This window comes from Castor canadensis, chromosome 5, assembly GCF_047511655.1.
Source record: "Castor canadensis chromosome 5, mCasCan1.hap1v2, whole genome shotgun sequence".
In the NCBI taxonomy this organism is placed as follows: domain Eukaryota; kingdom Metazoa; phylum Chordata; class Mammalia; order Rodentia; family Castoridae; genus Castor; species Castor canadensis.
The window spans coordinates 76288427-76359308 of record NC_133390.1 but is presented as its reverse complement, the minus strand read 5'-3'; the positions used below and the strand labels follow the sequence as shown (position 1 = coordinate 76359308).

General features: G+C 48.8%; 2 protein-coding genes across 5 annotated transcripts; both read right to left on the bottom strand.

The window, feature by feature from the left end:
• Nucleotides 1-36804: 36804 nt before the first annotated feature.
• On the bottom strand, nt 36805-47656 carry Cpn2 (carboxypeptidase N subunit 2). Of its 4 annotated transcripts, none has more exons than XM_074073498.1 (3): nt 47407-47655; nt 46494-46772; nt 36805-40304 (listed from the first exon to the last, which is right to left on the bottom strand). In XM_074073498.1, exon 3 carries the CDS (start codon nt 40299-40301, stop codon nt 38658-38660), a length of 1644 nt encoding a protein of 547 aa, XP_073929599.1. In that variant the 5' UTR covers nt 40302-40304; nt 46494-46772; nt 47407-47655; the 3' UTR covers nt 36805-38657. The 4 variants fall into 4 exon arrangements, with proteins under 4 accessions (XP_073929599.1, XP_073929598.1, XP_020042335.1 ...); XM_074073497.1 differs by having other exon boundaries at nt 46494-46769; XM_020186746.2 differs by lacking the exon at nt 46494-46772 and having other exon boundaries at nt 36805-40301; nt 47407-47656.
• A 4191-nt stretch (nt 47657-51847) lies between these two features.
• On the bottom strand, nt 51848-62276 carry Lrrc15 (leucine rich repeat containing 15). The gene is made up of 2 exons (XM_020186745.2): nt 62181-62276; nt 51848-54465 (listed from the first exon to the last, which is right to left on the bottom strand). The coding sequence occupies exon 2, from the start codon at nt 54460-54462 to the stop codon at nt 52690-52692; it is 1773 nt and encodes a 590-aa protein (XP_020042334.2). The 5' UTR covers nt 54463-54465; nt 62181-62276; the 3' UTR covers nt 51848-52689.
• Nucleotides 62277-70882: the final 8606 nt, after the last annotated feature.

The following is a 70882-nucleotide window of genomic DNA, read 5'->3' as shown; positions in this document are numbered from 1 at the left end:
CACTGAGGAAATGGGCTGCAGGAGGTTGATGTCCCTGTTACAAAATTGCAAAAGAACATAAATCCAGTGGAGGGGTGGGAGAAGGAGTGATTTAGTGGCCAGGTCTTCACCTGGGCTTATTTAGGCCATGAGCCTTTCATCAAAGTGTTAAAAACCAGTTTCTGTGAACCCAGAAAAGCTGATTTTTGACAGGTTTTTCAGGACAGAATGCTCAAATCTTAACGCTCATTAATAGCTTTCCTTTCTTCTTATCACTCTTGTGACATTGACTCTTACAGCATCGATGGTGGAAGGACTTCCACCACTAGTAATGCAGTTTTAAGGTTTTTCATTTACTAATCAGCCTGTATCATTTGCCTGATTCATAACCGAGAAATAGCCACACTCTGAATCATTATCCTCATCTTACAAGTGTAATAACCGAGACACGAATCGGCTAAGCTACTTCCTCTAGTCACAGAGCTGGTCTACACGACACATCTCATGAAATTCAGCCAGTGCTCAATTGAGGACATCAAACTCCCTCTCCCTTCCACCCACAGATCCCATGTAAATTACACCATCCCTGAACCTTTACAAAGGAGGAAGCAGCAACTCAGAGCGGAACACAGGCCTGACCTTGATGGCAGACTACAGGGCTCCTTGCCTCTCCCTCTCCCTAAAGAGCGAGAGATACAAGTACTCCCTTCATGCCTCCAGGATTACTGCATGGCCGTCCGTCTTAACTTAAATATGACTCCAGTATCAAAAGGAAGAGGATGGTGTCCACCTACCTATTCATCGCAGCTGGCCACATTGTGCCGTGCTGGTACAGCTGAGCCTCCTCCAGGCCATTCTCTTGAAACACATAATAGCAGCCCCCCCAGCCCAGCTTCCACTGACAAACGCTCTGAAGCCAGCCGACCGCGGCCTGAGTGGCTCCCAGCAGGATCTGGAGGGAGGCCGACAAGGTTACAGGTGCTTTTCATCCAGCCTCGCAGGAGAGCACCAACTTCCTGCTGCTAGAAATTTGTCTGCAAATTTTTGTCTTCATTCAAATCGATGGATAGAAGCCGGGAGACACGGGGTGATATGATAACTTGATTAAGCCCCAGGACAGATGACACGGGACTCAAAGGCTGCTGCTCTCCTCCTTAACCTCTCCGAGGGAGACCGCAGGCGTTGCCGGTAATTGGCCCATTGTCCCTTCCATCGTGCTTCCCGTAGAAGTCCAGTAATCACCATGTCCCTTGGCTCCTCTCTGGGGCCTACTTCAAACTCTCCCAGACCCATCAGGCCTAGAGAACTGTGCAAAGTACCTAAGTGAGGTGACTTAGAGGAGTCATTTTCTGAGGGCCCAAAAATGACCCTTACCGGAAGCAATTACTTAAAGAGATCGCCTTCCACCCTCCAGCCCGGCTGTAAACTGCAATGATCGGGTGAGACAATTTTGCTTAAAACTGAGTTCAAATTTTTTAAATATTTGCCCCCTTGGGGAAATAGCCCCTCACCTTTCATTGGTGTTCATTTTGATGTCCCTTGTTGGAGGGCACATTATTGAGAGTGTTTAATCAACTGCTTCCAGGTTCACTGGTTTACGCTGATGTGAGCTTTCTTAAACATCAGTGTGCATATGTCATTGCTTCGTGAACAGCTGTAGGTGGTGTGACAAAAAAGGACAGAAGAGCATTAAATAGAATAGGTAAGTGTTTGCTATGACCATAGTGTTTTCCAGTCTGTCTTAGAATCTCTCGGCTTTTGTTCAGTAATAGACAAGGAATTTCAGAGCTGAGAGTGATTTCAAAACGAATTTCAGCCCATTTTCTTTAGGAATATGTTAAATGAATAAAATTCACCAGTGCACCTTCTGCGATGGTCCTCAGGGGGACCGTGAAGAAACAGAGCTGTTAGTGGCACTTTGAAATTAAGTAAAATTGGCCATTAAAAGTTAAATGCTATTTTAAATTTTCACTCATTATGATTTATAGCCTGAATGTCCCTGTAAGAAGGAGGACTATGGTGTGCCAACATCGCTGCTTCTGCTTCGGTCATGGGAATGGAATGTCCTTTGAACTGCTAAAGTAGATAATTCTATGCCTGGAAGAAAAAACGAAGGGAGGAGGGGAGGGGTCAGAATGGAAGTCAAAAAGATCCTCTCATTTCCCAGTAGTTGCAAACGCCAGGAATGTGCCACGGCGGGATGCGTCCCACGGCTGCACGCGCGCCTTCTTCCCGTGTGCCAGGTGGGGCATCCTGAGTACTGAGCCCCTTTTTACCAAGGACCCACGCGGTCCAAGCGACTGGGCCCTTCCCAGCAGTGGCGGGATTTTTAACCCTATCTTTGTTGTTCTGCTGTTGGCCTCTTGGCCCCTACAGGCAGCGCACGCTCGGCGTGCAGTGCGCCGGACCTCGCGCCCTGAGCCCGGGAGCCTGCGCCGAGCCGCAGGAAAGGCCTCTCTCTAAAGGGGCCGTTCTGCTCTACCCACTACCACTCCGGCCATTGTCCTCGCTCGCTCTGCATGGGGGCTGAGGAATGGGCGTTTAAAATGGTTTCCCAGGAACAAAAGGGGCCCAGGCTCCCGGCTTCATTACGCGCTCATCGGCCCCACCAGCAGGCCCACCCCTCGTTGCCACAGCGCGGCCACAACGAGGGCATGGCGGCGACTCGGGTCTGCCTCCCCACCCCCACCCCTCACTCCCACCCCTACCCCTCACCCCCACCCTCACCCCCGCCCGTCCTCCAGATCCTGCCTTCTTTCTTTCCTGTCCTGGTTCCGTCCCCTCCCTGCCCGCACCAAACCCCACTCTCTCCCTGCGCCTCTGCTTACTGGATGCAAAACGCCCGGATACACCCCCAGACCCCCATGGACCTCCCCTGGGAGCTGTCCCCAACCCCTGGCGCGTCCCTCGCTGGTGGGGAAGCTCCAGTCGTCAGAGCCCGAGCAAAGAATTTAGACTCCGGCTACCACCTCAAGGGACCTCATCTGAAAGATGTAGGGCGTGGTGGGGGATCGTACGCGGACTCCTCCTTCCCTGTTATCTGATTTTCCTGCCCACCATCGGCCGAACAGACCTGGTTGGCCACAGCTAGGAGTGGGCCACCCAGGGTCAGATTTTGTTTTGGTCACAAAGTAGACACGTGTTATCTCAGACCTACTCTCTGGACGTGTTGTTGGCCAAAGTGGACCAAGGAGATTTAAAGGCTGAGCAATAATGATCCTACACTCCTCTTTGTAGTAGGTGCTGCTTAAACCATCATTACAGTGTCACTGTAGCATTATAGAGGCCATCGAAGGGCAGCTAAAGGAGCTTGTGAAGGGATGATGTCTGTGGTGAGCAAACAGCACACAAGGGAAGTGGTAGCTGAAACATCAGCACCCCTGCTGTCTAGGTTGGTAGCCTGGGCAAGCCCTCTGGGCAAACGCCTAGTTCACTACAAGTCCTGATGCATGAGACAGGCAGACAAGCCAAAGGGGCCATGTTGTGTGTGAGAAACCTGGGAAATCAGAATAGAATAGACTGGGTGACCGGGAGGGCATTTCCGGATTGAACCATGCCCATGCTCCATTTCTCACAGAAGATCTGGCCAGCACCCAACGAGGTAGGTAAAGAACATTCATCAGTAGAATAAGAGCTGGCCTCCCAGGGGAGCCTCCCAAAGACTCCAAAAGCTGGCATTCCAGCTCCTTAGTGTCACCCTGACACTAGAGAAAGGCTGTCCCATTGTGCCTCCACAGAAGAGTCATGATGACACTTGGTGAGGCTTGGGCAAGAAAGGTGGACAAATCCACAGGCAGCTGAGAACAGCCACAATCTTACCACCCTCCCTCCCAACCAAGGACCATTTGTCCCTTCTCATTCGGGATGGCCAATGAGGAACATGATTGGTTGTGGAGTGGAGCAGACGGCAGCGCCCAGTCTTATTGGGACTGCGCCCTTGGAACAAAGTAGGAAATATGGGGCAGTGGCGAACTCTGGCCCTTCAGAAGGACTAGTGCTCAGAGTCACACCAGACACCAACACACCAGTGACACCCTATCAGCCATGGTACACCTGCTGTTGCACCCAAAGTCTTCAAAGGAGAAAAGGGAAGAAGACTTAGTCTTGGTATTACCAGAGTACACCTCTTTTTCTTGCTGATTCATTTCTGGCAAACCTGCCTACTACCTTCTTGGATGTGTATATATTTTAATCTTATTTATTATGTCCTCCCTATTTTTTTCTATAGCGATCACCAATTAATTGTGAAAGGTTTTTTTTGTTATTAAAAAATAAACAAGAAAGGCAAACATGATAGTACATACCACCCACACATGGGAGGCTGAGGCAGGAGAACCACAAGTTTGAGGCCAGCCTGGGCAAAATAGTGAGACTCTGTCTCAAAAAAATAAAAATAAAAATAAATAAACCCTATTGGATAGTCTGGGAACTTAGATATTCCAGAGAATGAAACTTCTAGCTGAGACTAAAATAAACTCAACAACTTCCAAAAGATGTTGAGGTATTTGGGCACTTGTGTGCAAGCACACTTTAGGTCATAAGCAAAGGAGGCTAGACCCCGCTGTACACAGTGACTCTGATTCCCATCTTTGCAGATAAGATTATTTCATTCCTATGAGCAAACTTTCCTTCTCCTAGAGCCTTATAGTTTGGGTAGCTAACACCCAATCTGTCCCTCAAGAAGGGTCACTGTCCTAGAAATACAAGAAGGCCTATTGCTGTCTTCCTGAGGAAAATTTGCCACATATGTTTTGCCCATCTGGATGGTGGTGCGAATGACAGCTAGGCTGTTGGAAGGCTCTGGAAACACTTCAGGCAAGGTGGGCTGAGGCCCAGCATAGATGACACAATCCTGGCCTCTTCTGGAGGGCTGGCTTGGAGGGAGGTGGAAGGCTTCCATAGAGAGTCCTAAGGCATTCATAATGAGATTCCCAGCCCTGCTCAGGCAACTAAAGGCAACAAAATTATCCAAGGGCCAGAAAGCCTGCTCTGGCTGGAGGAGAATTCTATGGGCTGCTCTTGGAAGGAGTGCCTGTTAAATCAGGAGCAACTGGGTCTCAAAATGAGTGGTATTCATGTGTACTTGGGGATGGGAGAGAAGATGTAAATATTTATTGGAAGTGGTTTTAAAAGTCTGGGTAGAATTCTTCCAAGTGAAAAATTTAACATGTATTTAATTCTGAACTGCATAGCCTATATCAAAGGTAATTTTAAGTCTAAAGTTTTGCTTTTTTAAAACTGTGAAAGTTGCAAAATTAATTTTGTTCAGAGTCCTATCTTAACTTAATAATTCAATATTAACTGAACTGTTTTTGAATTCTGATTCTGAAGCAGTTAAAATCTTATTTCAGTAGACTTGTTTTAGAAGCTTGTGGGATTTCTGTCAAGAAATCCTGCCAAGTGTGGATGAGTCAGCACCCTGGCATACCAGCTGGTCTCCACAGTTCGTAATACATATAGATGGATGATATTGGGTCTCTAGAACTTTCAGGATCAAAGTTAAGTGAATTATGCATATATGTGCAATGACCACAAACTAGACACATTCATTATTATAATTGGCACCCAAAAGCATCATCACAGTAACTATTAATTCACCTGATATAGGCATAGCTCTGTGTACAGTACTTGCTTTGCTTTGTTATGGATTTATTGATTTCCTCCAAGATGCAAGATTCTATGTTATGGAGCAAGAATAGAAATGAATCAGAATCATTTTGTTCTTGGAGTCACATTCAATAGGAGATACAAACATGAAGGCAAATGAAGATGGTACTATATTGTCAGTGTTAAAGAAATGAACAGGAAGCTGACAGGAAGAATGTACTAACTCTGCCAGAACAGAGAAAGAAAATCTTCCTGGAGGAGGTGGTATTTACAGTGATGCTTAACTCTGGACTGTACCCACAGCCTCCCAAGTGGTCCCGGCTTCTTCTGTTCATATAGGGACAGGTAGAGGCTCTGACAGTGTGTCAGGATTGCATGCTGACCGGCCAGGCCTGGAGCTCATCAGTAGGACTGGGAAAAAGCCGTTCTGATTAAAAGTGACAGCCAGCCTTCTGCAAGCTGTCAACAGGACCCTTGACTAACTAGCAATAAAGAAGTCATTCATAGCTGGGTGCTGGTGGCTCATACCTATAATCCTAGCTACTTGGGAGACTGAGATCAGGAGACTCATGGTTCAAGGTCATCCCAGGAAAATAGTTTGAGAGACCCCACCTCCAAAACACAGAACAAAATGGGCTGGAGACGTGGTTCATGTGGTAGAGTACCTGCTTTACAAGTGTGAAGCCCTGAGTTCAAACCCCAGCCCTACCAAAAAAAAAAAGTAATTCATGTCACTAAACAGTAACATTCTGAAGGAAAAACTTGTGGTAAGCAGAGCTCATGAATCCTGATTCCTTCCCTTGACAAATGACCCAAGAGTAAAATTGCTCAGGCTTTGTACCTGTTGCATCCTCTGCCCAGAGCACCTTCTCCTTGTTATGGAGAAGATGGCACCAAGTCATCCAGGAGGGCCTCCTCATAACCCAGCATTGGGTACCTGCTTAATCCTTTACTCAGAAAAATGTACTGAGCACTTATCAAGTGGTAAAGAAGCCTGAATCCCAGTGCAGGACATGAACAACTGGCAGAACAGACAAGGGAAACTTAGTGGGCTGACAGCTGGTGGGGATGCCCACCCAGGCACTATTTAGAACAGCCTGTGCGTGGTGCTTATAAAAAAAACACACTGACATCAATACATTGTGTGAGTATCTTGAAGATCTCAGATAATGCATCTCTTTATTAGTTACCCCAGGAAAGGGTCTCCCACCCACCACCACCTCTGAATTGATATACAGTGAGAAGTACATAGAGAAGGGTAAAATGGGTTGTGACTTTAAATAGGAAGCCATTGCTAGGGTGACATTGGAGTGAAGGTCTAGGAGGGAAAGAGGTCAAGCAAAAGAAACAAGGGAGAAAGTGCTGTAATGAGAGGGAAGTGATTAACAGGAAGATAGACCACATAGGACTCCACAGGCCTTTGGGATGAACATGGCTAATGCTCAGAGTGAGAAAGGAGGAAAGAGACATGATCTAACTCAAAAGTAGCCAATTTTGCTCCGGAAACTGAGAGAGGAAGTGCCAGGGTTAGTGCAGGATGGCAGGTGCAGGGAGAGCAGTTCAGAACGTTTTACAATACTCCAGCCAAGAGATAATGGTAGGTTAAACCAAGGAGATAGTAACAGAGGTGATGAGAAGTGTCAGATTTTGAAAGTAGACCTCACAGGATCCCATGACTCTGTTAATGTGAACTACAACAATGCTGCTGAGGAGCCAGAAAAGATGAGAACCAAGAGACATCCATCGGATTTAGCAAAATGAGGGCACTGGCACCCCTGAGGAATTGGTGACAGGGATGACGGTCACAGAGGTAGATTCCAGGGTCAGTGGGACAGGAGACTTTGGAGGTGGCAAGTACAGACAGTGGTTTTAAGAGTTTAGCTATAAGGGGAAAAGAACAGGTTGCTTTCCTGGAGGAAAAAGTGGGGAAGAGAACAAGAGATGGCAGCAGGGTAGAATGTGAAAGAGAGACCCCGAGAAGGGAGACTTGGAGCGATGTTTGCAAGCAGCCAGGGGCCATGGGACAGAAGATGCCATAGGGGGCTGGCTTCAGCCAGGGCCTGGAGAGCTGGTTCATTGCCACAGAAGAGAGGCAGAGACAGAAGGAGGCATTCAGAGAGGTAGAGAGTAACATGGAACAGAAGCCCGTGATGGTCTCTTCTGATGACTTTTACCCTCTCAGCACAGCCAAGTTACCTACTGAGAAGAAAGGTAGGGAGCCAGCACCAGGACGGTGTGACTATGAACACCATGAAGGCGGACCTGGTCCCCTGTGCTAGCAAAGTGCTGACCTTGTACTGGGTGTTCAAATACAATGATGGAACAAGTGAATGAATGTTGAAAGTGGGCAATTGTCACAATTCCTGGAACTAGTTATCCTTGTCCTAAATGGCCTCCAGCCAGAGGCCAGTGCTTTTCTGACCCACGCTTGTATTCACAGCCATCAGGTCTCAGGGCTGCCTCCCACCTCCAGCAGTCTCCTTCCTGCCACTCCCTTCCAGCTGACTCAGAAAGGGAGGGAATTAGGCCTCCTTGTTAAATAGCCAGTTTTATCTAATTTAAGGTCAGTGTAGCATATCACACCTGTATCTGTTAGTGGCTCTTTTTCCTAATCCCCTCATGTTATCCTATTTATTGCTCCAAGGAGGGCATCCCAGGGGCAGTGTCACCATCTCCAGGCAAAAGGGAGCGTTTGAAAACCTCAGCACAGCACCCACTTCTTTCAAAAGGCATTATTAAAATCCCTCTGCTTGGTCAAGACCCAGGGAATGTCTTTCTATTAATATTTATGATATCCTTCGAATATGACTAATAGCTTTATCTGTTTGGAAACTTCTAGTCCAGGGCAGAGCTGTGGGAGGTTGAAGTAAGGGTCCTATAGGGTCCTCCAAGCCTGAGGTCTGGGTCCTCATCAGGGACCATGTGGCTTGGAGCCCAGGAACAAGGGGCTCAGCTCGCTCAGCAGCAATTACAGACCCACTGGAGCCCCCTGACTCTACCATACCATCAATCCCAACCTCCCTCCAATACCCAAACCCTCATGCAGCCCTGTCAGGAGGTCCTCACCTCCTGGGTGGACTGCCACAGTTGGGCATGGTGGCACACACCTGAAATACCAGCACTCAGGAGGCTGAGGCAGGATCTCAAGTTGGAGGCCAGTCTGGGTACCCATCAAGACCCTGCTTGATAAACAAAATTAATCTGTGGAAGAAGCAGTTGCCCCTAGTGTCTGCAGAGGCCTGTGTGTCTGCGTCACCTTGTCTATCTTCATCTGGAATGCCAGGCTCCAGTGTCAGGGTTGGGGAGAACTGAATGGGGAGGGGTGACCCTGGCAAGTCTTATTAACAGGTGACAAACTGACCTGATCTGATGTTCCTGGTACTGCAAACTCATTTTGTCTGTCATTCTGATCTGCCCCTTGGTCACATCTGCAGGAGGATGATGATTGTTTTCCCTTCTTGGTCCCCAGGGCACTGGAAGAGCAGCTGATAGCCCAAAGACTTTTACTTTCTACCCAGCCAGGCTAAGCAGAGGCTGGGGGGGGGGGGTGAAGGGGAGGAAGGGTGGGAAAGAAACTCAATTATTGAGAAAATATTTATCAAGAACCTATTGTATGCATTGCTTTAATGCTCTGAGATCTGAGTGAACAAAGCAAACAGTCTGCCCTGGCTTACAACATTAGCCTCCCTTTCCCCAGCCAGGTGCATGCTGGACCCTTGGATTTGTCCCCCAAGGGCTCAGAGTGGCAGCACTGGGTCCTTTCAGGCCTTCAGTTCACATGGCGGAGGCCCAGAGACTCCCAGCCCCACTGAGCACATCAGCAGCCTCCATCCCTCAGACCCAGAACCACTCAGCAATCAGTCCAGTCAGGCCCAGTTATGGTTGGTGGCAAACCCAGCCCACCTGGGGGACATAGTGAGGTCAGCCTCCTGCCACCTGCTTCCTGCCTCAGTAGCCACAAGGGAAATACCGCCTTAGAGGAGGTGGAGCCTCTCACCCAGATAAGCTGAGATAAAGGTTGCCCACTTTGACACAAAAATATACTTTCTAAGAAGCCAGTCTCCTTCCTTCGGTGTGTGCCTGGCACAGAAGTGGCGTGGACACCTGCAGATCACAGTGATGAGCAAACAGAGGGATGTGCCTTACTTTCAAACTCCCAGCAGCTCCTCAGGCTGGGGTGTTTCCCAGATACAGCAATGTTAGAGAAAGAAGCACCCAAAACCATGCATGTTTGCTTGCCACGTGGCAAAGCAATGTTCCAGGCCTGATGTTCGAGATCTCCTGACTTAAGCACTATCTGGGGCCACAAGGTCATCTTCCATAGAGGAAATCTCTGAATAGCTACTAGGAAGCAGATTTCCAGGCCAAACCCATGTCAATCTAACATTGTAATAAACTTTCCAAAGCCTTAAAAATAAAAAAGATTTCAAAAACTCATCAAAATACAAAGATTGCTATAGGAGATACATCCTCCAATGCAAAACTCAGCTCTAGATCTGTGATTCTCAAATGGAGTAGGCTGGGGGAAGACATACTCACTCCAGGGGATTTTCAAAGTATGCATGTGTCACAGGCGCGAGATGTCATGGGGGCCTCCATGGATGTGCTAGAGGGTTCTTGCTCTCAGAATACTCTTTTAAGAATAAGAGGCTGGAGCACCAGAGTTACAGGCAGAAAAGAAACTATTGATAGAGAAAGGCTGAGCAGAGAGATGCACAGTGGGGTCTGGAAACTGGGTGCCCCTTGAGTGTGGGAGGGCTGAGGTGTTTATATATGTAAGGCTTCTACCTTAACACAAAGAAAGGATGTGGAGTGGTCCTATAGGTCCATTCTTAGCACGCAAGGGGCTTTCTGTACTTCCTGCTTTTCCTCGCCTAGGCTGGTTCCTCCACTTTTCTCAGGCTGTGGGGACTTCTGCATTTTAAGATGTCATGGGGCTGATTTGTTATAGGACTATTACAAATCCCTCTATGGGTTGGAGCCCCTAACTGCCATTAGGGAGATGGGACATCAAGATCCAGTCTTTAACTACTTCTTGCTGAGAGGGGGAAAAGAGGGGCCCAGGTGAGAGTCAGGGATCCAAACCTGAGGGAGTGTCCAAAGGTCCATGTAGTAAGAATGGGTGTGGAGTAACATTTGGAGTTTGATGGCGTCTAGGCGAGAAGAAATGAAATGTACAAGAAAGTTAAAGAGGCAGGGACCGAAGCACAGGACAGCTCTGATACCAGCAATGGGTCCCAGGAGAGGGAAAAGCCATGAGAATCAGCTGCCAAGCCAATCATTAAGTTTCCACCCATCCCAAGTATGTACAGGGACAAGGGTGATTTTTCTGATATTAGTGGCAATATTTGTTACCATTCGCTCATTATCATGAATTTGAAGGCAACAGTCTGAATGGTTGAATTTGCTACATATGCCCCCTTTCTCAGCTAGAAGATAGTCTGAGGCCAGGTGGTTTTGATACATAGTGGCACACATTTGGGTCTGTTGTCTGGCAGAAGCAGTCTGGTTGGTGATAATTTCTACCACCACTTGTAACCTACAGATTTGATTGAGCATGTAAATGGGAGTCCAGTAACCCCAACTGCCATCTTGTGCCCAAGTGGCTGGCACATAGGTCTCAAAGATCCTCTGGGGAAATTCGTCTTCTCCCCACCTCTGAATTCCCCCTATGCTGAGACTTCTCTTTGTTCTGGTCCCCAGGGTTTCAAAGAGAGAGACTCCCAGTTGTTCTCCTTGGGAGTTGGGCAAAAGGAAAAACCCCAAGCCAGCTGGATAATCCCTTATAGTACAACTTCCTGTCCAAGTGGGAGGGAGTCTGGAGTAGGCCAAGAGACTCTACAAGCAGAGATGAGCACAGGCTCTATCTCAGGCAGCCCTTGTTCATCATAGGTGGAAACAAGGCTGGAAATATGACTGCTCTTACAGCTGGAAAGCAGAGGTGAGGGTAGGGCATGTGTTCACTCCTCAGGAAGCCTGCCCCATGGCCATGGTCAACAACCTCTTGGGGATCCATGCTGAGGCCACCTGGAAGAGGAGAATGCAGAAACAGTTACCCTCACCCCTATGCCACCCAGTCCTCTGGCTCAGCCCACCTGAGTGTGGCAAGATGCTTTCTACCCAGAGGTGAAGGCTCCACTCTCAGAATTCACAGAGACTTTGTGATAACCAAATTTACAGCATTTACATCAGAGTCAGATGGTCAGAATAGTCACAGTCATGCCACCAAAAGAAAATGGGCTGTGATTCGGGGAGAAGAGCCTTATTGTAAGAAAAGTGAATTTGAAATTTTACTTTTATTTCCCAGTGTGCTCTCCTTGCAGCACGTGAGACTACACTGGCTCTTAATTATGAATGTGGAGTCTGCTTGTCAGCCCTTCCTGGGCCTATGACAGTGCTGGAATATGAGAGCCTCAGTCTAAAGATACACAAGTCTGTTAAATTTGGTTTCTAAAGTCAGTGCCTCCCAAAAGGGGTAATAACATGAAGACAGGACCAAAAGGGCCAGGGACTCCGGTGCTCAGCTCATGGGAGCTCAATGTAGTCTCACGAAGAATCTGCAGACACAAGCAGAGTCTTTCCCTTAATTCTGCTGGATTGCCTGGCTCTGTTCCCCAGTATTTAGTGGAGCAATTGAGCCTAGTGCCCCAGGCTGTCTGTGTTGTTCTTCCAAAGAGTTAATGACCTTCAGACCTTGAAAAAGACGCTGTATTTTTTGGCTGGTTATCAAAATCAACCACTGGCCTGGGGAATTGATACCAGTCTGCTAAGAGTGTAGCTCTGCGGTGGGGTGAGAGTTGGGGGATGGAGAGGTAGGACAGGGAGGGGAGAGGGACTGCATTCACACCTGCTCACCCAAATGCACACAACAAAACTTAGTTATTAGCCGAGTCAATGAGAAGAGTCATTTTCAGGTGGGGGTGGGTCAGAGTTAATAGTCCCCTGAGATACATTCTGGTGTGAATTTTAGACATTCTATTGTTTGCCCCAAATCCACTCAAAGTGCCCGCATCGTGTACAGGCCAGATGACGTGATCAGTTCTCTCAGAGTTTGTTTTATTCTATTCCACCCCAAGGTCATTTTCACATCCCAGACTAGTCACTAAGACAATGCCTGAAATGTTGATTCTGGGCTATCACAGAAAAAAAATTCACATGAAAACTACTTCTGCCTTCTGCATAAAAGCATAAAACTTGCCAACACACTCATCCATTGTATGTCTACCTAAGTACCTCAGAAGCTGTTTTTAAATCTCAAAAAAAAAAAAAAAAAGATAAATTTCATCTCTTCTAAGGAATCCATACAATCCTCCCTGCCCCCCAGGCCACTAAGAGCCTGAGTTAAATTTAATAATAGTTTGGGTTTGTAGATTTACTTTCTCTTCCTATGATTCTGCAAATAGATCAACTATTTTAATCATCTTATCCAGTGTATCTTAGGCTATTCCATTTTTCTTTTTTTCAAAACACTAAGTATCAATTAACTTAGTGTAAACCAGGAGTAGATGTAGGCTCCTACACTCAGAGGAGAAACCAACTGCAGAAATAATGCTGAGTTCTTATAAACAAAAATTCCTGGAAAAGGTTAAGGGGCCACAGGTGGCACAGGCTGAAGATGCCACAGTAACCCTGTGCGAGGGACAACTGGGGCTATGTTTGAACTGTGAGGGCTTCTCTTTCTTTGGGATTCTAGTTTAGTTTATCTCTCCTCGAAACTTGATGTTTTAGAAGCTGGGAGCATAGCTCAGTGGTAGAATACTTGCCTAGCATGCACAGGTACTGGGTTCAATCCCCAGCACCACACATAACAACAATGCCTTGGTGTGTTAGCATCCCAAAATGACTTCTTCCCTAAAGAAGTCATAGGAAGATTGTGTGGTGCTTAACTGCCTTTCTTTCACTGATGAGAGCATACTGGTAAACATCCATTAGACACTTACTGTTTTCCATCTCCTGCTGCAAGAGCAGGAGATGGAAAACAGTGCAGGCTCTCTCCATTAATCATTTTCTCCTCCCACTGTCACTAGTGTCAATAAAAGCTTCTGATAGCAGGTTCATGGTAGCCCAGCAGAGTGGGCCTGTGAAGACCCACTTCTTGCTGGCCAGGATGCTCAGACCCTAGGCTGAGTATCCAAGCAGGCTTTGGACTCCACTGTCCTCCGTGGCCTTTAGAAAATTCGCACCCCACTAGACAGGCGTGAGAGGGTCTGTTCAGAACTCTCAGGCCTCCTGCTCTGCATAACCCACATGGCACTGTGACCCAGCCTCCATGGCAGCTCTCAAGTCAGGCTGCACAGCCAAGCTGCCGGAAGCCTGGCGTGCAGACCGCCACTCGTATGGTTCTAATTCTCTCTAATCCCCTGCAGCCTCGTTGCTGGAGCTGCTGTGCTGGGTGTTCTGGCACCAGAGGCCGCGCGAGCCGTGTTGGCCCCCTTCCCAAACTTTCTTTAAATATAAATTTTTAAATGTGACTTTGAGATGAAAGCAAGAATGCCAAAAGTAGGCGATGCTTTTTTGTGTTCAATTACAGCCCTGGGGAGTACCCCACACAAGGAACTGCTCAGAGCTGCAGCCAAGATGAAATCTGCTTTTCCAATAGCACTTCAAACAGCAGAGGAGGTTTTTGGCTAGATCCAGAAGCTGGGAAGCCAACAGTTAATAGGGCTGGGCACTGACGCAGGGCTCCCCACCACCAGGAAAAGTGGGAGGGTACCATTCATGGCAGCTGTCACCATAACTGAAGTGGAAAGACACTTGTCTGGCTACCCCAGATGAGCAAGTGACATGAACTCCACCTTTGGACATCATGGGACAGAGCTTCCAAGATGAACGACTTCAGTATCGCACTTTCCTTATGCTTTCCATAAGGTCATAGGAAGGTTCTAAATTACATTATTGGGCTGGAAATTTGTTGCTCTGAGTATAGGGACCACCAGAAATACTGTTGAGAATGAAATGAGGATACTCATGGTAGTGATGACAATGGATGGATGAATGGACGGACAGGCAGACACACAGATTGGCTGGTGGGAGAAATGGTGGCAATGTTGTGAGGTAACAGAAGAAGGTTTTGCAGCTCCATTTCCCTTCTCTGAAGCTTCTCAAAGAAAATGACTTGCCCAAGCTCACCATAGTTGAACCTGATCTAGAACCCATCTTCTAAGTTATGATCTTCCTGTGACTGCAACCTGTGGCTTCAATAACTTGGCTGCACCTTGCCCACACAGTGTTATTCTACACAGCACCAACATGATAGGAGCTTTCCAGACTCCTCAGAGTCATAAGTGTTCTGTCCATTTTAGTTACAACTTATCAGCCAGTTTTCAAGTCACAAAGGGAATTATTGACAGGATCCTGGGCTCCAGCCTCCTTATTGATTGAACCTTTGAAACCACGCCTGTTTTTGAGCATATATTTTCTGACTTGTTAGGGAGAAATTCTTTGCAAGGATAAGAAGTACCAGGCATTGGTGGCTCATGCCTATAATCCTAGCTACTCAGCAGGCAGAGATCAGGAGGATCTTGGTTCGAAGCCAGTCTGGGCAAATAGTTTGTGAGACCCTATCTCAAAAAAATAACCCATCACAAAAAAGGGCTGGAGGAGTGGCTCAAGGTATAGGCCCTGAGTACAAGCCCCAGTACTGTAAAAAGACAAAAAAAAAGTGCAGGGGTGAGGAACAGGGATGTCCGAATGCTGGTATATATCCATAACTTGTTAAAATTATACACTCTGGGGACCAAGGCCCTGAGGTTCTGAATGAGCAGATGACGTGGATGTAGGAAGCACAGTTTATCTCTTTAAGTCTTGGTTTGAGGGTCACCTTCTCAGTAAGTTTGGTCCTGATCACTCTATTTAAAATTTCAAATTGCCAGGGCGTGGCAATATATACCTGTAATTCCAGCACTCTGGAGGCTGAAGTAGAAGGGTCAAGAGTTTGAGGCCAGCCTGGACTGCAGAGCAAGATCCTGTCTCAAAAGCGCAAAAAAATAAAAAAAATTTTTAAATAAATGACATTTCAACCTACATCCCTCCTCTGCATCCTCTTATCCTGCATTCTTTTTTTTTTTTCAAAGCACTATCACCTTTTTTTACAGCATGTCATCGACATTTCCCATTTATTTGTTCTTGATCCCCCCCAACCTCATGGAAAATCCATGAGGGCAGGACCTATCTTATTCACTGCTGAATCTCAGGAGCCTAGAGCAGTGCCTGGGGGGGCAACTACCTGCTTAACCAACTGTCAAATGAGGCAGTGATCACAGTGCAGATGGCCAGAGGTGTGAACGGTCAGAAATGCTGGTCCTGGAACAGCATGAGCTTGGAGGCAAACCAGATGAGAGTTTGGATCCTGCTCAACTCACTTGCTCTGTGACTTTAGACTGCTGAAGCTCTTGAGCTTGATTGTCTCCATGAGATGGAGACAATCCCTCCATCTCAGGGTTGCAGCACAGGGATCCTATGAGAGCACCAGCCACCAGCACCCAGCAGGGCTCCACAGTGTTATTTCCTTCCTTGGCTTCCAGGTAGAATTATGCAAGCAATGGCCTCTGAGCATAAAATGACTAAGATGCCTCCCAGGTGGGAGGGAGAGCAGTCCCTGTTTCTCATCAAATGGGAGAGACAGGGAGGGAGAGTCAATGGAGGTCACCTGTCAGGGGAGGTCACCTGTCAGGAAAGTGTATAAGTTGTCCCTGCAGGCGTGGGCTCCTCTCTCTCCTCCCTTCCCACCAGCAGAAGTGAACAAGCAGGGTCTCTGAATAAATAGATGATAAATCACTGGCAAGACACACACACAACCTGACAGCAGCATCATTCTTGATTTCAGGCAGAGACAGCGGGCTTGCTTGGGGACTGCAATCTGGATTGGAGGCAGCCCTGTCAGGCATGCACACCTCAGGGTAAGCTCCCTGGTATCCATGGTACTCCTGCCAGACCCACCTGGAGGGACTTAGGCTAGAACCTGGGGAAATGTGGCAATATGGGAAGCAGGACTTTTGACAGTGATCCTACAGTAGGTGACTAACAATATAGGATCTCTGTGGGTTTTAGGAAGCAGGTGGAGTTTGAAGGTAGAGAGACAAAACTACATCCACACGAAGACATTCACAAATTACACACTGCAAAGAGGAAAAGAGAGTGGCCCCTGCAGAGCAAGATCAGAGCATCCTGAAGGTTCAGTGGTGGGGGCACCTGGCCTGGTGTCCACAGCCTGCATCAGAGCTCCAGCCATGCTGCTGTCTGGTGACCTTGAGCCAGTCTCTCTCCAGGTTTACTTTCAGTTACACATGAACTTCAAGCACAAGTCTCTGGTTCCTGGTAATCTGATGTTTCATGGGCCTCTGATTTCCAGCTGGGCTCCGGCCTGACACTTGGCAGAAGTGGTAGGCAAACTCGCCCTAACCGTGGCCCCCTAGATCTTCTAAGTCCGTGCCCAGTACCATATGAGGACCTTTACTCTCAGGGTCCACATTGGAGGGAACAAACTCATTCTGACATGTCACATCTCTTTCCTGGTCCCTGTTCCCTGAAGGAACCACTTGCCTGGCAGGCTCCCTCCCCTCTGGGCCCTTAAGTTCATTTGGATTCCAGGGGAGAGTGGTGCTTTTTAGGTTGAACTGGCTGTCTCTGGACCCTGGCCACCACTCTTTCAATACTGCAAAGAGTGTCACAGACCTGGTTGTAGCAGGACCTTTGAGGAATTAGTTGGAAAAGAATCTACCAAGAACCAGGTGTATGATCTTGAACAAGTCCCTTCCCCTCTCTGGCCTCAGTTCCTACTGGGCTGGGCTGGCTCCCTGCCTAGTTTTGACAATTAGTCCCTCCAGGGTAGCAGGGATGCCCACCTGGCTGCCAGCCAGGCTGGGCTGGAGGTTGATGGGGAAGCCAAGAACTGGCCTTGGAAGGCCTGGGAGGCAGGGATCAGGAAGGAAGCCTGCCTTCTCTCCTCTCCACTCAGGAGGAGGAGCTGTGGAAGCCCTCAGGGCGTCAGGCATCACCCAGACCACCGGTAGGCTTCTTTTACCCACATGGCCTTTCTCCAAGCAAGGCCCAAATATCAAACAGATGGGGGGAGAGGGGGTAGCACGGATGAAGTATGAAGTGGAGCATTTATGATAAAGGCAACTCTGGCACTCTGCCGGGAAAGCCCTCCAGCAGGCGAAGGATGACTTCAGCCAGCTGGGGAAGTTGGGCTGGAGAGCATCGCTAGGCGGGATCAGGTTCCCCCTCCGGAATAAACTCCTCCCGCTAAACGGAGTAATTTGGTGGGGGGTCTTTGTTTTTGTTTTTTTGAAACTGAAGTTCCATCAACAATCAGACCCCCACCCCCACCCAACCACCACACACACACGCGAATGTTCCTCACATACAGCACTGCTTTATCTGTCACAGTAAACCGAGGCAAGTCCTGGCCTCATCTCTCTCACCCTTGTGTATGAAAACACTTTAACTGGTTCACACAGCTCAGCTAAGAGGGAAAAGGGAGGAGCAGGCTGCAGGAAAGGAACTGAGCAGAGAGTGAGAGGGAAAACAGCGGACCATGCGGATCTCCTGGCCTGGGGACTTCTCGGGACACTCAGGGTCCTGATGAGGGAAAGGAGGGATAGGGAACTCACGCAGAAGAACCCGGGTGCCCAGTTGGGTGGAAGTGGAGCCGCATGTGCAAGGGCTCAGTCCGGAGGCGAACAGCAGGGCTGCGGGGAGTGGGGGCGGGGAGAGTGGAGGGAGGAGCAACCTGTGCGGAGCTGCACCACCGCCGCGCTGCCCCCCGCACATGGCTAACGCCAGGCGCGGCGATGCAGATGCCCGCGCTGGGCAGCCTCGACCGGCCGGGACCTGATGCCCGAGGCTCGGGTCTTGGCGCAGCGCGAGGCCACAGCGCGCCCTGGTGGCCATTCCTTGGGGAGCGCCTCGGGGGACCCGCTGACTCGCGCTTCTAGGAGACCCGCAGCCCTCATCTTTAATGCTCTTTGACATCACCCGGGGAGCTTAAAAAAAAAAAAAAAAGCCCTGATTCACCATCCCAATTAAATTGGAACCCCGGAGCGGGACTCAGGTACCAATATTTCTAAAACTTTCTCTAGGAGTGTCCGATCTATGGCCAAATTCAGAGCTTCTCAGACTCAGAACAACTTGGAGGGGACTTGAAACGCATTGCTGGGTGCTACCCCAGCTTCTGATCCAACAGGCCTGTGGTTGGGCCTTGAGAGCCGGAGCTATCAAGCCTGGAGGCTTCTTAGAAACGCAGATTGAAGAGAAGGTTAGATCAAAAAGAATTAACCTAGAAGGTAACACACGCACAGGAAATCAATGTGAGTCAATGCCCTGTATAGCTATCCTTATCTCAACCAGCAAAAACCCTTTTTCCTTCCTATTATGGCTTATACTCTCTCTTCAACAAAATTAGAAATAAGGGCAAAATAGTTTCTGCTGGGTATTGAGGGGGTGGGGGGGGAGAGGGAGGGGGCGGAGTGGGTGGTAAGGGAGGGGGTGGGGGCAGGGGGAGAAATGACCCAAGCATTGTATGCACATATGAATAATAAAATTAAAAAAAAAAAAGAAACGCAGATTGAATCAGAATCACCATTTCGCCTAGATACAAGTGACTCATGACAGTACGGCTTAGAAGCGCTGCTCTTGAAATTGGTCAGGCCTCGTACAACCAAGCCATACGGAGTGCTGCCAAGACCTCTTCACATCCTCGCCAAGAGCGCTGTATCAGGCTGGAAAGGACTTTCCAGATTATCTGATCCACTTCTCTTGCATGACATGTGGGAGAAACTGAGGCCCAGAGAAGCCAAGGAGCTATACTCAAGGCCCTGGGTTCCATCCAGGTGGACCTATCAACCGGGATCTCCCATACTTGTGACATCCTCTCTTCCTCCCTGGAAGGTAGCAGCAAGGGGCTGTGTAGGCCCCGCCTCAGTCTAGACTGTTGGTGGGGGTTGGGGGGTGGCAGAGACAGGAATACTCCAACAGAGAACAGGGTGGGAGACCATGTGTAAGATGAGTCAGGCAGGGCAGGTTCAAAAGCCTAAGGGAGGAGACTCATATTCATTGTTCATGATTCTTCTGAAATGCTCAGGAAAAAGAGATCAGAGGCCTATCTTCTAAGCAGAAGCAACCAATGGACACAGCATCTGTCCCCAAATAGGGCTGAGGGCCAGCTCTGGAAGCAATTTATGGTGGACCTCCATCTTTTTTTTGCCAGTTATTTGGCCAGTGTTGAATGACCATTACAGTTCTGCAGGAGACTGCTACCTGCCTGTGAAAGTTCAGTGAGCCCTCTCCGTGGTCATTATTCATGGTCAAGGCAGGGGCACACAGAGATACAACAAGCCTGTTTGACCAAGGAGTTTTGCATCCTGGTGGAGAAACTAGACAAACACATGAATAAATGAGAAATGAAACATATCTCAAGACTATAGAGATTTCGTTGTCTAGTGAGATGGCATTTGGAGCAGGTAGGCACTGGAAAAATGGCATACTGCAGATCAGGGAATCAGAGCAGGCTTCCTGGAGGTGGCCTGTGGAGCTTGGAAATGAACCCAGCATATCTATGTTTGGACCTCACTCCTAACAACTCCACACTGTCCTCAGAAGGCAGAGTGAGCCCCACCTCCTGGCCTGCTGGGATCTGTAAACAGGATGTCTGGCTAGAGAATAGGGTTCCCAACTAGACAGCCAAGTCTGAAGGAGAAGGAAGGGCCAGGAGAGAGAGCTTTCAATGCGAAGTTGATGAACACTGGCTTTGTCCAGGATCCCCCAGGAAGCCATCTGCTCTGTGACATGGGAAAGCCATGCTGATGGAAGTTTCAGGAAAAGCATGTCTTTCTAGAGGCCAGCACATTGCTGGTGTGCAGAGCCCTCGCTGCAGAGTCCTATGATGAAGTATGAGTCATGGTCTTTTCCCACTTGTATCATTTTGAAGGACTATATTTCAGAGTCTGTATTCATTTCCATCTTCCCCCAGCAGCTCTAGGAAAATGATTAATTTTTAATTGTTAAGTAAAAATGGGATGGGTATTTGTTTTCTTCTTGTGGGTCTTGCTCTTTTGCATTCTCAGCTATACTTCCCTGATATCAGCTTTATAGAAAACAAAGAAACTGAAATTAAACATTAACCAGGATCATTGAGAATGTCCCTGAAATGTACAGCCCTGGTGTGAGGAGAGCAGAGGCCCCTAACTCTCTGGTTTATTATTCAAACAGGAAAGAGATGGGAGCAGTTCCCATCTCCAAGTGACTGGGGGCCAGCTGATTCCAGGGAGTCAACAAACATCTACCAAATTCCTATGTTAGAGCTAGCCACTGTGCTCAGTACCTAGATACCTAGGTGCTCAATACCTAGGAGGGCTCAGGCAGGGTCCTAGGCTTGGGAAGCTCCCATACATGTAAGAAGGCTCTCAAAAGAAGAATGGGGAGTGATGCATTTTACCTACAAGAGATAGCATCTGCTCTATCAGGTCTTTACTATTTTTTTTCCTTTAAGTTACTGAGATTTTTAACTCAGGGCTTCTTGCTTGTTTTCAGGTGCTCTGCCACTTGAACCACACCTCCAGCCCTACTGTAGGTCTTAAAGAATCAATAGACTGTCCAGTAAAAAAAAAAAGAAGGCAACCCAGGCAAAGAACAGTATAACGAAGGCATAGCTGATAGTGCACGGTGTGTTTGGGAAACTAGTTTGGTGATGGCATATGGGGTGCATGGTAGAGGAGAACATGTGGAAGATGGTGCAGGACTGGAAGACAGGTTGGGACCAAATTGAAAGGGCTAGCTCTGAAGTGCAGGCCTGATCTGGAAAATTATGGGGGCCTCATTTAGTGTTATGATCAGATAGACAGGTTAAAACGAGTCCTGGGACAGCACTAGGGAAGGTGGCTCCTGGACTGGCAGCAGGCCCAGGTAGGAGGCTGCTGGGTCCTCCAGGATGGAGATAAAAGGATGTGACCAAGGCTGAGGCCATGGGGAGGAGCAGTGGATGGGCTCCAGAGCCAGTCCAGAGATTTGGCCTTCTGGCTCCCTGGGCAGTGGGAGATGATGACAACCACTCTGCATACTCTGACTTGGGACCATCCTCTGAGAAGGAACTGTATCAGTCAGGGTCCAGCAGGCAGCAGGAGCCAAACTGGCTTTTCAAACAGAGGGATTTAATACAGGGAATTGCTTGTATAGGCACTCTAAAGTCTGAGAAGACAATCTAGATGAAAGGCAGCCAGAGATGAGCAATGGGAGGAAGATGCTGATACCATCTAGAGCGGGTAGGATAGAAAAGAGCAGCAGGTGACTGAAACAGAAACCATAGCAGGCCTTTGTGATGAGACCTGGAGCCAGGAGAACACCTAGGCCCTCCAAGAGGTGATTTGTGGAGTGGAAAGTGAGGCAGAGCAACACCCTGGTTCCTCAACTCCACCAACCCTCTGGCTGCTCTTGAGAGCTTCCTGAGACAGAAAGCAGCCAGAAAAGAACCAGAGTGGATGTGAGGAATGCAGGCCGATGCCCAGCACTGGAACACTAGAGGAAGTGGTCAGAATTGAGCACGGAAAGCAGGTGGAGCCTCCCAAGAAGGAAAATCCAATCTGCAGCTGAAGACATGCTGGAGGTGGAGAGGTAGATGTGGCAGACATGCGCGTGCCTCTCAGTCTCAGGTTTTCCCTGCCAGGACAAAGGCTGACTCACGTCTGAGTCACCCTGTCCTGTAGTTAAACCTCCTGGAGGGAACAGAGCAAAGCGGTGTCAGGTGGCTTTGTGACATGACAGGCCTCAGAACTGGGAGAGAAGATGATGTGTAGAAACAGGGTTGGCTCAGAGAGACTGTCCGACCTGTGGCATCCTCCAAGGTCTGCCAGCAAAGCTGTGTGATTTTAAGTGAGTAAATCGTGCTCTCTGGGCCTTGGTTCCCAAGTGGAGCTCAGACATCCCAGTTTTGAGAACCAAAATCACATAGAAGCACTTTGTGAACACTGAGGCTCTGTCCACACCAGGAAGACAAGGATGCCAAATGGATGCCAGGGCTAGCCAGGGCTTACAGTGCCACTGTCTGGGCAAGGAGGCACGTGAGCCAAAAGCTGGGTTGAGTCTGGCATGCTCCCTGTGGTTACAAACTTCTACAGAAGGAGCACCTTGGCCCGGCTGTCAGCTGCTATACTGGAAGGCTAATTTCTGGGGGGGCTCAGCTGGCTGGTCCCCTCTCTGGCAGTGGGAGAACCACACTACCCCATCTCTTTGAGGCTTGGGCCTGTGACTTCCTCACAGACAGCAGGAAATCTACTGAACTAAGAGTAAACCCTGACTGGGCCACCAATGCCCAGGGTCTGCACAGGAGCTGGTCTGGGGGAAAACCTGGGCAGATACCACATGGCAAGCATGCCTAGGTTGGGGAAGCAATGTATCTTATGGTCTCAAAACATCTTGTCTTTTATGAAACAGTAATGACAAATGGTTAGATATCTAGCTATTGTTAGATGGACCATGACAGTTGATGCTCTTTTTTTTGATAAATTTATTTTTATTTATTTTTAGTTATTCATTTTTATTCACATGTGCATACATTGTTTGGGTCATTTCTCCCCCCTGCCTCCCTTTCCCCCTCCTCCCCTCAGTTCCAGGCAGGTCCTGTTCTGCCTTTAGATAGTTGACGTTCTTAATTGGCAAAATAAACTCTTGCTTTGCATGTTTTGCTTTGCTAGTCCATGAATCTAGGTGTTGAAACACTGACCTCAAAAATTCATCCACCTTTTCACCCTGTCATGCTGATGGGGACAATTGGGCCACACAGAATGCATCCCTGGGTCCTTCCCGAAGGCCTGACCCTACTCCAAACACACTTTATCCAGCACAGTGCCAGGTACCATGTCTCCATGACACACCACTTACCTGGGATGCCAAGAGCCTGAGGCAGAGCAAAGAGCTTCCAACTGGGGCCTTTCAGAAACAGGCTTTTGCCCAGGGGTATCCCATACTCCCTTTCCTGATTCTGTGCAAGGGGCAATTCTTTCTTTCCCTTGGAGTCTCCTTCCCAGGCTCAGGCCAGTGTAGACCACACTCTGGTTCCACAGTGCAAGGCAGTAGGGATCCGTGGGGTCACTTTGAGCAGGACCTTGACCCCGGTCCCTGAAATGGCAGGCAAAATCTGTGGGATTCTTCCTTCTGGTTCTCAGAGATGTTCACAGCCTGGCAGGTTCTGATCATTTCCAGGTTAGGTCCTTCCACCCCTAGCCCTGGCCCAGCTGCCCTGCTGAACACATACTCTCCAGCCACAAGTGACGGTTCTGACTTCTTCAACATCCAGTCTTGTGGATGCTGCCCCACTCCCTGGAATCTCTCTCCTTTCCCCCTTCTTTTCTCCAGTCTTTAAGATTCAGGCCTAGCATCACTTCCCCCAGAAAGCCCACCCTGATTCCCTTGCCTCCATTCATAGACAGGTGTGGTAGGTTGTGTTTCCCAAAGATGCCTCTCCCACATGCTTGTCCCATTCCACTTGATGCTCCTACAGTGTGACACTCCTCCAACGGAGAGGTGAACCCCTTCCCTGGGATCTGGATGGGACTTGTGACTCCCTGACCAATGAGCACAGTGGAAGTAATGTTATTGACTTCTAAACCAGAATCAGAAAATGACAGCACTTGTCTCAGTCTGTCCCCTGCCTGGGGACCCAACCTCCTTGTGTGAGCAAGCCCAGGCCACAGGGAGAGAGGCTGCACCAGACATTACAAAGGCAAACTGTCCCCACAATGCCCTTTCTGTATCTCGATCCACAGGAATCCCAAGACAGTGTAAATAGTCACTGCTGTTTTAAGTCACAGGGTTTGAGAGCAATTTGTTACACTGCCACAGGCTTCTCTGGAACCCGTGGTCCCCTGTGCTATTCTCCATCAGAGCGTTTTATCCCTGAGGAGTGGTGTGGGCTCCCAGCACTGTCTCTCCTGCTGGACCATGAGCACTCGGGGGTAGGGAACACCATGCCCTCTGTAGTCCCGGGCCAGGCATGCTGGTACTCAATGCACTCCACAAAGGTTTATCTGTGGAAGTCCAGGAAATGAGAGAAAGTATTTGGAGTGTCTGAGATGAACTCCCAGGTGCCATAACCATGAGCTACATCTCTGACCACACAAGTTAGATGTGTTTTAAGTGAGTAATATATTGGCAACGGTGTAGTCATTTAAACCTTTAAAGTTTTACCAGTCGGTCACATGAGGCCAGTCTGGTGGGAATGGTAAAGGTTTGTCTGTGAAGTGAGCAAATGAAGGGAAGTAAAAGGTTCCATGTCAACAGTGCCCCTTCAATCCAGATGGCGTCACCAAACCACCAGGTTAGACTTAATTTTACTTCCCAGACTGTGACTCCTGGGCTTCCTTCAGTAGAAGCCTTCACCTGAGGAACATCACTTCTTACTTCTCTGGCCTGGAACTCTGCAGAGCCCATGGTCAGCCCCACAGGAGCCACCTACGCAAGCACTTCCAACATGGTCCTTTGCTCTGGTGCCTATGGACCTGCACTGTGATCCCGAAAGACCCCAAGCAGACATGCACAGCCACAGAGACCTCACAGGAGCACTTTTCCATTTTCCCCTATGCCATTTCACTTGACCGCCACACCTTTTGCTGAGACAGACAAGGCAGGGATGATGAGGTCCTTGTCAAAAGAGACATGGTCACACCAAGACCCCAGCCTGGACTTCTGACTGAGCATCCCCAGTCCTCACCCACTCTGGCCATTGTCAGCAGGGGTGGCTACAAACTATCCTAACATTCCCTATCTCTCAGGACCTGGGACATTTTTGGGTCCCTTAAACCAGTGTTATATAAGCACAGGAAACATAAGATCAGGCATATTCCATAGGATCCCACTGCTATTGCCAAAAGAAACCCGTATGCACATGCATGCACAGCAAAAACAAACCAACCAAAAAAGACACACTAAAACCCTTTCATGTACATTCCCCAAGCCAAGTTCAAAGAATTGCCTTTGGATTACTTATTATTTGGGATAATTTGTGGTCCTTTCCTCTACACCAAAAATAAAGATCAAATTATCTGTGCTGTGTCTATTTCACAAATGTCAGCTATACAAATACTCAGTGGTACATGCAGGTATCCACACACGCACACACCTCTCTCCTGAGAGAGTCTGGTCCCTGTCTCTGAGGTTGACATCCCTTAAGCTGAGGGATGGACAGGCAGAAGGCCACAGGCTGTGAGGCAGCCAGGTCAGCTTACAGCATGCTGTCAGCGGGGTGACTGACGCCCCAGCTGGACCATAAATAACAGCAATGAAACTGCAGCAGGCCATGGCCACCCCCGGAATGCAATCCCTTCCATCAATCTCCTGTAATGACTGCTTGGCATTCAGGCTTCCGCTGTGACCTGACCCCGGCCCCAAGCATTCTTTGGGGAACAGAATCCCTTCCCAGGCACAGAACAGGTCAGCCAGGAACACACTGCCTACTGAGGTCACCATGTCCTGCCAGCATACTTTATGGATGCCAGAAACAAGCAGGAGAAGTTTCATCACCCCAAATGTACCCCCATCAGGGACAAGCTCCAGAAAGCAGAGCTGCATCTGTGCTGCTTGGTCCGAGTGGATGCTAGGCTGAAAGTGGTCCCACATAGTGACTGCTTCTCTGGGCCATATGACAGTTACTCTCTCTATGGCAAAGCTGGTGTTCTTTGCCAGGTGGACGAAAGCCAAAGGATGCAGTAGCTCAACTGTTTGCACTTCTTTTGTCCTGGCCTCGAATGGCAATTACTTTTTATTTCTACCCTGTGTCCTTAAATTTTTTATACTTCAACTGTCTCACCACCCTAAAAATGTTCAAATGTCCACCTAAAATCACAAACCTCTCTCTCTCTCTCTTTCTCTCTCATCCTCTCCTGTGCTCTTATGATTGAATTTACATTAGAAGTCACGACTCCACTCTACCATCTAAGAAAACAATTTGGCTGTTTCCGTTGTTATAATATGGATCTAAAATGTCCCAAAAGCTCCTGTGTTGGAGGCGTGGCCCTTAGCTGCTTGTCACAGGTGATTGGATCATGAGGGTTCTGACCTAATCAATCGATCAATCCATTAATGGATTCATAATTTAATGACATTATTACTAGGAAGTGGGGCCTACTTGGAGAAAGTAGTTCATTTGGTGGGGGAGACTCTGCAGGGCATATCTTGTGCCTGGCCCTCTCTGTTCTCTGTCTCCTGGCAACCATGAGGTGAGTAGCTTTTCTCCACGCCTTTCCACCATGATGTTCTGCCTCACCATGGACCCACAAACATGGAGCCAACTGAACAATGGCTAAAACCATGAGGTAAAATAAATCTTTCTTTCTCTTAATTTTTTTCTTTCAGGTATTTGGTCACAGAAGTGGAAAGCTGTCAAATACACTCATCAACAGCCTTGTAAAAGAATTTCAATCATTTATCTCTAGATAAAAAACAACCATGACAAAATGACTAACTGCACTGTGTCACTACTCACACCCCATAGTGCTGGGCTTCTGTGACCAGAGTCATGAGGGGAGAGGAGGAGAGCAGAGGAGTCTCACAGAGTCAAACTCCCTCACAAACACATGAGAAACAGAGGCCCAAAGAGGCAGTAACTTCCTTAAGGTCAAGGGTCAGGTAGAGTTACCAGGCTATCTAGTCTACAGTACACTTGGAGCAGGGGTATCCAAAAGCAGTCCTTCCCCAGGTGGGTAGAGTCACACACAGTGTAGCCATACCCTGGTACTCAGCCCAGAGGGGGACACTGCGCTGGACCCTGGCCATGCTCCATCAGATCCCTGGGACTCTTACTGTTTCCTGATCCTCCTGGCTCCTGGATACTTTCACTACACTAGGCACCCATAACTTTGGGGCGCTGTCCATAAGCTACTGTGGCAGGAGGGGCATTTTTTTAGCCAGTGGCCATCTGTTCAGGGCCAACTGCCTTTCCTGAGCTGAAGCAAACTCTGAGAAATAATTTGCACTCCAGAGCTTTCCTTCAGCCGGGGCCACCCAGCTCACCACCTATCCCTTCCACCTACAGCTAGGTCCAGCACTTCTCACTTCCTTCCCAGTTTCTCCTGGGATCACCTTCTTTTAATAAATCACCTGTATTTTGACATGCATCTCAAGTCTGCCCCCTCAGAGCGTGACCTAAAACACCAGGGAACATTTGTGGAATAAGTGAGTGGGTCTCACCCCAACACCAGCAGAAAGAGGCAAAAATGAAAAAGTTATGCTGGATACATAGCCCTGACTCAGTGGGGGAGGGGAACCAGTAGAAGCTGTACTTTCATATCTGAGGGCTAAACCCAGGAGTCCCTAAGCCTTCAGGTGTCTCCTCTTAAGAAGGTTTACACGGGTCATTACAATTGGTACCACCCAGCATGCATCTCCATAGCCCACGCCTGTGTCACTGCCACAGACACTTTGTTACCCAAGCCCTCTGTGAAGAGCGGTCTGGATGAGCTTGCCCTCTGACGACTGAGAACCGTTCCATCAGGTGACACAGTGCTTAGCACCTATGCTCTAGAGCTTGGCTGCTACTCTTGGCCGCTTTAAACACGGTACTTGTTGCCACCAACCCCCCTCTTTCCAGCCACCCCTGGGCTGGTTGGTTCTGTGCAAACCCAGCTTTCTGTTTCCCTTTGCGCATGTGTGTCCTCTGCCTCCAGGTGGTCAGTCTGGGAGTGTGGGGAATAAGAACTGCAGGTGGGTAGTGTGGGATAAATCTCTACATTGTCCCCATTAGGGAGGCAGCTCTGAAGACATTCTAGATGCTTCTCAGGAAGCCAGCAGCCTCCATGGTACATCTTCTGCTGGATTTCCCACTTCCCCATCTCATAGACCTGCTTTCTGGGATCACTTCCCAATTAAACTGCATCCAAGTCCTTGTCCCAAGATCTGCTTCCAGGTGAGCACCAACTAAGCCAGCATTCTACACAATGTCACCATTTTCCTTGGGATCAACACTGTTTCCCTTTGTTCTTATGTTGTGCTGGAATAGTGTGCTGCTTTCAGGCACCATGAGACGTCTCCACTCAGTGGTCCTGGCTGCTCTTCTTTTGAAGTTCATGTTGAATTTTGTCACTTGTCCATCACTTTCTGTGTTATTAGCTAGACTTCCTCCAGCAGGACCGCCACACTCCTCCCAGTTTGTCATGTTTGCCTTTAATCTGCAATCTGGATTGATAGACTTGTGTATAACATAAAAGTAAACAGATTCTGTGGGGAAGAAAGCTCCTTTGGGCAAAAGCATAGCTTGAATTTAAGGCTCTGGAAGCTTATTTTGCTGCCTGGGAGACATCTTTTGCTTTTCCTGGTTTACAGCTCTGTTTTGGAGAGTGCAGAGGTTGAATAGTGAAATTTTGTATGAGTGAGTTCTTACATTTCAAGTTGAATATGGGATATGCCTCTGGGTGAATTCCATGGATCTAATATACTTATCACAAATGCCTCTTGGGCTTTTGGCTTGCCATTTATTAGGCTACGCCAATTTCATAGATCCAGTCTTTAAGGCTCCAGAAGACTTCACAAGTTTGCCAGTTTCACAGATGTCAAAACAATGTTCCACACCAGAAAGTGGTGGCTTACACACAGATTTCACAGCAAAAATAAAATCAGTCCAGGGATTGAATACAAATCCCCCTATTCAGCTTCCAAGTTTAACCCAGAGGTCCCCTCCTTTCTTGAAATGTCACATGATCTCGCCTGTGAGCAGGAGGAGGTGTGTGCCACATCGACTTTGGGAGAACTCCGTGGGATTCCTAGTTTGAGGGGAGTTTTGCTCTGAGGCTTGCCCCCCTCCTTTGCAACTTTCTCAACCTGAAGGGCACCCGGAGGGGCAGGCCTGTGTATACCATGGCGGATGCACACAGCTGGTGAAGACCACAAAATGGCCAAGCTCTGGGTCCAGGTGCAAGAACACTCTCCAGCAGCTGTGTTGATGGTTACCTACACGAAAGCCCCAGGAGGGGGAGGGGAAGAATGACAGGTCAGTGGGGCTGTCTCTCGAGTATTCCCTGTGCTGCTGACAACAGGGGTGGCTAATTGCATGTGGGAATTCATTTTTGAAAAGATTACATGACAGGTGGAACACTTAGCTGCAAAGACTCCCCAGGACATGTAGAGAATGCAAATTCATTGCTAGATGAGCTCAGCTGAATATGGTAGCTGTGGGTTCCCTATTGGAAAGGGACTAGGAGTCCAGGCAAAGGGAGGCACATTCCACTGTGGCTCCAGGGCTCTGTTCCAATGCCAAGACCACGAAGACCTCAAAGACTGGTCTTCTGGCCACGATGACAAGTGATAGGAGGGCTAAAGTTTGAGGTCATAGTTGCTTAATAGGACATCAGGATGGTGTAATGCTGTCATTGACATGTGACTGGAAAGCAAAGAGGACCTTGATGAGGGTAGTTGTTGCCTGCAGAGAGGTTGGGGATTGGGGGTGTTAGCTTGATTAGGAGACTGGCAGGTTATGATGACATTCTTGATACTCCTGAAGGTGGTACAGTCTCAGGGAGGCCATTGGTAAGCACAGCAGTGCCCTTAAGTCACTGTGAGAGTTGTGCAAAGGGTGGCAGTGAGAGGCTGGCAAATCCACCCACACAGGAATCCTCTGAGACGACTAGAGAAGAAACCTGGATAGAAATGCAAAAGGCCCTGGAGACAGGTGTACCACCTCAGCAACTCCAGAAAGAAACTCAAGTTCTGCGGAGAAGAAAATACATCTTCCCTTAAAGGGATGCTTTAATTGGCCTGCAAGCTGAAACTTGGGAGTTTTCCAAGTCCTATGAGAACAATGATTCTCTGAGGCAGAGCTGAAATCAAGGTATGAGAAATAATTATCTTCACGGTTGAGAGGGAGTGGGCAGAAGTACAGAATTGTGCCAGTTGGGCCCCTACTCTTAGGAGAGTGGCCTTGTAGAGCTGACCTGAAATTGTCCCTTGTATGTGCCTGATTATCCCACAAAAGACATTAGAAGGTAGATTCCCAGAGAAGTTAGCTGGAAATTCATCATTTCCAATTCAAAACTTCGACCCTGTTGTTCTAAATGCTTAGTTCAGCCAGGTCCATGAGGTCGTTCGGAGTCCTAATGGGTGGTATACCTTTCTGGTCTCTACTAATGAAAGAATTCCAACGAGGACAGTCTCTGAAAAGCTTTTCTTGGGGAGGACAAAGATATCTCTCCCAGCGAAGTACATCAAAGACCAGCTGGCACCTGGCCCCTTGGGCAGGACAAAAATATCTGTATTAGTCATGACAGTTTTTCCAACACATAAAGTCATTGAACCAAATCTCCTGATTCATCCTGTCACTCTGAAGACTAAATTGCATTTCTGCAGCTGCCAAGGTGATGTCAGACCACCTCACAAACGAGAGCTCTAGAAGCTCTGAGCCCACCAGGCCTCCAGATGGACAGTCATCTGCTTCAAAGACCTTAGGCAGATGCTACACCAGTTCTTTTTTTCAGCCTTGTAGGAGCGTTAATGCTTCCCCTCCAGTAACAGTATTTACCATGCAGTACCTTCCATGAAATCTGGCCTGGTAGGCTCTGGAATTTCTGTGCCATCCAGTTTGACAAAGACAGCCTAGAAGGATGGGAATATCCCATCCTGCAGGGTGGGAACAAGAGGACACAGGCGGGCCAGCTACATGGTCCTGTGAATGAAGCTGGAGTTAATGATGGATGAGAACTGCCAGGCAACAGCTTCAAGGAAAATGACTTCCTTTCCTGCCATGGGGCTACTGGCTGGGAGCTTCAGCCCTGCGAGAAGACTCAACCTTCAAGATGGCCCACAGCCATGGCTTCTATGACAAGGACTTAGAGGAACTGAGGTTGACAGTCATCTGTGACCATCTGCTTGTGAAAAGCTACTAGAGGGGATGGTTACACTGGGAATGTGATGCTTGGTTGTGGGAACTCAAGGCTGCTTCCATGGCAGAAGGGCTGTGGTGGGGGCAGGGGAGTCTGCTTGCTCAGAGCTCAGGCTTTTTGGACAATTGAGTCACCCAGAGACAGCTGGGCTGTATCAGAAGGGGGTGAGCAAACCATTACCATGCTTGAGCAGTAAGCAGGAAGGTTGTAGACAAAGTTCTTAAGAGGCCAGGCTCAAGAGCTAAGATGGCACTCAGTACATGAGTTGTGACCAAGGAGCTTAACTGCCCTACCCTCAAGGCCTGAGCTTTTAGATCCTGGCTGAATCCTTCTTGGGGAGGTTCCTTTACCCCCAGGCCAAGTACCTGCCAGAGATGTAGCATATCTTTGAAGTTTGGGGCGGGAGATGAGACCTTCCAGCCACCTGAAGAGTACATCAGGGCTCAAAGCTTTCAGCCCCTGGTTACTAGATGAAGAGTCAGAGGCCCAGAGAAATAGTCATTCACTCAATCAAAGAGCAAACTTGAGGCAGAACTGGTGCCACAAATCAGTTAATTTTAAGTATCCATTCAACTGGGTCATGGGTATCCAGATTAGACACTGTTTCAAGTTCTAAACTGTGAGGGGAGTTTTGGATAAGATGAGCGTTTGAAATGGTAGACTCAGTGTTAGTCAGCTTTCTCTTCCTGTAACAAACCATCTCAAATAATATACCTAAAAAGAGGATTTTATTTGGCTTACAGTTTGGGAGCTTTCAATTCATGGTTGGCTGGACTTCCTGTTTTTGAGCCTGTGGGGAGGAGAACATGACAGAGAAAGCATGTTCACCTCTGGCCAAGAATGAAAGAAAGAGAAAGTCTGGGGTCCCAATATCCTCTTCAAGGGAATTCCCACAATAATCAGAAGATCTCCCACTAGGCCCCACCTCTTAAAGGTTTCACCACCTCCCAATAGCGCCAAGCTGAGAACCAAATCTTTAATACATGGGCCTTTGAGGGATATCTAAACTACAGAACTTGGTAAAATAGATTGGCCTCCCCAATGTAGTCAGGCATCACCTAACCCACAGAGGACCTGAACAGAACAAAGGCAGAGGAAGGAGAAATTCACCCGCTTTATCCTACTTCAGTTCTTGAGCATTACTATCCAGGGTGGCTGGGTGGTTCAAGTGGTAGAACACCTGCCTAGCAAGTGTGAAGCTCTGAGTTCAAGCCCCAGTACCACCAAAAATAAATAATAATAATATACTGTCTATAATTCCATCCCATCTGCGTCCTTTGCACCAGAGTTTACAATATCAGCTCCTCATTCTCAAGCTGTTGGACTTGAACTAAATTACATCACCAGCTTTCCTGGGTCTCTAACCTGCAGTTGGAAGATTGTGGGGTTTCTTAGCCTCCATCACTGTAATTTGTGTGTGTGTGTGTGTGATAAGATGTATAACGTGTGCGTGTGTGGTATATATGTGCCAACAGGATACACACACATACCCTGTTTGTTCTGCTGCTCTGGAGAACCCTGACTAATACTCTAGCCTTCTTTTTCCTTCCTTGAATCTTACCTCTCAGGTAAAGTGGAGGTGACTGGTGTTCTCTAACCAAGGTGGGAAGGAGAACCAACAGGTCATTGAGAATCATTTGTAAAAACCCCCTTCAATCTCCTGAAATAAAAATCCACAGACAATATACTCAGACCTCACAGAAACTTTTAAAATAGAATGTTCTGGCTGCCACAGAAATTAGAAATACAAGGTCATTTATAATAAGACAGCACTTCCAGAGGCACAATGAGTAAGGGATGAACTTAAGAGAACTCACTTGTGTTTGCATTCGACATTTTGAAATAAAGGCTAAGCACTGCCAAAGGGGAAAGACTTTCCAAAATGCTGAGCAACCTGATACAATTCCAAGAGAACAGAGCACACTCTTCCCAGAACAAACTTGCTCGGCGCGGTGCTGGAACACTGAGCTCAGATAGCTTTGCGTGTCCAGCAGTGGATTGTAGGCTATGATCATCCCCGGCAAGATTTGCCCCACATCGCTGTCCGCATGTTTGGAAATCGTGGGAGGCGCGGGACAACTCAGTATTGTGCAGAACGCGCGGCATCATTGGGACCATAGGCAATGCCGGGCGTTTCCCAACCCTACAAGGTGGCGCCCGGCGGGGTAGGGACTCGGCCCGCCTCCGCCCTGTGCATCCCGCTACTGCGGAAAGCCGTTCGTCTAATGGACCACTAGGGGGCGTTCTGACACCAGGATCGGAACTCTGCCGGTCTGTGACATGAAATGCAGATGCACGCGTGCAAGAAGCAGAAAGCAGCGAAGGAATTCATCGCCGGACTTGTCCAATTTTCCAATATCCACTGTTAATACCTGGAGATTTGTAAATTGCATTTCCGGTCCTCCCAGAGAATACAATCTTGACAGGTACATAACGCTTTTCATGCCCTACTGAAAACAGCCCACAAGAGCAGGTAAAACAAATGCCTCTGCCAAGCAATTGGGCCATCCCACACCCAGGTTTCTTTAGAAAAGTAGTCTTGTGTCACTTAAAGCTAGGGATGCATTCTGATAAATGCGTTGATGGGCGATTTTGTCCGTGACCTGTGGGAACATCATAGAGTTGTACTTACGCAAACCTAGTCACTCGAGGTGGCCTTGCAAAGCAGTCAAGAGACGTGGTAAGGCTGGGTGTGGTGGCACACACCTATAATCCTTGCTAATAGGAAGGCAGAGACAGGAGGACTGAGACCCTATATGAAAAATAAACTAACAGCAAAAGGACTAGACATGGCTCAAGTGGTAGGGTGCTTGCTGAGCAAGCATGAGGTCCTGAGTTCTAATCCCTAGGCCCATCAAAGAGGTGTGGTAAGCATAAGGTGTTTGGTTGCTGTGGGCCTAACAGCGTGCTGTTTACATACTGGGTGTGGTGATTTGTGCCTGTGGCCTCCCAGGTACAACCCCAGTAGGAATACACTCTGAAACAATATAAAAAGTGTAGTGTAGCAAATATATAAGCCAATAACAGTCATTTATTATCATTATCAAACATTATGTACTGTCCATAATTGTATGTGCTATACTTTTATACATCTACAAGCACAGTAGGTTTGTTTACACCAGCACCACCACAAACAGGTGAATAATGACAACTACAATGTCACTAGGCAATAGGAAATGTATAGCTCCACTATAATCTGTGGGACTGCCTTGTATATGTGGCCTATCATTGATTGAAACTTCATGTGGCATAGAACTGAATGATAACATTAATATAAGATCACATTGGTGGAAATTTACCCTATGCCTCTGTCCTGGATACTTTACACTTATGCACTAGCTTTTTCTCCACCAATAAAACCATAGAGTGAGGCGGGGAGAGGGAGGGACTTCTAGGTGATGACCCGAGAGTGAGGACACTAAGACTCAGAACTTGGTAGCCTGCCCAGAGTTCCATGGCTGGCAAGTGGCAGGAGGTCACTGACTGTGAAGCTCTGAAAGTGTCCTGGAAGGTTTCCAGCATGCTGCAAGGAGGTGCTTCAGAATGACATAGTCACCCTGTACTGCAAGAAAATAGGGCAGCATGCACACAGCTGTTGTTTCTCCAAAAATGCAATCTCTGCTGAGGGCACCAAGGTCAATGAAATTGAAAACATCACAAGAAGGAAAAAGAATGCCCATGATGTATTATACATAGTGCTTCTGCCTTGTTTCATTCATGACTTCACACAGAGCATTATACCAGGTGAGTCTGACCTGGTTGCATTTATCCCACTGGCCTGTCGGGCTATAAATGACCACTGTAGGATACCTAGACCTGGACAGCATCTGGACAAAACCAGGGCCTGTGTTTTCAACCCTGGCTGTGCCCTAGAATCATTGGGAGGGGTGAGGAGGAAAAGTTAGAAAGATCGATATCTGGGTTCCCACTACCTCCCAAGGTAACTTAATCAGAATCTCACAAATGAGGCCCAGGCTGGGTTTGGTTTGGTTTGGTTTGGTTTTTTTGAGGTGTCTCATCATATAGCCTAAACTGGTCCGGACTCCCCACTCAACAATCCTCCTGCCTCAGCCTCCCCATTAGCTGGGACTTCAGACATTGGCTACAATTCCCAGCTAGTTTTGGGGGTTTTGTTTTTGCTTTTTCAGTGCTGAGGACTGAAGCCAGGATCTTGTGCTAGGCAAATGTTCTACTACTTAGATATGCTAGCTCCCATTTTTTAAAACCTCCCAGATGAGTCTAGGGTTCAACTGACCTCCTTGTATATAGATGAAGAAACTGAGGCCTGATTTACCAAATACCAAGTGTTGGGGGGTAGGGAGCAGGCACACTGGTTTCTAGTGCAGAATCCATCAAAACTCAACTGCTGGACCAGACTGACCACCCCACTAGGAGACAGGACACGAGGACCCTTAGGGTGCACAGCACTCTCAGAGCTGCCCATCAAACCTAACTTGATCTGAGCTAGCTGCTGGCCAGTGTTATTTCCCTAGCACCATTTGGCACAGGAGAAATTACTACTATATTTTAATTTAATCCAGAATCATGTTTTTGAAGAAAAAGTGTAATTGGGGAAAATGTCTGCTAGATTGTCCTACCTCTTTATCCCTGCCAGTGGACACACAGTGACTTGGGCCATGCCTGTACCTCCACAGGCATTTTTGGAGAGTCATGAAGCACCTCCAGCGTGCTAGGTGGTGTTGCTTCCCCAACGCTAATGGGAGTCAGCAGCCTAACAGCCCAGTTTCCTTTGTGTGTGCATGGAGCGGTGGTGGGGGGAGGGGGAGGGCGCTGAGGATCACACCCAGGGCCTCATGCAGGCTAGCCAAATGCTCTACCACTGAACTACACCCCCAGCCCCTCCACAGCCTTTCTGAGGCCAAATTCTCCATCCCTGGAAGATGTGGTCTAGATTACTTGTAAGCCAAGATGATTTGGGGAATGGAACCGAGTGAATCTGGGAATCTGTCACTTTGGCAAATCTGCTGACTACCTTCGTTGCCTTCTAATTTAATCCACTTGGGCCTTGAGAAGGTTGTCTATAAAATGCTCCACAGGAGATGAGGGAAGTTGCACTTCCTTGTCTAATGTGGTATCTTACCCCTCCATTCCCTCAACTTGCCTCTGCCCTTGGTTCACAGCCTCATGGTAGCTACCCAGGAGAGAAATCTGAGACTGTCACCAGGCTCCTCCTTCTCGGCATAATTCCACTTTCATCAAACTTCCTTCTTTGACTCAGAAATGGTGGGTTGTTCTCAGAGGACTGCATTCACCATTCACCAGCAGTCCTGGAGGTTCTGCTCGGTCCACATCCAGGTCCACATCCAGCTTTCTAATTTTTGTGAGACTAATAGATATAAAGTGACACCTATGATCTTTTAATTTGCATTTCTGTAATTCACAGTTAGGCCTCTCAGTCATCTGTGTATGTGCTGTTAGATTGTTGGACCTTTTGGTTTTGTCTCCTCTCATCTCAAGCCAGACACCAGCCCCTGTTGTTTTCCTGCCTCCTGCTCTCCTCAAGCTTTGCTGGACCAACTGTCTGAAGCACAGGCAGGGTCGTGGCCCTGCTTTGAATAGTAAACATGCAGACTCCTCACCCCATACCCAGAGCCCTGCAGAATCAGGCTCTGCTGCGCTCCCAGTCTTGGAGCCCAGTTGCTTTCTCCCACATCCGGTGGCCTGCTCTGCAGTCCCAGGACCCTGGCCTCCTTTGCATATCTCCAGCCCTTAGCTCCCAGTCTGCATGCATGCATCACCCGTGTGCACAGCCTATTGCTCCCCTTGAGGTCCAGGTCAACTGCAGCCGTGCCAGAGGCTCTGGGGAGAAGCCTGGCCTCCTCTAAGCTCCCCAGCACTTGCACATGCAGACCTCCTCATACTCTGGATTTGCTTCCCACACACTCTTGTCTGATGTCTCCCCAGACTGTGAACAGCTGGGGAGGGGCACTATACATCTGACTTATTTGTCCCTCCCCACCCTGGCCTTTCCATGCCACAGCCAGGAGGCCAGGTAAGAGGCTATGCAATGGTTCAATCCCGGGAGATGGGGTCTGGGGATGGGGAAGGAGAGTGGAAGAATGGAAGGTAAAAGCCAGAGTGTTCATTGTAACTCACTGGCCGTGAGGATGGGGGAGGAGAGATTGCAGGACCTGGCAGCTTCAGGGCCTGCCAGTCTGCAGATGGGAATCCAGGAGGAGTTGGGGACGGAGCTTGGTTTAGACACGCTTGTGGCTGTTGGTAAGACGTGGGGCTGCTAAGCAGGCTGAGAGCCACATGAGCTGATGGAGATGTGGGGTGATCAGCACAGAGGGACCTCTGACTCCAGACATAAGTGATGAGGCGGGACAACAGGAACCCGGAAGAGACCATTGTGTAGGCGGCTGAGGAACACAGAAGAATGGTAGGGGTTGAGGAAGTTGCAATGGTGTCTTTGAAACGAGGGGAGAAATTCCAGTGAATGAGTGGCCCACAGATTCAGATGCCACAGAAAGCCAAAGTGACCTACCCCAGCCTCTCCTCTACCCTCCCCTCAGCACTTTTCTTTCTCCTTGGAGTGACCATCTTGTGAACTGAACAGGCAAAGTCACACTGCCCTCTGTGGTTCACGTCATGCCCTCCCATGGCACCATTTCACCTTGATTTCTCCTGTACACAGCATGAGAGGTGGGCACAGGACAGGATTTCCCCACAAGAAGCCAGGCCCTGCCCCTACTATGTTCCTGGTCCCTTCTGATCCTATCATTTCCTTTTGTCTCTATCCATTAAGAACAAAATTTCTGGGAAAGAAATTAAAGCAGACATTTGGCTTTTGAACTGGCTGTCAAGAGGGTGGCCTCCACTTTGCGTAACTGGACTAGTTACAGGCCTGAAACTCAGGGCAGGGAGAGAGAGGGTTGGGATTAAATAACAGGGAAACACTGGAGCTGGGGTGTTTATTCTCCAGAGCACACTGCAGCCCTCAAGGGTGACTTGAAAGGGTAAGGATGGCCTTAGTATATCTCAGACTCCAAGAGGGTGTGATAAGGGAAGAAGAGGAGGAGGAGACTCTGGGGGGCATGGGTAGCAGACCTGACTCTACCTCCCCACCTTGGAGAAGTGATCATTCCCCTTGCTTCAGAAAAGTCACACCTTCAGAGACTCAGCTCCCCTCTGCCCCACCCTTTGCATGGATAGGCCCAGAGACCCAGGCTCCTGGCTCTATCTGTCCTGCACCTAGGGCCTGATGACCCCAGCCTCAATAGACACAGTGACCCTCACAGAGCCACAACTTGACTTCAAGTCCCACTCTTGACTGGCATTGTATGTCATGACCAGGGAGTCCAAGCCCTGCCTGGGAGACAGCTGGATGTGCAGCCAGCGACACTGGGCTTTGTCACAAGCGAGCACCACAGTGCCCTCAGGGTTGCTGTAGGTGCACCGGCTGTGGGCTGCCCTCTCCTCCACTGTCAGATCCCAGCTGCCTCCCGGTTCCCTGTCATCCAGACCCAGGGCCTGGAAGCCCAAGCGGTCCCGGGTGACAGGGCACACCAGCTGTTCCTCCTTCAAAGCAGGCACCATCTGGCCCTTGAGGTAGGCTGGGCCCGCACAGTAAGTGTGGATGTTGAAGAGATGATCGCTGAACTGGCGCAGCCAGTTGGAGAGATAGGCCAGGTGGCAGTCACACTGCCAGGGGTTGTCATACAGGGCCAGGTTGAAGAGGTTGTAGTTGGTGTCAAAGATGCCCCCTGGGAGTGTGGTTAGCTGGTTCCTGGACAGGCTGAGCAGCTCAAGCTTCGACAGGTTTTGGAAGAGAGCTGGATGCAAGGCCGTCAGGTTGTTGCTTCCTAGGTAGAGCTTGACCAACTGCTCAAGATCCCGGAAGACACCAGCGGGGAGGTGGGTGATGGCATTGTGGGAGAGCGTGAGGGAGACGAGACTGGACAGGTTGGCGAAAGTGCCCTCAGCAATTGTCTCCAACTGGTTGTGGGACAAGGACAAGCCAACCAGGCCTGGGGTGTGTGTGAAGAGACCAGTGGGCAGCATCTGCAGTGCATTCCCCTGCAGGTTCAGAAAAGTCAGGTTGCCCAGGGAGGAGAAGACAGAGAGTGGCAGGTGACTGATGGCGTTGTGCTGCAGCCACAGCTTCTCCAGGTGGAAGAGCTTCGAAAACACCTCTGGGGACAGCTCTGAGATGGCATTGCTGTCCAAGAACAGCTCCTGCAGGCTGCCCAGGTTGTTAAACACACCCTTGGGGAGGCTGGAGAGCATGTTGCTGCTCAGTTTCAGGGTGTGCAGGCTGGTGAGGGGGTGGAGCAGCCCCTCAGGAAGCTGGGCCAGACGGTTCTGTGCCAGGTTGAGCATCTTCAGACAGCTCAGAGGCTGGAAGAGCCTCCCGGGCAAGGTCTGGAGCCAGTTCCCTTGCAGCTGGAGGGACTCCAGGGCATCCATGTGATGGAAGAGGTCCTCCGGCACAGCCTCCAGCCTGTTGAAGTCAAGGGTGAACTTAGCCAGTGAGGTCAGGCTGGAGAAGATGTTGGCACTGAGGTTGGAGAAGGTGCTGCCTGTGACCTCCAGATCCTCCAACCTGGGCAGCCCCCCAAAGGCATCCGGCCCAAAGTGATGGAGCTGGTTGTTGAGGAAGACCACCTTGGTCAGGTTAGGGCTGTTACCGAAGGCCCTGGTTCCTACTGTGGTCAGCGAGGTCTCCACAAAGACTATGTCTGTGGCGTGCGGAGGGATGTCCGGAGGGATGGTAGCCAGCTGCTCATCCGAGCAGAACACCTCGTGGCTGAAGCAATCACAGCCCACAGGGCAGGACTGGGCAGGCCTGGCCAGGAACAGGAGGGAGACCCAGCACAACAAGGCTCCAGGGAGCATCTTCTAGATCCCAGGAGGAGAGAACAGAAAGGACACCTTTACCAAAGGCAGCATGGCACAGCACCCAGGGCACTGATAGCAATCCCGATGGCAGGATCAGGCCGTCAGCTAGATTAGCCTTATCAGAGAGGCCACAGTTTGGACAATAGCTGGGGCTTTTTGTTTGTTTTGTTGTTTTTTAGGAATGCTGGGAATGGAAACCAGGGCATGCCGGGCAAGTTTTCTACCACTGACATAAACCCCTGCCCCTGCTTGTATTCCTAACAATGTTTTCATATCACAGCCTTGCAAAAGAGCAGGAACCAGGTTCTCTCGTCGTGAAAGTGAAGGTGTCACGTGGCCTGTCCACAGACACCCTGAAAATTAGTGCACCAAGACCCATGTCTTTTGGACATTTATATGTTCTTTCCAGATTAGAGAAAGAAAGGAAAAGAGACAAAAAGTCAGGAGAACGGGGAGTAAAAGGAGGCACAGGTGGTGTGGAAATTTTCAAGATGATACATAAAATATGGGCAGATTACCCCTGAGATGGAAATTTCTAAGCCACAACTCTTCCTGAGTTTCTAGATCTCAGTATAACGCAGGACCAAGTTATAGGGAGAGCCTACTACCTACTCTCAGTGTCATCCACTGAGGATGCAATGCAGGGACCAGGCTCCTCAGCACTGTGACAAATGCTCTTTCCACTGGGCCTGCTCCCTCCCTCCCCCAATGCAACAGAGCCCAGGGAACTGCCCAGTATTGTGTGGAGAAGAGGGTTCCAGACATGGGGATCCCATATGCCAGTAGATCAAGGGGAATCCAGCTTTTAGTTTGCTAAATATTCATTAATTATGAACTATTAATATTCATTATTTTAAAAAAACTGCCAGGATCTACTAACAGATCACAAATGTGTGATGCAACTTACAAATGCGTTTTTCTTCCTCAGTGGCCTTCTTAGGCTCAGTAGTCCTTGGCACCCTAGAGGATGTGACACAGGCACTTGTTTACATGCTTATAGAGGTTTGAAAGCCTTGAATTGGAATCCCAGATCCATTACTTCTAGCCATGACCTTGAACTTCAACTTTCTAAGATAGGGATAATAGGGTAATTGTGAGGATGAAAGAGTGAATATAGACAAAGTGTTTACATCAGGGTATGACCTAGAGTGAGGAAATACAAAACTATGTTAACTATTGTCAAAGCCACCATCATTACAGAAACTGCTATTTGAACAAAAAAGTAGGAAGAACAAATTATCCTCTAGATAGAACACATTTGGCTTTACCAAAAACAAAAAAAAAAGAAGGAAAGTAAAGCCTCTTGTAGCATAATCCTAAATTTTCTCAGTATACCTCTCTTCAGCAAGAGTCTAAAATTGAGTCTGCATCCATCCAAGGGGTATCCTGGCACCAGCACAATTTACTGGCTATCTCTCTGCTGCCCTCTGCTGCCTGCCTCCTCCAGCAAGCTCAAGATTTCAGCTTGGAAAGTCTCCATTTGCAATATATGCATGTGTGAAATACCGTGGTGAAAACCCTTTGTGCAATGAATTACACTATTAAAAAAGAAAGTCTCCATTTGCAAAGGTCTCCCATAAAATACAGCGCTTACAAAAGCCCCTGACCCTCCTCCCATTCAAACACCCCAACCCCGGAATTTTCTGCCTAACCAACAGAGACAATGTCTCCCCAAGCAAATGCATTCCTTCCTCAGGCTGCCTCTCTATGGAAGCCCCAGCGCTATAAGAAAGGACTTTCACAATTGTAATTGCTTCCTGGGTTCAGAAACTGTCTTTTACACTCACTCTTTCCAAGAAGGAAAAATGTCTTCACTGCTTGAGTCAGTGAGGAAGAAGACTGAACCTCACGCAAGTGGGTGTCCCCTGGCCAGCAGTCACAGAGTTAACAGTAGGAGACTGTTCTTGTGAGACTTCTGTGTAGAAACATAAAAGGCAGCAGGCTGTGGCTGTGGCAGAATGGGGCAGAATGAGGTGACCATTGTTCCATCCAAGCCTGCCTTTCCTTCCTGGGCTGTCCCTGAGGCTCCTTCCCAGCTCCCCCTGGGCTCTGAAAGAAGCCTTGCCTGGCTAAGGAAGGAAGACCTGGAGCCATGGTTCTCTTTCTAAGACAAGCATGGTCTCTGAAATCACAAGCTTTGGGGGCTGTCTTTTTTGTGAGAAGCTAGGTGTACTCCCTGCATCCAGAGAACTGACATCCTGTGGGCTCAGTCAGGTTTGTTGAGTGGAACTTTCCAGATGGGGATGGAAAGCTTGGGAGCAGCTGCCCTCCCTTGAAACAAGGATCCCGTGACCACCAACGAAGCCCAGAACGTGTCGTGTCTTCAAACCCTCTGGAGAGTTAGAGGCTCGCAGTTCTTATTGTTAACACACCAAAATGGTATCTACCTGCCAGTCACTCTTCCTGGCTAGCTGCTTTGATTGTTTGTTCTCAAAGTCAGTTTCCAGAAAAAAAATTCCACCAGAATGAAGGGCCACACGATACTGGGATGAGCAGGTCCTGGAGACTGTCTGGCAGCCTCTACACAGGAAAGCAAAGCAATCCCAGGATGTCTGTAGGAAGACTCGGAGTGTAGAAACCAGCCCTCCTTGTGCTCCCAGTGGCTCATGCCAGGAGGTGCCCCATGAAGAGAAAGCCAAAACCTCCAGAGGAGAACACCACCCTGCTGAGCCAGCCCACTGCAGCCTCTTTTCCTTTAACCTGGCCTCTTTAGTCCACTGTCATTCGGAAATAATGTGCTTTAGAAGTCAGCAATGGAGGCACACACCTAAAATTCAGCACTTAAGAGGCTGAGGCAGGAGGATCACAAGTTCAAGGCCACCACGGGCTGCATAGCAAGACCCTGTCTTGAAAAAAATGTGTTTGAGGAAGGTAGTCTCTAGAACCCAAACCCAAAGCAAAACTATGCCGCTGGTGGCACAGAAAGTCAAATGTAGGCAGATCTGCTCAGATAATAGCGATGGTGGGGGAGGGGTGTCTCTCAGCTGTGGGGGCTGAGCAGGGGCTATTCCCACCCGCCAGCTCCCAAAGCTCCAGCACATGAATCTCGATCCTCAGAGAAACCTAGAAGTGCTCAGGATAGGGGAATATCATACACACAACTCAGGGTCCAGGATCAGTCCTGTCTGAGCACTAAGCAGGATGTTTGCTATGATACTACAAGACTTCTGTACCCAAGAGGTAGAAAGGGTGGGGGTGGGCAGGCTAGTTTCTCACATTTGCAGACCCTAGGGTGAATTTAGACTAGGGAATCCTACCTACTGTCGGTCTCCTCTTCCAACCTGAGTTTCCTGTTCTGAGTAGAGATCCCACCTCCAGCTTCCCGCTCTCCCAGCATCCCACAGGCTAATCCTGTGTCCTTCTGTGGCAAGGTCAACCTAGGAAAGATGGCCCTGAGGCCACCCATACAGGTCCTGATCCTAGAAAGCTGAAGCATGGCTTAAGATGGAAGCCCAGCCTGCAGATGGAATGTACCCTTGGTCTTCCCATCCTCTTACGTCTTGGAGGTGTCATGGAGAGAAGAGGGTCAGAACAGGGCCTTCCAAAATTCAGGGCCAGCACTCTCTTGCCCCAGTCTACATGGACAGGGATGGGAGGCAGGGCAAGTAAAGATGCTAAACACTGACCATTTCCAAGTGATCCACTCCCAGCCCAAGACTCATTCTCACATCACTCTGAAGTAGCTAAGAGTGTGCACTCTGAAGTCTATAAAAGCAAAAAATAAGAAATCAGGAATTAAGGGCTGGACATGGTGGTACAAGTTTGTAATCCCAGCACTCAGGAAGCTGAGGCAGGAAGATGGCAAGTGTGAGGCCAGTCTGGACTAAATAGTGAGAACTTGTTTCTAAAAACCAAAGGCAGGGGTGTGGGTTGGTGTAGCTCAGTGGTAGAATGCTTTCCTAACATGTACAAGGTCCTGGGTTCAATCCCCAGCATGGCCAAACAAAGCAAAACACAACAAAAACAAATCATGAGCATAATAGTATTTTCCATGTAGGGTCGTCGTGAGGATTAAAAGAGAGAATACATACAAAATTCCAAGCCCCGAGTTTGGCATGCCGTGAACGCTCAGCCCGCTAGTGACCTTGATTCTCCTGAGCTCAGCAGGTCCTAGTTCTGTTCTTAAGTAGACAGAGGTTAGCTCTGGAAAAACCCATGAGGTCATCCAACCACCAGTGTCTCTCCATGACACTGTTCCTCACCCCTTCCTCCTCAGCCAAAGAAAAGTGAGATTTTGCCTTTGCTTTGGAGAGGAACAGACTCTAAGGGCCTGGACTAGTAGGGCCTCCTCCCAGGTCACTGTCTAGAGAGCAGGTCTCTGTGGAGCTCCCACGCCTAGGGATGGTAGACACCCACACCAGAGGGCCACAGTGGGCAGCAGCCCAGCAGTTACTGGTTTTCATCTGGGAAGAAGACCAACATATGCCTGCAGAAATGTTCCATACTTTCAGAAAGCCAAAGAAGCCTGGTCTTTTCTACATTGAAATTTCTTATTGTTTATTTTATTTTATTTTTGGTTGACTGGGTGCAAATGGTCTCCTTCCTCTTCTCAAATCGTTCTTGGAGTGGTACATTCCTGTATGAGCCTCAAGTTAGTCTGTCATCAACCACAGAGCCAAACCTCATTCCTTCCAGAGGGGTGCTGGAAGCCCAGAATCTGGTTCCAAACCCCAGAGCATGGCTGTCTAGTGCTGCCTCTGTTGGTATCTGCCTCGCCTCTAGGCCTGGCTTCTGCCTGTTGGGCTATGGCTCATCAGGAAGCAAGAAGATGGGCTTTGGAAGTTCATCTGAAGCCCCTGGCAGCCTCATCTGGTTCCTGGGTGAAGACCTGCCACTCCCCAGACCTGGTCTCCTTTCCTCTCAACCCAACAAATTAAGCCGTGGGGCTGTAGTCAGCAGACCAGTGCTGGGCTCCAGCTGTTTCCCATCTGCCAGCCCCACCCCACCCTGCTGCCCACTAGCATCTCAGGGAGAGGACTGACCTCTGAGGCTCTGCTTCCACATCTGTGAATCTAAAACCACAAGCACAATAACAGTCACACTACCAAACTGCAGCTACAGTTAGCACTACTGTGGCAGTTCAGTGAGGTTGCAGTCATTGGACTATCAAAAAATAGAAACAGCCAGGGGCCAGTGGCTCATATCAGTAATCCTAGCTACTGAAGAAGGCTGAAATTGGGAGAATCATGGTTTGAAGCCAGCTCAGTTTAAAAGAAAAAAAAAAGGGAGAACCCATATCAATGGAAAAAAAAAAAGAAAAAAGGCTGGGCACAGGCCTGTTATCTCAGCAATGACTGGAAGCATAAAATAGGAGGATTGTGGTCCATGTGTGCCTGGGCAAAATGCAAGACCCTAGCTCCAAAGTAACCAGAGCAAAAAGGGCTGGAGGTGTGGCTCAAGTGGTAGAGTGCCTGCCCAGACCCTGAGTTCAAACCCCAGTACAGGAAGAAGAAGAAAAAGAAGAAAGAAAAAAAAAAAGAAAGGAAGGAAGAACCAAAATGTCCAACATGAGGGATTGATTAGGTGAATTATGCTGCACAGATGGAACAGAAATTCCTGCTGTCTTTAAAATTATAAATATATATTTATGGACAAAATGCCTGCAGTATCTTAAATAAAGTCTGTTTAGTAGCACATTTCCATTTTTAAGATATTTGTGCATAGAGAAGATAGCAGAAGATTATACACAAATTATTTGGAGTGGCTATCTCTGAGAAGTAGAATTGTGGGTGAATTTCATTTTTCTTTTGCTTAAGAATGTGTGCTTTACATTTTTAAATGGTAACCATGTATGTATGACCTTTGTAATAAGGAGGAACCTGTTGTATTACAGAAATGGAAACAACCGTGTAAAACAGGAAGTGAAGGTCCCTGGACCCTCTGGAAGGAGTGACATTTGGCTCTCAGTGGGTCAGGCTGCTTGAGACACACACATAATGCCACTCCAAGTACGTGACAATGACTGATGGGTTCTTAACGTCTCGCCTGTGTCATTGCAAAGGCTCAAGGGAGCTTGACTGTTTGCTGTGCTGGTTTTCTGAAGGAGAAGACAGCTAACATTTTGAAATAAGAGCCTGTGGACTGGGCACGCTCCCTCTCTGTCCCCAGCTCCACCTCCAGGCCTTCACTGACACTGTAGAATGCCTGTGTCCACTTTTCCCTGTTGCTACCTGTTCCCATTCTACTCACCTCCCAGACTAGCACAGTCCCAGAGCACTTTCTTGGTTGCTCCCTTCTTTGGCTCTGCAGGTCACTCTTGCCCTCTGCTGAACACTGTATTCTGCTCTGTATTCAAGTTGGTTGCACTGACTTGAGACCTGGGCCAGGGCCCAGTCGCAGTGTCTCTGTTCCCAGTTCTGCTGACTAGGGGCTGGCACAGCGATGGTACCAGGCCCTAAATGCTGAATTGAGTGGTAGGTTTTTGTGGCTCCCTGTGGCCCCAAATCTCAGGCCTTACTCTTCATCCTGCTTAGAGAGGTAGGGAAGCACTTTAGCTCTGCCAGTGCAGACAGACCTGGGTTCAAATCCAGACCCTGCTATTGACTAGCTGTGTGGGCTTGAGCAGGTCACTCCATCTCTCTAAGCCTCAATTTCCCCACCCATAATTAGAACCTTTGACCTTAGGGTTAAAATTAGTGCTTAGTTAGATAGTATGAATTAAGCCCTGAGCACAGTGCCTGGCAAATAGTAAATGTCAGATAACAGACAGCTACTGCAGGTTTAGTCCTAGGATGACCATAAACTTTTCCATCTAAACCTGTACACTGCTGGAAATGAAAGGGAAGCTGGTCCTCATGCCAGATGACAGGTATAGACTAGGGTGGTTCTGGATATAGGGTCACCCTGCCTACCTGAGGGCAGGGGCTGGGTCATCCTCACCTCAGACTCTCCCTGCCCAACCTTCCTCCTGCCTCTTGCCAGCCTCAGTGTAGCTGAGCCCTCAGGGGTTTCTCCTCCCAGGGAAGGGGGACTCAGATTCTGCGGCCTGTTGGACCTAAGGAAACTCTGAACAGAAGTTAGCCCCTCTCGTCTTCCAGCCAGGACCCCAGACCAAGTGCCCCTCACCTCCCCAAAAAACTAGGAGTGACTCCAGAAGGCCTACCGTGAGGGACTGAGCAGGTAGGAACACGCAACCCTGGCCTTTCCGCGGGAGCAGAGGGGTGTCTTTGTCTGTGGTCAGCTGAGACCAGTCCTAGCACTGGTCAAAGTTCTGGGCAGTGGTTCCTCCCCTCACGTGGACTGAGTGTTCCAGGAACGTCACCAGGGTCACCCGGGCAAGGCCTCTGAGTATTACAAAATGATTCTGAACTGCTCCCATGGACAGATGCCTGATAGGGCCAAAATTATGGTCCCAGACTTGACACTTTTAGCACCAGTCCTAGAAATTTCCCCCAGTCTGCACCTAGGAGAGGACTCCTAGTGAATACTCCTTGTGAATGGAGTCCAGAGCTGGGAGCCCTACCTCAGCTGCAGCCAACCACAGACATCTGCTCAACTCCCACTGCCATCACAGAGAGAAATTCTAAGAGGGCTGTGAGTCTGTTCTGTTTGTCGATTAGTTTGCTTGATGAACTAACTTTCTAAACCTTTTCTGAGTTACAAAGAGGGGAAGTTACAGGAAGTGATATTTGACTCAATGTAAAGCAGAACACTTGCTCACTCAGCGCCATCCAAGGATGAAAGAAGGAGCACTGGGAGGTATCCAACCAGGGGCTGTAGAATGGAGTGAAGAGTGTGTAGTGGGTGTGTGATGTGTGAGTGTGTGTGAGCATGTGAGTGTGTGAAAGGAGATGAGAGAGAGAGAAAGGGAGAGAGCGGAGGCAGGGGGATAGCTGGGCAAAGGCTGAGTGAACTTCAGTGCCTTCTTAGTGACATGGAAGAAACTCCAGCCAAGCATGCTAGTGCAATCTGCAATCTCAGCACTCAGGAGGCTGAGGGAGGAGGATCACAAGTTGCAAGGCAGCCTGGGATACATAGTGAGACTTTGTCCAAAAAAGAAGGAGGAGGATGGGGTGGAAGGATTGGGAGGAGGAGGAGGAGGAGGAGGAGAGTAGTCAGGAGGCCTGAGTGACATGCTCTCTCAACCACTAGGTAACTCTGGGGAATTCATTTCCTGTCTTGAACTAAACCCATCTGTAAATAGGTTGAACTTATTCTTAAGGTTCCTTTCAACCATAGTAGCCCACAGATATCATTTGCTATTTGCTTTTTGGTCCCCACTCACTTTGCAAAGTTCTTTTCTCAGAGTAGAGCCCGCTTTCTGTGAGGAGCCATCCAGGCCAACTTTGATATGCCTGGCAAAAGCATTTAGCACAGATGAGAGTCCCCTCACCAAGCGCCCACAGAGAGCACACTTGTCCTGTATCTACCATTTATTGTTGATTCTGTACACCAAATTTGTTACAAGCAGCATCCAGCAAAATGCAGACCCCCAACCCTGCCCACCAGGGCTCACACTCTGTAACACCCCAGGGACTTAGAAATCTCTAAATGCACTGCCAAGCACCTGGAAGTATTTGCGGTGACTTCTAAGCAAGGCAAACATGATCTGCTTTCAAGGCAACCTGAAGGCATTGGATGGTGAGAACAATCTCTCCTGAGGAGGAGGATCCTGGGACTGGGAGGATTTTCACCGGGAAGCAGCCTGCCATCCACCCACTCTGAACCACAACCATGGGGGCTTCTTTCCCAGGATCACCACCACCTCCCCAACAACCATCTTTGGTTCTGACTGACCACTAAAGGCAGTGATTATCACTAAAGGCTAGAATACATCCAACATCTGTTTACCGATTCTAGTTACGGAGTTAGCTCTACCTGTCTGTTATATATTTCCTGAGGTTGGGAGTCAATTCTGACATCTTGAGGAGTTATGGGAATTGTGTGACTGCCCAAGAAAAGTTCTAAGAACTTGGTTGTACCTTTGCATTCTAGAGAGGAAGAACAGATACACACAGCCCAAAAATTCCCATGACAGGAGCTATTTTTTTAACTTCATGGGTTGGCAAGTGTCATCTTTCCCTGTATTTACAATGTGTTTGATCCATAAGGTACCAAGTGAGATTCCACTGACTAAGGCTATAAGGGGCACCAGGAAGGTGACTCCCATTTTCTTTGATCTCATGGTGAAGGCCCAAGACAGGCCATGAGGTCTTGTACAGAGTTGAGGGGAGAAGTAGACCCACCACCAGTTGAGTAATGTGTAGAACAAGCAGTCGTCTGTCCTATCGATATGGGATAATGGTGGTAACTCATTTCACTAGGTGTCCTGAGGGTTGAAAGTAGAACATGTGTCAAGAGTTTTGAAGGACATCCTTATAATGTGAGGACTTCTTAGAACAGTGGGAAGTTTTTGTTTTGGTGGGACTTGGGTTTGAACTCAGGGCCTCACACTTGCAAAGCAAAGACACTCTACCACCAGCCATACCTCCAGTCCATTTTGCACTGGTTATTTTAGAGATGAGTGTCTCACAAACTGTTTTCCCAAGCTGGCCTCAAACCATGATCCTCCCAATTTCAGCCTCCCAATTAGCTAGGATTATAGGCATGAGCCACTGGAGTCTGGCAAAATGGTGGTCCTAATGGGCTTTTATTAAATTTCCTCCAATATTGACTCCCTCTCCCACTCCATATGAAGGTGACTGGTGACTGGCAAAAAGTGGTCCAGAAAGCAGTGAACGTGGGCTAAGTGAACTAAATTCTGCACCCTACTTCAACTTTTTGGGTCCCACACAGCTCATTCCAACCCCAAGAATTGAGCAAGTATATCACTGTATTGGAGAGGATACTTCATCCAGCATTTCTGACAATTACCTGGCCAGACAACATGGTTGAGAGAGGCTGAAAGGCCTGCCAAAGACAAGCAGGCCCCGTGTTGTCATCCCACCTCTCTGGTGAGAGAAAAGACCAGGTGAACTCAGAATTTTCATAGAAATGATCTACCATCCTCCACTAGGGTGTTCCTAGGCAGGTCCTCTGAAGACAGCTGCCTTCAGGTGAGCTTTTAAGCCAGAGAGAAAGATACTCCAAAGTCATGGCCAGTGTCAGAAATATCCAGGGATTCTGGCTTCAGATTGGCAGGGGACACTGGAGGCTGAGGATTTCTACCTCTCTCCATCCCTGGCACACTCATGCCTGTGCACATGAGATGCTGGATCCAACTCACAAGGAGCACCTGATGGTTCTGGATCTGAGGAATGTGATGCTGAACAATGCTTCCATCTGGAAGCACGTGGGTCCAGTTCCCCCTCCCCGCCCCAGAGCCCACACAGCAGGCTGCAGCAGAAAGATGCTGTGCCCCGAGTTGGGGCTCACTTCCTTTGGGGGCCTGGCAAGTCTTGATATCAGTTGCTACAGATATTTTGAAAACATCATGGAGATATCGATTTACCCTGGGAAGATGACATCTTTTGAGTGACTTCAGATTCCCTATAACAGAGGGTAAAAAGCTACAAAGTGCCCTAGTTTTTACAAACATTCCTTCCTGGACCTTTCTGCCAGGGAACTGGAGGGGAAACATGGTCACCCTGTGATCATCATGCTGCTAAGGCCCTGAGGGGGTTCTTTATTTGTCTCATGGGGCAGAATGCACTGTAAGCATAGATCAGGATTGGTGGCGGGTTTCCAGATCCTTGTGGTCAGCTGAAGTTCTTTCCCAGGCAGACACAGAAACCTGAAGTTCTTCATTTCAGTTTTTACTTTTGAAGTGGTGGACCAGTTGTCCAGAAAAGACAAGTATTGCCTTGTTTTAAGGTGTGTGAGCATGAATGTAGCAGGAAGAGCAGCAAAGACAGATACTCATTACTGTAACTCAAGGAGGAGAAAACCCTGAATCAAACCACTCAACTCATAACCAAGCCACAGGCAGGGGGCGCTCCAGAGAGCTCCCCCACCTAGCGTGACCTGACAGTGTGCCAATGTCTGCTGTCTGAAAACCCTGAAGTCTAGCTGCTAGCTGACTAATGTTGATGGAGAATTTTACCACGACGTTAGAGGGATTCCTGGTTTCCATTACACTTGGATGTTCAATTAAAGATCTCATCTCTGAACTATTTTTCTTCCCTCAAGAGAGTAAAAATTCAAAACAGATACAGGCATATCATGCCCATAAAAGGTTCCAGGAGAGGGGCCTCCAATGAGCAGGAGTCGGCCTCTTGGCAAAGAAGGAGTGTTGGTTGCATGGGCCACTGTAGTCAGAACACTTCTGACCTGCCCCACCTGGGTGTCTCAGGGTCTTCAGATTTAATAAAACTCCCTGTCCATACACACATCTCTTCCACCCCTGGCAACTGGTCCCTTATAAGGGGGACAGTAACAGATACAGCATGGTTCGTGGGAATCCAAGTCCCCGGTAAGTCCATGCCACCTCCAGAAGTCTTCTTGAAAAAGCTTGGGGTGGGGACACTGACAGCGTTGTTTCTTGATCTGATGCTGACTACATAGGTGTGCTGAGTTTGTGACAATTCACCAGCTGTACACTATCACGCTCTCATGTTTCTATTTGTATATGATACTTCAATAAAAAAATCAAAAAAGGAATACTGTAGGGATGAATGCAAGGACTCCAGGTACCCCCGGTTTTTTCTCCGTCCAGTACCAATGAGCTGATTTTAATGTTTTTAGAAGTCAAAAATTCTACATGATTTTATTCCATAAAAGGGTTAAATATGTCAAAGCAAAGTCTGCAGTTTGGAAATGTCATTCTCTAAAAGGCTGAACTTGTTGCACTGGTACCTTTCTTCCTTCTCCAGATAAAAATCCCAAGAGGAACTGATGATGACTCTGTCCAAGAATGGAGCAGGATGGATTTCCTTCTCTCTTGCAGGGTATCCTCCAAGCCCAGCAGCTCACAAGCAACCAGCCAACTGATTTGAAGTCTTCTTTGAGGTGAGAACTCACTCTGCCTTCAGGAGCAGAATATCAAGGGGAGAACTTTCATTTGCAGGGACAGGGTCAAGCCATAGCACAAATAAGAGAAGCAGAAGAAGGAACATCAGCTTGCATAGTATTTTGAGGAGGGGGCTGTCCTGGTGGAGAACTATCCCACAAAGTGAGCAGACCTGTTATTGAGTCTACAGAGGTGAGGAGAGAGCCAGGTGCAGGGGAGGTTGTTTTTGGAGGGGAGATGGTGAGGATTTGGAGGAGGGCCCCTCTGAAGGAGGCCCAGGAATGGGACCTGGGAATCCCTCAGGTTTTTCTATGCCCGTTTGGATCTCCTTGGTGGTAAGAAAGACTTTGCAAGACCTGTTTCTCTACAGAAGAATGAGGCAGGTCAGGATGAGGAAGCCCAGAGCCTGGCTTTGTGGTCCCAGGGATGGAGTCTGAAAGTCCACATTCCCAGGCCCTCCAGTCTCACCCTTCCCAAGCCCTGCTCCAGCCTGCCTCCCTAACACTCATTGGGAGCCTTCATCTGCATCAAGACCGCCTGGCTTCTTTTCTTGCAGCAGCAGCAGCAGATGCAGGCAGCTAGCGAGCAGGCCAAGGCAATGACGCCAATGACAATGGCAGCAATGGCCAGCCCGCTCTGGGCCCGGGTCATGCCCCATGTGTTGCGGTCATCGGTGGCCTCGATGGTGGTCAGATCAGTGATGTCTTCCACAGAGCTAGTGATCTCAGTGGTAGAGGAGATAGATGTGGTGTCAGAGTAGCTGGGGGTGTCAGGGTAGCTGGAGGTGTCTGGGTACCGTGGTGTCTCTGGATAGCTGGGCACTTCAGGGATTGCCGGGGCCTGGACGCTGGGCATGGGGGCATTGACATTGATGATGATGATGGACTGCCCTCGGACATTGGCTGGGCTGGAACACACCGGGAGAGTGTCAGTACCTAACCTGGCCTTGTTGAGCAGGAGCCAGCTGCGGAGTGGAAGGATGTCTGAGTCACATCTCCAGGGGTTGTCATAAAGTCGCAGCTCACACAGATTCCCCAAGTGATCGAAGATGCCCACGGGCAGGTTCTCCAGCTGGTTGTTCTGCAGCTGAATAGTCATGAGGCCATTGACATTGGCAAAAATGTTTCCAGGGAGCTGTCTGAGACGATTGTTCTGTAGGGAGATGTTCTGCAGGTTGGCCAGCATACGGAAGACATTCCCATCCAGGTCCTGCAGCTCATTGGTGTGGAGAGACAGCTCTCGAAGCTCTGACAGCCCATTGAAGGCGCCTGGCGAAATAAAGGTGATTTGGTTTCGACTTAAGATCAGGACCTGCAACTGGTGGAGGTTGCTGAAGATGTTGTCAGGCAGAGCAGTGATGTGGTTGTCATAGAGCCAAAGCTCCCGCAGGTTGTGCATAGGCCCAAAGATGCCAGGGGAGAGCTCCTTCAAGGAATTCCCGAAGAGTGTGAGCCGGTTGAGCTGGGGCAGCTGCATAAAGATGCCGGGGGGCAGCTGCGAGATGTGGTTATTGGACAGATAGAGTCTCTGCAGGTTGCGGTTGTTGTGGAAGAGGCCAGGGGAGAGCACACCGATCTGGTTCTGCTGGAGGGCCAGCTCCTGGAGGTTGCCCAACCCATCGAAAGTGCCCATGGGGATGTCCGAGAGCCTGTTCTCATATAGCCGGAGAACCTGGAGGTTGCCCAGGTGTTGGAAGACCCTGGGTGACAGGTGAGTGAGGCTGTTCTTGCCCAGATTGAGCTTGGTGAGTCCCACCAGGTGGTCGAAGGCACCGTCAGGGACGTATTCCAGATGGTTGCCATGCAGCTGCAGCTCCTTGAGGTTGCTGCACTGGGAAAAGTGGGCTGGCTGGATCTGCACCAGCTGGTTACTGGACAGAAGGAGGGACTCAAGGTTATCCAGACCCTGGAAGAGGCCAATAGGCAGAACCTGCAGCTTGTTATTGGCCAGACTGAGGTAACGGAGCGAACCCAGGTTGCGGAAGGCACCAGGCACGATGTGCGACAGCTCATTCTTCTCGATCCTCAGGGCAATAAGAGCTGAGATGTTGAGGAACGGTGACTCATTGAGTTCAGTGATGTGTGTGTTGAGGATCTGCAGGCTCATGGCATTCCAGGGCAGAGGGGTGGGCACCGCCACGATGCGTGCCCCTGTGCACTCCACCTGGGAGGCTCGGGAGCAGGTACACTCGCTAGGGCAGCCATAGTAGGCCAAGCCTGCAGCCCAGGCCTGGCAGCCCACCAGCAAAAGGAGATAATGTTTCAGTGGCATGGCCTGTGCAGGGAAAGAGATCACATGTTGAGTCAGGGGCACCTCGATGACACTGTGGCAAGTCTTAAGCCTACATCCACCTTCAGTTTCAACAGTGGCTTGGTCGTGAGTCCCATACTTGGGTTCCCAATTCAGTACATCCTCTGTTCTAGCCAGCAAGCCTCTTCACCTCCCCCCATGACTTCCACACCTGATCCCAAGCAATCCCCCCACCTGGAGGGCTCCTGTCCTCACCCAAATGTTCTGTACAGTTCTTGATCAAGCTCAAGAGTAAGCATCATAGGAAGTTTTCCCAAATTCTACCAGTTGGTATTTGTTACCTTCCCATGTAGGCGGTCATCCCAACCTCCTCTGTTGGCACAGCCAGCCTTGAGCGGCATTCATTATGCTCCCGTCTCTCCCTTTCCCTAACTAATAAGCTTTTTCAGGAAAAGGAGCCCCTCTTACAATCCTACAGGATCCCTAGGGCAGGAGCTGTGTCTTACCCATCTCTGTAGCCCACACAGCACATGAAAAGGCTGGCTGAACACAGCTTTACTGGGAGAAACAGAGAGGAGATAAGAACAAGATTCTCAGGCCACAAGCACCCTGCCTGCCAGGAGGGGCAGCAGCAGCCTGCAGAGTGAGGACCACACTGCTTATGCATGCAAAGACTACAGGGAAGCCCAGCTCTTCTACCCCCTCAGCCTTGCCCTACCTTGCCCAGCCCATCACCACCTTTTGTTAGCCCTTCCTCCTACTTCAACTAGGGTTAACTCAAACCACCTTCCGTATGAAAGGCTATTGTCTTCACCCTGAGCTGGCTGGCTGGGAGAGGCTGCTGGGGCTCAGCAGATGCCTGGGGCCTGGCTTCTGGGTGTGAGTCCCAGTTTCCACGAAGAAACACTGGGTGGCCTGGAGTGAGTTCCAGAAAAACTTAGACACACTTTGCGCTGAAGGGGATAGGTGGATTCAGCTGACCCTCAAGTGTGGGGCTGATCTGGGAATGGAGCCAGATTCATGAAGGGTTTGGTGTTTGAAATTGCCCATGATGCTGATGATGAGGACGTGTATGTGTGTGTCCCCAGAATATAAAGACATGGATGTGGTCCCTAACTGTTTGACCTTGAATAAAGCTTGAGGCCTTGAAGATACAGTGTCATCATCTGCTAAGCAGGGATGATCTCCATCTCCTCTTGGGGCTATTGTGAGGAGCAAATGGGAGAACAAACACAAGGGTTTCCTGCACAGGGTGGTCCCAGTGTACAGTTGTTCCAACCTTATCCACAAGCTCCACCTACGGATTTCTGAAGACAGGACAGCCTCAAATTCTAGCATTCCTAGTCAAGGGATGGCATTTCTGTGTACGGGTGAGAGTGCCGGTGACTTCTACCCACTCTTCAAAGGGGCCTATGACTTCTGAAGGGCTAACTAAGGAGTTGCTGCCTCTTGGCATTTTATGGGGAGGCAGGAAGCAGGGAAACTGAGGCTCAGATCTTAAAGCCCAGGTCCCTAGACTCATAGGTGAGGACTGAGTATCAATACAGTGTCCCTCCTTTTAATGAACAAAATTCTGAGTCAGAGGAAGGACTGTCAAATGATGGCATACAAGGCAAGCTGGCTGAGTGGGAAGGCATTTTTACAGCTTCCCTTTGTGCCTATGAATTCATGGGATCCTGAGCCTGGCCCATAGTCGAAAGCAATTCAGCTTCTCTCTGGCCTTAGCCCCACACACCACTCCCTTGCTCCCCTCCTCCAAAAAGGCTTGATCTCAGGGGAAAACCCAGGCTCATCCTCCACCCACACAGACCTTAACTTTTCACTTATTCACAGCTGGTCCAAGCCCTAACCTGCTGTGCTTTCATTAAGGACTTGGCTAGTATTTAGAACACTGAGTAAAAGAGAGGAAAAATAACTCCTTGGCCAATGGCGTTTAGAGGCAAAGGAATGGGGCCTTACTATGCTGTGGACCACATCTAAAAAAGTGAACTTGTATAGACAAATGGCAGGTCCAGAAACTGAGAGCAAAAAACTGTTTATACAGAGGGCACAGAAAATAAATGGCTTAACATCCAAGACTTAGGGCCTCTGATTGCTGGTAGCAAAGAAACGAGGCTATCCAAAAACACAAATAAGACCTGAGACTGCATTAATAAAAGTATCAAGCATGGAGCGAAGGTGTGATGGTCTGACTTTATGCTACCCTGAACAGGGCACATCTGTAGTGCAATATTCAGTTCCACTCTGAACTTCAAGAAGGTCAATGACAAACTGGCCTCTTGAAGAACTTCTAGAGGATGGTGAAACTCAGAAACCAGAACATCTAAGCATGCATTGAAAGGGTAGCAGATGAATAGCTAAAAGGAGAGGAGATGGGAGTCCACCAGCAGTTTCCTACTCTACAGGAAGGATTCACCTGGAATAAACAAAACACCCCAACTTGGTATGGCTCCCAAGGCCGAAATTAGTGTGCAGAGGTCATGGGGTCACAGATCTCAGTTCATCACCAGTAAGAACTTGTCCACACTCAAAATGGACAACCTCATGGAGGTAGTGAGCTCCCTATCACTGCAAGTGTTCAAGCAGAGCTGAGCTACCACTCAATAAGGAAGCTGGAGAGAAGGCTCCTACACCCAGGAGGTGATCAGATTAGAGGACAGCAGTTGCCCCAATCAGCCCTAAGATTCCAGGATTCCAAGGCTGAGTCCCAGAGTGTGGGCATGAGATCCATCTCCAAGGACAATTGGGTCTGTGCTCCTCTGGGGGGCTGTGCAGGTCCATCGCCTTGATAGATGTGTGTGGGGAGGTTCACCCTTGGGCCGGCTTGCAAAAGGTGAGGTTCAAATGGCTCCTTGGTGATATTTAAGCTCACTCTTCTTTCTTTTTAATGTATACGCCTATGTCCAACGTACTCCAAAGCTGATGTCACAACCCAACTATTAAGGAGAGAAAAGGTGCCCATCACCTGGGCACCCACTGTATAACGAGAGAGAGGTGAAGACCCCTCTGAGGACACATCTCTGGATGGCCTCCTCTGAGTCTCCACTCCTCAGCTAGGAAGTGGCATTAGGCTAGTTCTGGGAAGGGCCCTGAGCCAGGTGAGTGTGCCTAATGGCCTAGGAGGAGGAATGGAGAGATAATTCCCTGTGGGAACCGGGCCACTGTTGTCTAAAACGGACCACACTCAGCGCGACAAATATTGCAAGAATCTGCACTGTCTTCTTACAAACCCTCCCGTCTGCAGAGCCCACCCTGCAGACACACACAGCTGCTTCCTGTTTTCCAGCACTGTGAGTGTGGCAGCTGGCGCTGACTGCTGCAAACCATCTGCAAAGAACCCACCACTGCCAGGTGCAGGTCCTGCAGGGAGGGAGGACCCCACGCAGGCCTCGGTCTGGGCCTTGGACTTCTAGCCGGTGCTGTGGATATGTGTGTGGCAGCCCTCGACCTTTTGGAGCTGGCACACAGTAGCCTAATAGCCCACGCTGTCGAGTGCCGCTTGGCAGCTGTGACAATGGCAGTTAAAGGCCCAGGAAGCTTCTCTAATTACACCTTTCTCCACAGGCAGCTGAACGAGTGCGTCCTCAGTCACTGCGGGGACTCATTCCAGCCCCGTTCTAGCCCCTGGGGGGAACACTTGGCGTCAGTCAAGGCCCATGAAGTCAGTGAGCTGGGCAGCCAGACAGAAGGACAGCCAGACAGCTCACCTGGATATGAACGCGGCCCCTCCCTGGGAGTAGAAGCGATTGAACCAGGGCGCTGCCTGTGGGTCTCTGAGCAGAAACGCCCTGTGACTCATGAGCGAACCCATAATTAGCCTTGAAGCTCGGGGCTTGGTTGGTTGGTGAGTTGGGACATTTTTGGTTTAATACCATCATTCACATTCCCTAAACACAACGTTCCCTGGAAGGAGACTGCTTCTTATTTCAACCTCACAAAGTAAGACTTTTGGAAAGAGCCTGGGAGACCCATATTCTTCTCTGGTCTTGACACTAAGATACAACCAGAGTTTAGGGACATACTTCAGGCCTCAGTTTCCCTTTCTGTAGAGACTTTCAAGGCCCTTGCAACTCTAATCTCTTCTGACTAGAGGCAAGAAGGAGGCTGTACTGAAGGCTCACCTTTCTCCTCACCCTCTCTTCCCCACAGGCCTCACCGAACCATCTGCAGTGCCACCTGGGCCACCTGTATGCAGAGGCTTGATGATCCCAAGCCCATCTTTTCAGGCCTGCCTTGTTTCAAAGGTCTCCAGGCCAGGCAACCCACTGCTTAATCACCACCTTTTCACATACCCAACAGCCATTTTGTGAGAACTAGGATCTGAGAGGGGCCATAGGGAACCTTGTGTCCTGCCTCCTCCCAGTGCACCTGGAAAAACTGAGGCCCCCAAAGACCATTTTCTCCCCTGTCCTTTGCTCTCTCTCTGCAGCTAGATTGCTAATCATGGCCTCCTCTGCTAGTGAGATGGGCCCCAACCAGCCCAAGGGCTTCTGAGGGAGATGCCAGGCTTGCGGTTGTTCTCCCCTCCCACAGCCAGTGTCATCCTCAATCAGGATGCTCTTTGGTGCTTAGTGCAATGGGTCTGAGGTTACAGAGATACTCAGCCTCGAGTTCAAGCCCCAGGGATCCAGATCCTCCAAGTGCCCCTGCCCAGAGTAAAACACACAAATAGCCTAGGGAGCTTTTTGACTGGAACTGACTTCACAGCTTTGCTGCCAGGAACAGTAAATGAGTTAATACGTGCTCAACATTTAGACTAGTTCTTGGCACAAAGTGAATACCCAATAAAGGTGGTGATTACTGCTGTGTTGTTGAGTAAAATGGGATCTCTGGAGGCTCCACCCACAGAGATCCGAATACCTAGGTCTGAGAGGGGCCCAGAATGCTGCATAATTAACAGCATCTCCCCCGCCTGACCCCCATGTGATGAGAACTCACAGCCTGTATCATATACCACCAAGAACAGAAAGGTAATGGGATGGGGGAGGCCAAAAGTCACACTCTAGGCCTGTCCTAGTTCCCTGGGTCAGTACTTCCCTCACTGGCCTGGTCCGCATCCCCATCAGGAAGCTGGAGTTTGTGCTACGTTGGGCCCAGCAAAAGCTGCTTCTAGATGCAGTGTGTGGAGCCCAAGGCTTCAGAGGTACAATGGCCTCTTGAGACCATCTATCAAACTATCTGGCCATTTTGTAGATGAGAAAACTGAGGAGTCCACAGGGAGGAGACTTGCTCAAGGGTCACACAGTTGGTTGAAGACTTCTGACTCAGGAGCCCTTATCCATGGAGCTGGTGAACCCCTCAACTTATAAGGCTGAAGAACTTTGTCCTCTACCTGTCTGGCTGTGCAAGGGTTGAGAAGGAAAGAGGTGGCCTCGCTCCCTCCACCTTAAACTGATCTTCAGCTCATATAGGATCCACCTTTCACCTGTCCAGTATTATAAGCCAAAGTCAAGTCCTTTCCCAAATCCTAGGCCTCATGGTTTCAGAGATTTTCTTTTTTAAGGCTGTTCTGATGCTTGTGTTTGCTCAATTTCACCTGAGTAGCCTGGAAGAGCGGAAGGGAAGGACAGAACCATCACCCGAAAGGGCTTACCCCAGTAATCTCAACATACACACCCTTCTTGTCAGGCTTCTGATTTAGGAGCAGTTCAAATACAAAGAGCATCCTTGAACTCCAAGATAAGCCTGACCACCCCCTCCTCCTCCACCTTGGTCAACTCTCAACCCCCATCTCTCATTGCCCTTCAAAGCAAAATATAAGCTGGGCACCAGTGGCTCACGCTTGTAATCCTAGCTACTCAGCAGACAGAGATCAGGAGTATCATGGTTTGAAGCCAGCCCTAGAAAGTAGCTCCCGAGACCCTATCTCAAAAAAAAAAAAAAAAAAGCTGGTGGAGTAGTTCAAGGTGTAAATCCAAGTACCTCAAAAAAAAAAAAAAAGCAAAATATGATTCATTATTTTAAAAAAGAAAATAAGAAAAAGCAATTCCTTTCTAGCCCCTCTGTGGGGAATTCTCCCAGGGTTGGGGGAGGTTGAACCTGGCTTCCTGCAGAGGCCAAAGCAGAGCTGTAATTTGCTTGGCAAGAGTGGCAGGAGACTGACAAATTGCAGAGCATAACAGGGAGAACTTCCCAACCAGGGCTTTTTCAGAAGAAGACAGGGTATTCAAACATACCCCCTCTCAGCAGCACACCTAGGGGACCCAAAGTAGGTTCAAATGGGTCAGTCCCTAATCACAGCATCTTGGAAGCAGCTTCCAAATCCTGTGTCCCAAAAGCAAGGGAGCCACTGAAACCTAAAGCTGCAAGGCTCTCTTTCGTGGTCAGGGTTTAGGGAAGCAAATGGCTGCCTATAATCACAGCCTCTGAGTGTTTACTGGCAGGACGAAGTCAGGGCAGCTTCTCCTCCATGTCTTATTTCTCCACATCTGGATCTGCTTCCACCAGCCCTCACACCCTTCTATTTACTGAGCAAGACAAGGTGGTGTCCTCCAGCCCTGGAGAGAACCCATCCTGAGCTTTCTGAAGGGTCTTTTCAGTGCTGTGCTCTGGTCTGGAACCTTCTCACATGCCCACCTCCTCCCTGTCACTGCTGAGCCTGCCTGGCTGACTCAAGACCACAGGCAAATTGGACTGTCTGGCCTTGAATTTACCCCAGATGTTCAGGCAATGCAGAAAGAGAGAAGAGCCAACCGTTAGAGAACTTCCAAGTTCCGGAGTCAGTGGCACCCACAGGTCTGGGTGCTGCCTGTGATGAGGTGATGGGATCCAGATAACCTGAAGAAGAAGCAGGAGTGTGGCAGGCGCCACCCCTCTGTGTGTGTGTGTGTGTCATCCAAAGAAGGTGCAGCCTGCCCCCAGGTAACACATACCGCCCCAGAGGTAGAACGGCTCCCTCAGCTTTGGTACAGGTAGGAAAGACCAGAAAGTTCTGGTTTTCCACAATTTGAGCAGAAACACAGGTAAATGTCCAACAGATACGTTTTAAAATCCACCCTAACCCTCATCACAAGTCCCCTCCCTGCTCAAAGCCATCAGCTCCCACCAAGAGCAAGTGACACCCCTAGCTGGCAAGAGGGGGAAGCTGCCAGGATGGGGTCCCCAAGCCACAAGTTAGAACCTGAGCCATCTGAGCCCACAGCTGAATTCCAAATGGGAATTCCTAACCAGGGACCTGCACATGTGCTGAGATCATTTTGACAGCCATTAGAAGTCTGTGAAAATCAGAGGACAGATCTCTTGCTGGGGGAGGGAAAAGGGGGGGAGGGAAGAAGGTCTTATGGGTCCTGGACAGACCCAAATGCAGGGCACCCCGTGGGTGGCGCTACAGTCCGTGCAGGGAGGAGGGCCCAGATTCAAATGTCCTGAACCTTACAGAAACTGCTGCTCCTGATGCTAGACTCTGAATCTAGTATCCAGACCCTACTGGGACGCGGGTGTGAGAATTTAATAAACCTTAAGCCCTCTGCTAGTCTAAACCTCTGCTCAGCACCCCAGACTGATAGCACAGATGGTAAGGACAGGGACGCAAAAGGCAGGTCAGAATCCACAGAGGAGGCTGGTGGTCCCTGTCCCTGTGCCCCACAGAGGGGGCAGTGGGGGGACAGGCTGGCGCTCCTCCAGGAGGCTGCCTCTGGCTGCTCTTGCGGCTTCTGGAGTCTCTCCCAGGTGAGTGAGAAAGGTCAGCAGAAAGAGGGGCGCCCAGGCTGGGGGTGGGGGAGGAGGCGTCGCCCACTTACCAGCAGCTGGGCGTGCGCCCGCCTGCCCGAAGTCAATGGGAGTGAGGCGAGGAGGAGGACCCGGGACGGCTCAAGGCTGCAGCATGAGTGCGGCTGGCCGGGTCCTCCCTGCATTTAAACGATCCCGGCGTGAGTCACCGCAGGGGGCAGTGTCTGCGCGGGACGGGGCGGGGGCACCGAAGGCCACTGTGCAGTCCCCAACAGTCCCTGGACCGCATCATCTGTGGATGCACCACCTGCGTTCAAGTTTAAGGGATACTCTCTCTTTGGCCGCGTTTGAAAAGAAGTCATTTCTTTTCTCTTCTCTCCCCAGTGTTTCTTTCGGATTCGATCACTGCATTGGCCTCTGTGGCTCCAGAGAAGGCGTTTCCGCCACCCCTAGACCCTCTCTAGAGACCCATGGGCGCCTGGTGCCTGTACCAGCCAAGGAGCCACAACCGGGGAAAGCTCACGGAAGGTCCTCACATCTCTGCTCCCAAGAGCTGCTCCCTTACTGCATTGCCCTGTTTCCTTTGTTTTTATTCTAAGCTTTTTATATTGAAATAGCTTCAAGTTAACAGAAAATATGCAATAATAATGCAAGGAACACCCTTGTGCTTCATCCTATTCACCTGTTGATAACATTTTATTAAAAGCATTTATTTTAAATCCAAGAATGATAAAATTACACCCGGAACATCTCAAAGTGTTGCATGCCTCTCCAAGGTCACCCTCTTTGCCTGTGCTCCCAGGAGTGAACTTGCATGTTTATGGGTACAGAGGTCAAAGGCATGTCTGAGAATGAGGGGTTCCCTATGCCCTTCCTCTCTGCTGTAAAGCCCATGCCCTGCTGAGTCTTTCCACTGTTCCCCACCCAAGCAGGAGACTAAGATGTCACTTTTATTCATGGTGTGACCAAGAGGGCCCAGGGAAGAAGACACAGAAATCACAGTTAGAGGACTGGGGTGGCTGTGAAGCCCCAGCTTCTCCTGCAGGGTGGATCCTCAACAAGACCTGAGCTGCTTTAGGCTGAAGCCTGGCTCAGTTTACCCTCTCTGCCAAGTGGGGAGAGTGATATTTACACACAGGGCCTCCTGGAATGTCAAGGGCCTTAATTAATGTTTGCACTGTGCTTTGAGATTTGCGATGAAAGGAAGACATAAAAGTGTGCAGGGTTATTAATGAAATAGTCATTTGGGTGGCTTGCCATGGTCAATCCCCGCAGCCTGAATCATGCCACATTCTTCCTCACCGTGGGACCATGATTCAGAGCCAGAAACAAAAAGTGCCCTGATCATGAAATGAGGAGCCCAAGAGGGGCAGACTCTGCTTGGAGTGAGTCCTATACAACCCCCAAGCTCGTCTCTTCAACCCTCAGCCTCCCTTCCAAATAGTATTCCCCAGGGAGAACACCTGTACACCTTCCTCTCATCCCAGACCAGGAGCATCAATGTCCTGTCCACCAAGTCTGAAAGAATAAGAAAGAATATCCCCTCTTTTCCTTCCTCCCTTCCTTCCAAATGCTAACACTCAGCTGCTCTATGCTAGGCTCTGTGCTGGGAGTTGTGGTCAGCACAGAGACAAACTGGGTACATTTAAGGGTGCCTTTGCAGGACGCACCTGCTGTAAGACAGAGACCCCAAAGGACCCTATTACATCTGTTTCATCTATATCATCTTTCTCAACCTCACTGTGACATTTGGGCCAGGCGATCAATTCTTTGTTGTGGGGAGCATAATCACCTCCATCTTCCAGACAAGGAAACCAAAGCCCAGGCCAGTTAACTCGTTTCACACACTAAGTGGTATTCGAGCCCCAGTCTGTGGATTCTGTGCTGTTTACACCATATTTGACTGAGTGCTAGACATGAACATCTACTATAGATAGAAGCATGGTCATATTTAGACTGTGCAGAGTGGGGACTGAGAAAGGATGAGGGGAGTGAGGTCGCAGACAGAACTGTCCTCAGAGTTAGGTTGGAAATGTGGGTGCAATTAAAAGGAATAATGCTGGAGCTTCATGTGGAAGGTGGCCTTAAAAAATGAGCAGGCTTAAATATGTGGAGAAATGGGTTCAGGAAAGTCATCAAGTCAAAGCGAGAAGGAGAGAAGCACTTGACCAAACATCAAGTTTGGCTGGAGCCCAGGTTTGTGATGGGGTCTCACTGAGGTGGAGCTGGGATGCCTCCATGAGGAGTGTGGTGACCCTCTATAGGCAGTAGGGAACCACCAGAGGTATTAGAGGAAGAGAGAAACACAATCAGAGCTACACTGTAGGAAGTGTAGTATGGCTAGGTTTCTATGTTTTCATGATGGATTATCAAAGCCCTTAGGCCATCCTCTCTGGTCCTAATCACAGGATGTTCTTTCATTACACAAACCTGGCCATGTGAGAAGGACTACACTGGGGATGCCCTAGAGATCCAGCTGACCTTCAGCCCACCGAGACCTGCTCTTCCTTGGGAAGCATACTCTCTCCTTCGGAGAAAGCAAAATGGTACCCAGTCAGTCCTCACCAGTGAGAACTACTACTGCTGAAAGTGAAACCTGATTCACTGCCCAGGCCCTGTAAGCTCCGGGTGCACTTTCTATCCCCTTGGGAGAACCAGAAGGGCTGAGGTTGCCACAAGGCTCCCGAGAACTCTGATGCCCCCCACCCATGCATGTGTCTCTATTCGGGTTAAGAAGCATAGAATCCAGGGAATTAGAGGTCATGGAATCAGCCACCACACGCCCCCCACCCCACTAGAGGAAATATTTTGAGGCACCTCAATAGATGAAGTTACCATCGTCGTGTAGTTCAGTTCCCAGTTGGGGTGAGGTGCATTATCTCACGATGAAGTCCCTGGTAGAGTAGAGAGATATATCTTTATTTGCTAAGAAAAAATATATCTTTGCTGACTTAATATTTGCTTACTATATCAGATATAGTAAGCAAAAAGAAAGAAGTAAGCCACAGCTTAATATATGTAATGCAATTGCACTTGTTGACTTTAGAGAAAAAGATCTAAATATGTTATTTGTCAGTTATCCCTCAACCTATGGGGAACAGCCAGGAAAATTATCTTGCTATTTGCTCATACTAATCACATAAAAATCCAGAAGATGTACAAACCTCAGCTCCCTACTGAATGGCCTTTGGAGTCCATGGAATATGCTTCAGAGGGCCCTCCAGGGCTCTTGTCTCTGCTGGGTCCCTCCTACCTCTTTCTTCCCCATGTCCCCTCCATTGGCCTTCCCTATGGTAACCCCTCTGTCTTGGAGGCAGAGTAAGTCATGAAATCTAAGGTCCCATTAGGTGGTCTCTGGTTCCCAGCTATTTCCACAGTCCTGGTTGTTCTCTGAATTTTAGTTTGCTCCCCCAAAGCAGTGACTCTCAGAGACAAACAGGCATCCTTTTTGCTCAGTGGGCATCTCTCATAACCTCAAGACTTTGGTGCAGTAGCCTACCACCTATTTATTTGTTGATTTACTTGTTTTTGTTTTGTTTTGTTTTGTTTTGTATTTGAGAGAACTGGAATTTGACCTCAGGATGTGCTTGCCCTCAGCTCTTCACCTGTTTGTTTTTGCTTGAACTCAGGGTCTACACCTTGAGCCACTCCACCGGCCCTTTTAGTGTAAGGTATTTTTGAGATAGGGTCTCATGAACTATTAGCCCAGGCTGGCCTTGAACTGTGATCCTCCTGATCTCTGCCTCCTGAGTAGCTAGGATTACAGATGTGAGTCACTGGTGCCCAGCTTCACTTGGTTTTATGTAAAAAAAAAAAAAATCTTTCTCCAACACAGAAGAGGAGGAACAAGAAAGAATAATGAAAGTGAAAGAAAACTTTATCTGTGTGGTGTGTGTATGAGATTATACAGATACCTATGTCTTTATCTACACAGACAGCTTTCCTTATCAGAGGGTTTCATTGAGTCAAACAATTAAGGATTAAAAATGTACTTCTGGGGGCTGGAGATGAAGCTCAGTGGTAAAGTGCTTATCTGGCATGCATGAGGCCCTGAATTCAATCCCCAGTACAGCAAAAAATAAATAAAGAAAATAAAAGGTAGCTAGGCCTATGATGACTGCATATGTACTGAATGTATACAGATTTTTTTCTCACTATTCCCTAAACAATACAGTGTTAATAGCTATTCACTTAGCATTTCCATTGTATTAGGTATTATGAGTAGTCTAGAGATGATTTGAAGTACATGGGAAAGGCTGAGGAAGGGGGATCATGGGCCTGGGCTACATAGTGAGCTCCAAGTCAGGCTGGGCCACATTAAAAAAAAGAAGAAGAAGAAGAAGAAGAAGAGAGAGAGAGAGAAAGGAAGGAAGGAAGAAAGAGAGAGAGAAAGAAAGAAAGAGAAAGGAAAAATAAAGCATGTGGGAGGATTGCAAGGTTATATGGAAACACTGACAATTTTATATAAAGAACTTAAAGGGCTGGTGGCATGGCTTGAGTGCTAGAGCACCTAAGTTCAAACCAGTACTGGAAAAAAAAAGGGGGTGGGGACTTAAGTATTCAAGGATTTCTGGGATCCTGGAAGCGATGGGGAGACAATGGTGTATAAATGCATAAGAGCTAGAAGGATATGTACTGCTACAGTATAAGGAATGAGGGTTTTTATAACTCATTTATACTTCATTGAAATAAACTTGCATTCTTGAATTAATAGGTAATTAAGACAACAATTTTAAAATATAAAAGTAAAGTTCTATTTTTGAAACCTTGTTTTCTATTAAACTGAAACTTGCCTCCCTGGAACCTTGCATATGGGTTCTGCTCCATTTTAGAGTCATGACAGGCCTATCCTTGCCCATCAGCCAGCAGCATGGGGCCTGTGAGCAGACTCACACCTCCTAAATCCCTCTTTTCTCCTGAACCTTCGAACACACCACACATGGGCCCTTCCCTCAACCATCCAGGGCCACCGTAGAGCTCCAGTATTCACTCAACAAACTGAGCATTCACTCAACAAACCGAGCATTCCCTGAGTGGCAGGCCCTGGGCTGGATGCTGGTATACAGGAGTAAGTCAATTTATTCTGAGGGGACTCAGTTAACAGTCATGCTCAAGTGTTAAGACATGTATGGGATGGGGCCACACAGGTAGCTGAAGAGCCTGCTTGAACCACAGGAGGAAGGCTTCCCCTGATAGAACAAAGAGGGATTGGGCATTCTTGGAAGAAAAACCAGCACTTGCAAAGGCACAGAGATGTGGATGATCATGGCCTCCCAGCACGTGGGAAATAGTGCAAGAGTGCACGTGAGGGTCACAGGCAGAGTAAGCAGAAGCATCATCTGCAAAAAGTGTGAGGCCCAGCTACGAAGGGCCCTACCAGCTGGCATGCATTCTGCAGACCACAGAGAGCCAGGTAGCATTTTTCAGGGAACAGATGGAATCGAATCAAGGTGCGGCAGTGGTTTTCAACCAGGAGGATTTTGCCCTCCCCACAGGGAATATTTGTCAATGTCTGGAGACATTTTCATTCTCACCACTTGAAGAATGCAATGGGCACCTAGTGAGTGGGGCAGAGGGGTTACTAAATATCTTACAGTTTACAGGACAGCCCTCTCCTCCCCCAATAATGAATTATCTGATTTGAGAAACCAGTGAGAGAAATGCTGGTGCAGAGGATGGATAATTTGGGCAGCTGTATAAGGCATGAATTGCTGGGGGAGATGAGAACAGGGAGACCTGATTTGAAAAAATGATAGTAATAACTCAGGCAGATGACGAAGACCTGAGCTAAGACAGGACTGTGCGGATGGACAGAAACCTCAATCAGCAGGTTGCACAGAAGATAAACTGGTGAAGAGCATGGGGGTGGATTGGCAAGTAGGATAACACAGTGGGCTACAGGGGTACGGGTTAGGCCACCGTAACCAGGTAAGCCAAAACCAGCAAGGACTTAAACAAGTTGGATAGTTACCTGCCATTTCGAGGAAGAATGATGGCTTCACTGAACTAACACCTGACACCCCATCTCCTAATTGCTCTACCTTCCTCAGTGTAAGTTTGTCATCTTATGGTCCCAAGTGCCTGCTCCACATTCTGCATTCACATTCATATTTCAGCCAAAGAAAGGCAAGACAGAAGCAAAGGGTTGGGGATGTAGCTCAATGGTACAGTGCTTGCTAACATGTGCGGGCCCTGGGTTTGATCCTGAGCACCACAAGAAAACAAAAAGAACTCTACACCTAATGTGGTGATCTCCTTCTTTGCCAGGTACACACCTGCAAGGCCGAAAGAGAAGGACTGCAGTTCGAGCCAGCCTTGGCAAAGTTAGTGGAATACCCTATCTGAAAAACAAACTGAAAGTGAAAGGACTAGGGGCATGGTCCAAGTGGTAGAGCAAGAGTGAGGTCCTGAGTCCAATCCCCAGTATGGAAAGCAAGGAAGGGAAGGGAGGGAGGGAGGGAGAGTGGGAGGAAGGAAGCAAGGAAGGATGGAAGAAAGGGAGGGAGGAAGGAAGGGAGAGAGGGAGAAAGGAAGAGAGGGAAGAAGGGAGGGAGGGAGGAAGAAAAGAGAGTGAAGAGAAGTCCTTCCCTCTATGGGCATAATACAGAAGCCACACTCACCTCTCCTGCTCAAATCTATTGGCTAGAGCTTAGGTGTATGGCTGCTCCTACTTGCAAGAAAAATGCAGACTTGAGATGAGCACCATGTACAAAACTCTTATAACTGTAGAAGTAACAGTGTGCAGCCTTTGGAGGCCATCAGCAGTCCATGCCATAGGTGATAAAAGACAAAAAAAAAAAGTCATGAAGGCAAATGGCTAGGATGTAGATGTGTGTGACTCAGTGGTTGCTTGGAAACATTAAGAGGGCTGGAGAGCACAGGAGGAGGGGCAGGTGTGGGGCAAGATGACAGACATTATCTTGGGCAGGCTGAGCCTAAGGATCCCAATGTGACTGTCCAGGAGAGTCTAAACTCCTTGTTTGAGTCAGGAGAAGTGATACAGATCTAAGGAGAATAGGTAAAGGGGGAAGCTGCCCAGAAATGGTGCTTAGTCTGGAGTCTGCCAACCCCATTGCTTCCAACAGAAGGGGTGGCCTAGGAAGCCACCGAAATCCTATGACCAAGTGTGTGGAAGTGTGTGGTGGGTGTGCACTTTTCTGGGGAGGCAGTCCATCACCTCCAACAGATTCTCAAGGGCTCTGGGTACACAGTATGTAAGAGGAGGGTTAGGAAAGGCAGCGCAGGTCTCCCCGATACTATTGAGAGATAGATGAACAGGAGCCAACCAAAGGGCTGGAGACGAGCACTGAGTGAGGCCACAGAGCTTTGGACAGAGGAGTCTTTGGGGAAGATGATCCTGTGCTCCCAGGCACCCTCTGGGAGAGGCTTGTGACATAAAAGGAAAGCCCTGGCCAGGGTGTAACAATGTAGAGGAAAGTATGAGAAGCACTGTGGAGACAGGGTCCTAGAAGGAAGAATTGGAGGAAGGGCCAATCTGGGAAGGAACACAGGCTTTTTGTGTTTTTTTCGTCTTTAATAGACTTTATTATTTATTTATTTAGATGGTACTGGGGGTTGAAGTCAATGTCTAGACCTTGCTAAGTAAGCATCTACCATATGAGGCATGCACACAGCCCTTTTGCTTTTAGTTTGTTTTTCTGATAGGATCTCACACTTTTTCCCAACCTGGCCTTGAACTCCGATCCTCCTATCTCCACCTCCCAAGTAGCTGGGATTACAGATATGAGCCACCATGCCCAGGAAATGGACTTTATTTTTTAAAACAGTTTTAGTTTCCTTGCAAAGTTGAATGGAAGTTACAGAGAGTTTTGGAATTGACTCCTGCCCCCAACCATGCACAGCTCTGCATCATCAACATCCCCCACCAGAGTAGTCTGTTTGTAATGACTGGTGACCATACACTCAGAAGTTGTCATCACCCAGGGTCCATGGTCTACATCAGGGTTCACTTGGTGTTGGACATTCTATGGGTTTGGACAAATGTGTAACAACAGGTATATGTCATTGTAGTAATACAGTATTTTCACAGCACACAGGGTTTTTTAATGACAGACAATTAAACATGTCAATAGACTGAGTAAAAATGTCTAGTGGAGAGGGAGGGATAAAGAAAGGGAGGGGATGGGAGGAGAGGGGAGACGGGAAGAAAGAGGAAGGAAGAGGGGAGGGGAGGGGATTAGAGAGGAGGGAAGGAGAGAGGAGGAGAGGAAAGAAGAAACAGATGGGATTTCCTTCTTGAAACAGGCTATGATTGCAGACACAGGCTCATTGTGACCCCAGTAGCCAGGAGCTGAAGAACTCCTAGTCACAGACAGGGCTCAGGCTTCTAGTGGCTTCCAAATCACAACCCCACTGGTCTAACCTCCTCTCTCAGTCTTCCTGAACTGCTGTGCCAACAACCAGCCTTACCTGATTGGTGCAGAGATTAGAAAAAAAAGTTAGGTGTGAAACCGCTGGGTGCTGAGTAGAAATCCCCTCTCCCTCTACACCCTACAGGATCGGTGCTGTTAGCAGCCAGGAACAAAGGCAGTCTTCTAGGAAGTGACCTGATCGTCTCCCTACTTGTCCCAAAGGGGCAGAATTTGGACTGTATAAAGTAGAGTCATGTGTCCCTTAACAAGGATGCCTTTGGATAATATGTCGTTGGGAGATTTCATCACTGTGCAAACATCACTGGGAGATAGAATCTTATGGAACCACTGTCATATTTGTCCCCTGTTGTTTGAAACATGATTATATGGCACAGGACTGT

Excerpts from the sequence above, each read along its gene's own strand:
- Cpn2 (XM_020186746.2), bottom strand. The coding sequence starts at position 40,301 with ATGCTCCCTGGAGCCTTGTTGTGCTGGGTCTCCCTCCTGTTCCTGGCC.
- Lrrc15 (XM_020186745.2), bottom strand. The coding sequence starts at position 54,462 with ATGCCACTGAAACATTATCTCCTTTTGCTGGTGGGCTGCCAGGCCTGG.